Raw genomic sequence first — 72089 nt, 5'->3', positions numbered from 1 at the left:
ATCTTTGCATGAAAACCCTTCGTGTCTCCGGGCAAAGAGGGGCAGCTGTAAGCACGTGATTTTTGCCCTATATGAGAATTACTCCCAAAAAATTCAAAAATAAAATGATTTTTCTTTCTTGTGCAATTTTGTGATATTTTGAAGAATTATTTGTATTTGTCTGTGCGTGTTTATTCGCTAAATTAATAAAAAATACAAAAATATGTCGCATTTTTGCATGTAGGATTTAATTCTACAATTATTAGTAATTAAAATTGTTTTACAAAAATTAAAAATTACAAAATAGGCATCGTTTGCATTTTTAGCATTTAATGTCCAAATATACAATTTTATGCTTAATTAATACTTAATTGTGCGTTAATTATTATTGGGAGTTAATTTGCGCCTTTATAACTTAATTTAGTTCTTAATAATAGTTTAAGTATTTTTATAATTTAGTTTTAGAAAAATAAAAGAAGAAAAGAGAGCAAAAATATAAAGAAAGTCGGAATTGGGCCTCTTCTTCAATTTCAAGTTATAGGCCCAAAAAATGGCCCAATCTTCCCTACGACCCAGTCCATTTCGAACTGGGTCGACCCAGTCCATAACCCAAAAGACCCAAACCCCTTTGTCTTGCATTTTACAAAACAAAACAAAAAAAAAAGAAGAAGGAAAACCCTAAAAAACACTAAAAATTTCTAAACAATCCCCCTCCCCCTTCCCTATCTTCTTCTTCTCCAAGTTTCTCCAAAGCTCATCCATGGCTTCCCCCTCAAGCTCCCATGGCTGCCCTTTACCCTCCATTATCACGTCCAAACAACCCCTCACAGCTTCATTTTCACCCTCACCATGGGCGACCCAGTTGTGTCTTCATCTTCTCCATGTCGAGCTCAAAAAGCTCATCCATGGCTGCTCCTCCTCCTTCGTTCTTCGTCGAGCTTTAACCAACGTTGCTGCTTCTTCTTCCTCACTTTAAGACTACTGCTGCTGCTCGTCGAAGCTCCTACTGCGCCGCAGCTGCTTCCTCATCGTTCAAACGCGTCACTGCTGCCCGTTTATTCCCCGTTGCTTCTGCCGATGTTTTCTTCTTCTCCCCGTCGACGGACAGCTGCTGCCATGGTCGTCACTACTGCTGCCGTTCCAGCTCGTTCAGCTGTTCCTCATCAACGCAGGCAGCCATGGCTGCCATTGCGTCTTTTCTCTTCGAGCTGCGTCTGCTTCTACTTCTTCTTCGTCTTCGTCGTTCTTCGTTCGAGCTTTGGTCGAGGCTCGGACAGATTTGTTTACAATCAAAGTTCGTCGTTGATTCATCTCCGGTTAGTTGTTTTTGAGTTTTATTTTTGTCCATATTTTTGTTTGATATTTTCCGGATCCAAAATCGTTAAAGAATTCAATTCTTGTTTGTTCGTTGTTCATCGTTGAAATAATTTTCTAGTGTGTTTATGTTGTTTGTTAAATTAATTTTCAGATTTCAAAATAGAAGTTTAATTAGTTGTTTTCATGTTTATTTCATGTTTGTATTATTGTTTAAGTAAGTATTTGTTAGTTTGATGTTTGTTAGATTCAAATTGAAATTTAATTAACTATTTCTTCAATTTGTTTCATGTGTTTATGTATTGTTAGAAATTGTTAATATTGTTAAGTTCAAGTTTAAGTTCATAATTGTTTCTTCGTCGGTCTTGTTATTTGTTTAAAGAATTTAGTTGTGTTAGAGAAATATGTTGGTTTAATCGTTTAAATCCATCATGTTTGTTGTTTAAAATAGATTTAATTCATGTTCATACTTTGTTTGATTGTTCTTGAATCCGAAATTTGTATAGCTTGATTTCTTGTTTACCATTTGTGATTATTTCTTGAATTTGTCTCATAAAGTTTAATATAGGAATTGTTGGTTGTAATGTTGTTAGAGTTGATTTTAAGTTCAATATTATTGAATTTAGGAATCTAAATATACTTGTTTGATTGTTGTTGTTGTTAAATCCGAAAAATAGGTTTGTTGTTGCCAAAAATATTGTTCAATCAAATTTTAGTTGTTCTTGGTTGTTCAATTTGTGTTCATGTGATTTGTTGTTGAAATGTTGTTAAAATCATGTTCATGTGATATTGTTGTTATGATGTTCATCCGTGTTCATATTGTTGTTTGAACATTGTTAGAAATTGATCATATTGTCTATATTTTGGTTAAGTTTGATTAATTGATGTGTTATAGCTGATGGGTAGTTTGGTAAATTTGTAATACGTTCAGGGGTAGTTTGGTAATTTCAGTAAGGTCGGAAGGGGTAGTTTAGGAATTGTACATTTTGTAATTGTTTATTTGAAGCATGGGGGACAAAATGAAATGGGGTGGGTTGTGCTATGATTATTTAATATAAAGGGGGGACAAGATTTAATTTAAAGGGGAATCTTGCATTATTTTAAATGAAGCATGGGGACAAAATGAAATGGGGTGGTGTGATATGTTTATTTAATGTAATGGGGATGAGTGGAAAGATAATGGGTTGGGTAGAGAAAAAGTATGGATTTTAATTAATTGAAAGGTTTATGGGATGGGTTATAAAAGAGAAGTCTTGAAATCAGATAGAAAGGACACAGACAGGACAAGACACAGACAGAAAAAAAAACGGGGGAGAGAAACAAATCTGAAAATAAGAGAGAAAAGGGCTGAACATTTAAGAGATAGAAAATTCCGAAAAATATTTAAGCTTTCAAATAAAAAAAAACTAAAAAAAAATATTCTGCTTTCTTTTGTTGTTTGAAATCAGAATTGTTTGTTGTTTCATAAAAGCTGAAGCTTTTGTTTTTTTTGGATTACTACTCCACCGGTCTGTTACTGGGTTGTTACTGTTGTTGGGCTATTGTTGCTGTGTTGTACTGATTTTACTGCTGCTGCTGATTCTCATCTTCATTTTCTTTTGCTTCCAATATCAGGTACACAACTGACACGCTGGTTATTGTAATCCGAAATATGAAGCATGAATACGAAAAAATGAAGAGTTGAAATTTTGAATTATATTTAATTATATTCTGAATTTTATTTGTATGTATAAATTATGTAGTTTGCAAAAAAATCAGAATCATGTAGATATTTAACACATATAGTGGAACATTCGACGATAGCTTAACAAATGAACTATCTACATCTATTGCCTAAAAATAAATAAATGGTGTAGTAATTCCGTTGAATAAAAAATCAAACGAATAGGCCATCTAGTAGGAAGTTAGTAGAAATTTATTTAGTTAAATAATATTGGGTAATTTCAGCATATAAATGGTCTAGGATTAAAATTAGAATTGCTATGTTTTTTTTTTAATTTGACAAACTGAGAACATGCCTAGTATAATGTAACTAGGTAATAACATGTAAATAAATTAAGATATTTCTCCTTTATTTTGTAGATACAAATTTCAATAAAAAATGTAGGCATTTTAGGACTGTCCTTTTAAAAATAAAATGAGATGAGCCTCGCCCAATAAAATGCACTAATTGCGGGGCCCTTAATAAATATTTAATTGAGTATTTAGAATTCGGGATAGACTGTTTAGTGAATTTCACTTCCTTCCCCAAAGATAATGACGCGCTAGACTCTTTAGGCGCGATTTAATTAATTTTACCTTCTTAAACTCGGATGTGCATTTCATGCGACCCAAATCTAAATCATAAAACATTGAATAAAAATGTGTTCCGGATTGCGGGTGCATTTCATGTGACGTAATCCAAAGACATGTTTTAAACGATGTTCACAATTTTATTTTTTTATTTTTAAAAAAATATTAATAATAATAAAGTGGTAAAAAGTTAAGATTGGCACATCGGTTCATAATTGTATTAAAATCAGATAAATAAGCTAAATATGACAATTGAGCGACCGTGCTAGAACCACGGAACTCGGGAATGCCTAACACCTTCTCCCGGGTTAACAGAATTCCTTATCCGGATTTCTGATACGCAGACTGTAATATGGAGTCATTCTTTTCCTCGATTCGGGATTAAAATTGGTGACTTGGGACACCCTAAATCTCCCAAGTGGCGACTCCGAAATAAATAAACAAATCCCGTTTTGATTGTCCTTTAATTGGAAAAACTCCTACGCCCTTCGCGGGGTCGGAAAAAGGAGGTGTGACAAGACTAACAAGTACGTGTTTCGCATATGTTTTATCATGCATCTTATGTTTATTATTTTTTGCCCTTGTGTTAACGATTCTTCAATTTCTTTTTCATGTGTTTTTTGTAGTGTTGATTGTGGTATATTTGCTCTTAAGTTTATTGATATGTGGTTGAAGAAAGAAGATGTCTTCAATTTTGATCAAAGTCGGTCATTGACATTCAGGAGAGAATTGGCTGCCAATCTTTGGGCTCATGGAAAGTGGAAAAAAGATAGCGGCTATGAAACTCCAGAAGAACAAGAAGGACATGATTATAGAGATTTTGAAGAGACTCTGTGTGAATTTTTTGATTAGAGGATTGGTTGAACATAATTTGGATTTTGTGAATATACATTAATTGTTTTTTTAGTTTACTTTTGTGTCATACAAATATGTTTGTGTTTTTTATCATGAATTTTAAGTACATTTTTGTTTCAAAAACTTAAGCATGAAGTAAATGACTTCTGCTTTTTAAGATGAAGTTTTGGTTAAAAGTCATAACAAAACTATTGAATCCAACACAAAAACTTCAGTTTATCAGGTGCTGAAGTCTTTAGAAATATACCAAAAAACTTCAGGACATTGCGCCGAAGTATTTTGAAAAATCTTTACGACAAAAACTATTGAAACCAACACAAAAACTTCAGCTTATCGGGTGCTGAAGTCTTTAGAAATATACTAACAAACTTCAGCACATTGGGCCGAAGTTTTTTGAAAAAGCTTTACGACAAAAACTGTTGAATCCAACACAAAAGCTTCAGCTTATCGGGTGTTGAAGTCTTTAGAAATATACTAAAAAATATCAGCACATTGGGCTGAAGTTTTTTGAAAAAGCTTTACGACAAAAACTATTGAATCCAACACAAAAGCTTCGGCTTATCGGGTGCTGAAGTCTTTAGAAATATATTAAAAAACATCAGCACATTGGGCCAAAGTTTTTTGAAAAAGCTTTACGACAAAAACTATTGAATCCAATACAAAAACTTCAGCTTATCAGGTGCTGAAGTCTTTAGAAATATACTAAAAAACTTCAGGACATTGGGCCGAAGTTTTACTATTTTTGTAACCTTATTTTTTACTATTTTTTTATTGCATTTACCAACTACTAGCATTTAGCACTTATTTGTTTTGCCAACTACTTATCTTGTTACATTCAATTTCTGTGAACAAAAAACAGTTAATAATCTCTTCAGCATTTATAGATATTAAATTGGCTATATTAACAATCTCTTCACTTGAAAATTTCATAGTCATCCATAGACTTCCATCAAATTTCTTTAAATTTGTATTCAAAGAAAACAAGAAAATGTTGGCTAAGACATGTTTATTGGGTGTAGCAGGGAGTTCGTGGGGAGCAAAGATAGTGAAGGAGAAGTCGAAATACTTGATATGTGAAGGAGAGTGGCCAGATCAAAAACTCGAGCTCCAGGACAATTTGCTCTTTTTACTAGTTGATAAATTTAACTTTTAGGAAAAAAAGCAAATTTTCTGGGGCTTGAGTTTTTGATGTGGCCACTCTCCATCACATATGAAGTATTTTGGACTTCTCCTTCACTATCTTTGCTTCCCACGAATTCCCAGATGCACACCAGTAAGCATGTCTTTAGCCAATATTTTCTTGTTTTTTTCTTATGAAAGAAGACGGTAGTTGCTAAAAAAATCATAGTACTAAACTTCGTCAACCTGTGCCAGGTGCTCGTATTGCTGCTTCTGTGAATCAGTTGAAGACATAGTGAAGGTTCATGGAATGTGGTTAACAAAACCAAGAAGAGCAACTAGGACATGACTATGGAGAATATGAAGACACTCTGTGAATTTTTTGAATAGAGAATAACTTGTAAACAAAAAATAAATTTTTTCTTTTTTTCCAAGGATGTAAGTGAAAACAAAATTGGATTTTGTGAATATACATTATTTTGTATGAATTATGTGACTTGGATTGATTCAAATATGTTTGTGTGTTTTTCTATAAATTTCAAGTATATTTTTGTTGAAATTCAGCATGCTAAACTTGAGCATGAAGTAAATAACTTTTGCTTTTTAAGCTGAAGTTTTGGTTAAAAGTCATAATAAAAGTGTCAAATGTACGACAAAAACTTCAGCTCATCACTAAATACACTAAAGCAGTTTCTGTGTAAGTTATTTGAAAAAGCTTTACGACAAAAATTATCGAGTCCAGGACAATAACTTAAGCTTACAAGGTGTTGAAGTTTTTATAAATGCGCTAAATAACTTCAGCATATTGGGCTGAAGTTATTGAAAAAGCTTTACGACAAAACTATTGAATCCACGATGAAAAGCTTCAGCTTATGATGTGCTGAAGTTTTTAGAAATGAACTAAACAACTTCAGCACATTGGGCTAAAGATTTTGGAAAAGCTTATGACAAAAACTTCGGCATATTTTGGTATTTTTTTTAAGTAGATACTTATCTTTTTTGCATTTACTATCTACTTTTTGTCTTTTGTCACCTATTTCATCTTTCATTTACATTTGTTTGACTATATAGTAAATGATCCGAAAAGATATTTTTCAGGTTGAAGTTATTCTTTTACTATAGAAAATCTGTGGGCTTATTACGGCTGAAGTTACATTTCTTTTTGCATTTACACATACTTGTTTTTACCACCTACTTATCTTGATTCATTCAATTTCTCTGAACGTAAAGTAGTAAAATAGCTGAAAAGTTACTTTTACATTTATAGATATTAAATTGATTAGCTGAACTCTTCGTCTATATTAACAATCTCTTCACTTGAAAATTTAATAGTCATTCATAGACTTCCATCATATTTCTTTAAATTTATATTCATCCTTAGACTTTTAGCTTTTGTTAAAGAAAAAATATTTGGTGCAAGCGAAAGTAGGAAGCCTAATATGGATGAAATTATGCAGAAGTGGGAGAGTTTGAAGTGTGAGTGGTATAATAACAAAGCGATGGCTAATCTTATGCTTTTGTGGGATCAAATAAAGGCTGTTTGGGAGAGAATCAGACCAAAGCTCTTTGCGAATAAATCATTCCAGAACAGGCTTAACTTGGAACGTAGTTGTGGAGGTTATTCAACCTCGTTCGACAAGGTTGTGCAGCAGTTTGATAGTTTTAAATTTCCCAGCTGGAACGACTATTCCAAGCTGCAAAACAACTTGAAGGATCTTCTTACTCTCATCCTTAAGTAATCATCAAACAAAGTCAGCTGCGTGATGAATTCAACAAGTTGAAGATTGATCTTCTTGGATTTAGTGGTCTTTTGCCCGAATACCCTATAGTTATCTCTGATACTGATGATGATGAGATATATAGAGAAATTGAGGAGTACTGTGATGATGATAATGATGATGATGGTGATGGTGATGATTGTTAGTGTTTGTAATCCTTTTTTTTATGTTTTAATACTATGCTTTTTTGTTTACTTCAGCCCATAGAGCTGAAGTTTTTAGGTTCATTTTGTATAACTTCAGCCTAGAGAGCTGAAGTTTTGTTTGTACTTTATTTATTATTCTCATCTCTTTTTATATCAATGTAATTGTTATCCTCTTTGTTCTTAGATTTCTATTACATTATCCTTGTTATTTTTTGGTATTTTCTTTATATTTCTTAGTTGCAGTATGGTTCTTAGTTTTTATTAAGTTCTTTTTCTATAACTTCAGCTTAGAGATGCTGCAGCTTTTGTTTGTACATGCATTTCTTTTTGTGTGTTGTACGCATATGTGTGTGTGTGAGTGTGTGTATATGTGTGTGTGAGTGTGTGTGTGTGTGTGTGTATGTGTGTGTGTTTATTTAAGGATATGTATTTCACATATTGTAAGCTGATGTTTGTTGTCACAGAAGTCATTGCATACCTTTTTAAAATGCAACCAAACTTGTAAGCCTGCGCAACAAAAATGAGTGATTTGTACTTTAGCAGTATATAAAATAGTCTAAGAGCTTATTTTTTTTATTCCTATGAAAAAAATCACATTTCAATTATGTCATATAATAAAGAAAGTCTAAATTCAGACCAAGGATAATTGAAGGTTGGAGTATTTTTCAGTGTGTTTCTTGGAATATAGATGAGGTGCTGGAGAAGACAAGCAAGTTGTTCTGTTATGCCCAACTTGTTTACATCGACTGCATTTGGTAGACTTGAATGGTACTGATTCAGTCGCAGGTATATGCCTCTTCTTTTGTCTTCTTCCTTGTAAAATCTCTACATCGGGAGGTTTTGTGATCTCAGATTGTACATTTTGTGGTATATCCCATGATTTTTGATCTCCCACGGTATTCACATGTCCTTCATATGTTTTCAACCATGTTTCCCTTGAATACCAATTTGCGCAGTAATCAGATTTCTGCAAATATCTCTTATTTATAGCAGCAATTGCATTTGGACAGGGCAATTCATCAAGTTGGAATTTCAGGCAGTCACAAGTTCTCTTCTTTAAGTCCACAATGAATTCGATTCCTTCACTATTTATTCTAAACAATATTGAGTCAAGGTTGAACACCTAACAAGGAATAAAAAATTAAGACAAACTATATTAGTGTATTTTTGCTTCAAAAAGAAAAAGTATGAAATTTTTTAAATGTAAGCAGTAAATTACTGCAACAGATATAAAAAGCTGAAGTTAATAAATATACTCACAAATATTTTGCAAGCCAAGTCATCTTCCTAGTCATCTCTTCTTCTGCCCATATTGATACTCTATGAAAAGTTTCATTTGCCTTTTTTCTCCGTTCGTAAAACCACTCTCCCAACTTTTCTTGGATGAAATCTAACATTCTTAAAATAGGCATTTCTCTCCCTTTTAGTAAAACGGAATTCATTGATTCTACCATGTTTGTTGTTAGCATATCATAACATCGTCGTGGGAACCACGATCGAGCCCATCTCTCGGGAGGCTCTTCCATTATGTAATTGTATGTTTTCTTGTCAATACTTTTGAGTTGGGACATTAACTGATTAAAATCTTCACGTTTGTATGACCTTGCAGCACTTTGAAAAAGATTTATTACCGTGGCTTTTACATGTATTTGCTTTAAATTTTTCTCAAAGTGATAGAGACAGATACCATGGTGAGCCTCAGGAAAAACTTTTCTAATCCCATTTGCGATCGATTGGTTTCTATCTGACAAGAAAACCAATTCACGACGGACTTGAATTGCTTTTCTCATTTCCCCGAAGAACCAAATGTATGCCTCATTGTTTTCTGAATCTGCTACACCAAAACATAGAGGAAAGATTTGATTGTTTGCATCCTTTGATACAACAACAAATAGAACACCACGATATTTTGACTTTAAAAACGTTGCATCTACTGCAATAATGGGTCTACAGTAGGACCAACCAGCTATTGATGCTGCAGGAGCAAAGAACATGTAAGCAAATATGTACAGTGAAACACAAAAAAAACAAATCATAAGATGTGAAGTTTTTCAAATAGGAACATTTGAAACTTCAGGCTGATGGTTAGTATTAATTTGCTTACCTATTCTGCGTATCTCTTTTTATGCTTGTGTACGTTCCTGGGTTTTTGTCCACCATCATGTGTAGGTATGATGGAAGAATCTGGTAGTTCTCTTCAGGTGTTCCCCTTATGTAAGCAACAACTTTTTGAATAGCACGTCATACCTTGTGATAACCAATGTCAATTCCAAATTTCTTTTTCATTTCATTTTCTACAAAAGCTGGTGTAACCTCTATCTTTTTGTCTCGAACATGGTTTATAATTTGTTCACTTATAAAAAATTTGATGTAGCATGCTTCTGATCTGATTTTCTTGCATCAACCGAGCATTCATGGATGTTATGATATTTTATCACCCTGAATAGTGTGGAATTTTTTATTCTGGTAGCACGTACATTCCAACCACATTTGTCCACGATGCATTTTAGCTCGTATCTCTTTGAACATGATCTAACAGCAGTGAATTCAACTTTCTGGTTTATCTCTAAGCTGTAGAAAAATTTAGTCATGTTTTGTTTGTTCTCAAAAATTGATCCAACTCTTACTTCCTCAGGCAACGCATCGTGCCTAAGTATTTTACATGGTGGAGATTCTTTTAGCTTTCTCCTCACTCTTTTTCTTGATTTCTGAGAAGCACAAGAACTTTCAGCAATTTCTTCAATTCTATCTGATGTTATCGGTATAAGCTCCATGTTTACTTCATCTTCGTTGTTGCTTATCATTGCAGAAGGTAACAAAAAGCTTTGTTGGATTGTGTGTTGGTTGTCAATTTGCATTATCAGTTATCCTTCTTCTTCTTGGTCATCGACAAACTGGTATGAATTTATTGGAGGAGGGGGTAATTGTTGCATCATTATATATTCTGAAGCAGCTGTAATGTTAGAAGGTTGTTGCTCGTTGTCTACTTCCATTATTGGTTGTCCTACTTCATGTTGATAATCAGCAAAAGGTTCTGAATCTATCATATATGCAAGCGATTGTTTGAATGCTACAGATTCTGAAGGATGTATTTTTTCGATGATGAAATAGCAATTCTTGTAGGGTGAATCAGTTGTAAGCAAATGTATACAGGTACTGAGTTCTTCATCTGAAGTTATAAGCATTTCTTTGCTTGTATTTAGTTTGATATCAAACCATACTTTTAGTGCATATCTGGTTGAATCAATATTTGCAACTTCACTAATTTTCTTCAGGAAAGTATTGAATGATATGTGCTTATTAAGTAGAATAAGTTTTGTATCATGATCCAAGTATTTGAAATCAGGAGTCCAACTCCCATTGAAAGTTATAACAACGCAAATTGAACTCATCCTGCAGATTCATGTTAGTGGCAAGTATTAGGAAAGTGAATAGAAGAATTTTTAGGTTGTTTGTGCTGAAATTTTTACAAATGAACTAAATCACTTAGGCATCTTCTGCTGAAATTTTTTGGAAAAAGATGTATGACATAACTAATAAATGCTGCACAGAAAACTTTGGCTTATTAAGTGAAGAAGTTTTTAGAAATAATCTTAATAATTTTAGCATATCAGCTGAAGTTGTTTTGAAAAAGTTGTATGACAGGGATTCATGAATGCAGGAAAAACAACTTCAGCTTATTAGGTACTGAAGATTTTAGAAATGAACTAAAGAACTTCAGCACATTGGGCTGAAGTTTTAGCAAATGAATTCGACAAACTTGAGCATGTTTCAGCATTAATTGCATAGTATACAGGAGTAACCTACACAATTAAAGTAGTAATTATATTGCGTTGGGGGTATGTGTTAGTGTAATAATTACATTTCTATCACATTCATGCACGCTTTTCATTAGACAACATTTAAAATTCCTCTTTGCCTTTTCATATACCATGCAGAAGTTTTTTCCCCCTATACAAGCACGCTATTCCTTGTGAGTTTATTCACTCAAACACATATATTTTAGCAGATATAATAAAATACAATAAGGAAAAAATAGATGTTGTCATCAGGCAAATAGTGGAACAAATCAAGCAAGACATTATAGAGATTTTTGAGCTGAAACTGGATGAGCTCATACACAAGTACGACAGGGAGCTGGAAGAAATTAACAACAAGCTTGATACGCTTGTGATGTATGCAAGATTTGATAATCTTGCTGATGAAGGTGCTCGTCCATCTGGTAGTGACGACGACGACGATGATGATGATGATGATATGGACAATTAGTTTTTCTTTTTGTTATTTTATATTTTATTTTGTTATTTATATAGTTTAATTTATCTTTTTTGATGTTTAATGAAATATTCAGTTTTTGTTTTAAGTTTTTTCTGCGTTTTGTTTTTAATATTAATTCTATTCAAAGTCGAAAAATAGCAGAGGAAATGAACTATATAAGTTCAGCAGGAATTAACAAAAACTAATCCGAATATTAAGCATTTTTTGGTATGAAATTTTTTCAAAAAATCATAATAAAATATGCAGTGCTTGATGAAAACTTCAAGCATGAACTAAAAATTCTTTTTAAATTTAGAAAATAACAGAACAATTAACAAAAACTTATCCGAAAATTACATATTGCACGACAAAATATTAAGCATTTTTAGCAGACGAACTAAAAAAACTTCAGCATACAAAAAATTATATGAAAAATATTTTACATATTCCTGAAAACATAAGCATTTTTTGGTATGAAGGTTTTCCAAAAAATGATAATAAAATACATAATGCGGGAGGAAAACTTCAGCTCCATCAGCCGAAGTTTTTACAGATTAATTAAAGAATTTCAGCACCTGTGCTGAAGTTTTTTGTGCAATATAAAATTTTAATTTATGTTTTATTTTTTACCTAGTGTAGGAGGAAAACTTCAGCTCCTCCTGCTGAAGTTTGTAAATATTAACTAAAAAACTTCAGCACATATGCTGAAGTTTTTTGTGCAATATGAAATTTTAATTGATGTTTTTTTTTTACAGAGTGTAATAGGAAAACTTCAGCTTCACCTGCTGAAGTTTGTAAATATTAACTAAAAAACTTCAGCACATATGCCGAAGTTTTTGTGCAATATGAAATTTTAATTGATGTATTATTTTTTTTTACGCCGTGTAATAGAAAAACTTCAGCTCCTCCTGTTGAAGTTTTTAAATATTAACTAAAAAAACTTCGGCACCTATGCCGAAGTTTTTTGCGCATAGGTGTTTTAAATATTCAAACACTCATATAATGTTTTAATATAATTTTTTCTTCGTTGTGTTATTTGTCTGCTCGTTTTGCTGAATTTTTTAGATATGAACTAAATAACTTCAGCTTGTTTCAACATATTTGTCGGATTGGAATGTTAGAATTCATCGTCAAATAGATTTAGAATGCAAATTCAGCATATCACTAATGTTCATCAAACAACTTCAATCAATCAATCAGAAAACATGTAATTCAAAAACTATTTTGAATTCTGAAGATGAATTTGAATACTTACAATGTATTTTGTAATTTTGAATTTGGAATTTGAATTTAGTTCAAATCTGGTTTGCGAGAGGCGATCTCAGGAGAGACGGACTGATAGAGGAGATACGAAGAAGATCTGGAATTTGATTCTGGGTATGCTTGATGCATCTTTTATATGTTTTGGAAGGGGTATAATGGTCATATTATTACGGATATTTTGTTAGTTGGTTACAAAATTAATAGTTTTTAAAAATAGGGTATAGATTAAAAGGTGACATAAAAATAGGATACGGCTGCAAATCGCTCAGTAATGTATGCTTCTTAAATTGGCCCAAGGAGATTATTACTACGAAGAGTTCACAGTTCACACATTTCTCCGAACACTGAATATTGATCAATCTTTTGCTCAACTCTCAACGAAGAAGTAAACATCACACACAAATCACAATCACATAGCTGGGATAATGACAAAACTTGCCACAAATTACAATTAGTTGCGCATAATCGTTTTAAAAGTCAAAACAGTTAGTCATGAAAGAAAACTAAAAAAAGGATCTACATGACAGAAGAGCATACACAACAACTGCCATTAATTGGCTCTTAGCTTCTCCAGAAATATGATCTCATCAGTTGCTTATTATGCTCTTAACCACTAGCCACTCATTGCCATTGCCAATCAATACTAACACTCCTTCCTCGCTGTCAGAGGCGGAACCATGATTTTAACGCGACGGGGCACAACAATATTGGGACACAATATTTTGTTCAATCAATGCTCCCTAAAGGCTTTTAACATTCAGGGTGCCGAATGATTTAATATAACTTTCTTTTATGGTATATACATATACATATACAAGACTTCTGCTGGAGTTTAGGGGTCCGATGACCCCTCAATATATCATATAGGTCCGTCACTTCTCGCTATAATTGGTATCAACAACTATATTCACCAACAAATATATACGCACATATAATTATGTTATCGAGAATAGTAATAGCAAGACATTCTATTATTATAAGGTATTAATAAAATACTTGAAAAATTAAAGTAGTTTACGAATCCATAATTAATATAGTGGAATTAGTTGAAGGAAAATCTTCAAATTTAAAAGGTAGGCAGACGCGTTGGTTTTGGTTTCGTAATCATTAACTGTCTGTAGCTCCGTCGAATCAGGATTTGCATGTGAGCCGTTGGTGTAAATTTGAAATAACAGCCCATCAAGTTATGCCAACAATAATACTTGTTGGTAGTCATAACTTGTGGTTATGTCTCTCTTTGTTTTTGGTTCAGGAAGATGAAGACTTGTTCCTTTCTTGAATATCAACCCAGAAAATATTAACTTTTTTTAAAAGTATAATCAATGAGGAAGTAAAAAATGGGTTCACAGATTTACTTCAAGCATTTGTCAACCCTGAAGTGCCATAGAGCATGTGACACGTCTATAGAACCGGAGGCGGACCTATGTTTGGAGCAGAGGGTTATCGGACCCGTTAACTTTGGCAACTTATATATATATATATATATATATATATATATAAAAGTTGCCAAAGTTAGGTATATAGATCAACCAAGTAAGGTAATTAGGTATATGTCTATCCTAACTGCAAATCCGTTCCCCAATGTCCAGGTTCAAGAACTTGTTTCATTCAATCCTATATGCAATCTAGAATTTCCACTTACGAGTTCAACTCTAGATTCGTAAGTAGTATTCAATTGGTGATAATAATTAAGCGCAAGATTGAATAAATAAAACACGATAAATCAAGAAATCAAAATCAATATTCGAATAAAAATTGTCATGAAAGAATCTGAACCGTAGAACGTGAAGTTTAGCTCCACATAGACATGGTAGCCAAACAACAAATCATACAAAGAAATATAAAAATTATTAAGTTTGGTGGAAGAAAAGATGAAACCGGCCTCCACAGTGGCTCTATGCTTGTTACTCAAAAACGTCCTCCCCAAAATGTCCTCGTGGGTCTGTAAGATGCACTGGTTAAGCAGTCCGCTCATGTGGCCTACCGGCTTCGAATCATGGGTCTGCCTCTTTATAAACATGCTAAAATTAGTCAATCGTGAAAGTACTATAAATCATGGTAAGGAAAAAAAAAAATCATGCTAAGAATCGTATTAATCTGATGTGATACACGTTAAATTTGGACTAATTTGCTAAAAAGAAAATCATTAAGTTGTTCAAATTAAGCTGCTTTTAGCGTCCCCGGTGGAACAAAAAGTATAACTATATGCTTATATTAAATTTCAAATGAAAGGAAACGCAGCTAGCATTTTGTCATTCACATTTGCATACTCATGTTTGAGAATATTGACATAACACGTAGTGGACATGGTACGTTATTTTCCAGGCGAATGCCAACTTAGCATCTAACTTCTAATGATAATCTTCTCCAAAGTCAAACATTTGTTTATTATATTAGGTATTTCTGTTATTCTAACCAATCATTATTCTATATATATGAGGAACTCATAAAGAAATTCAAGCAAAGCATTCAATCAAAAGAAGTAATTACACGAAGTAAGGTACAGAAATGGAATTGAAATTTGCAGAAGACAGATGTGCATGGCCAAAGAGATCAACAGAATCAAAGATTTTAAGAACAAGAAGCCAAAAAACTAATGTGATGAGCAATATTTTGGATGCAATTGCAAAAGTTAATAAGAAAGATTTTTCAAGTCAAGAAAAAGGAGAGGTGGTGAGGATGAAAATTGTGGTGAAAAAAGAAGATTTAAAGCAAGTTCTTGAAGCATTAAGAGATGGTAATATTAATGAAAATAGAAGCCAAATTTCACCTTCTCAGGTTGCTGTTTTGTCTTTGGAACAACGCTTGAATTTCATGAGAAAAAGACAGCAAATTAGAAAAGCCAATCAAATCAAGCTTAGAAATAATTCTTCTTGGATGCCTGTGCTTCAAAGCATTCCTGAGGATTTTTAATCTTTAATTCCTCTGCTTTTTCTTTTTGGTTCTTCAGTTTTCGTCTCCAATTTTTTTGTGCTCTCTATATATACTAACACATACAGAGTTGCACATTTTACGTAGAATTTTTTTCTTCTGCTGTTTACTTTTTCTCTTAAAATTTGCTTGTACTATTGCATTGATCTTCTTATTAAAGCCTTATATAATCTTTAGCAGAATATTCATTTTATACAGTATTCAGCAATTTGAAGACAAAATTCTGCTTTGTTCTCTCAATTTTGTATTTTTTTGTTTAACCATTCGGTTTACCTGAAGGATTGCGTATAGGAGTTCGTAATACGCAGCGGAAGATAATAACAATCCTATGCAGATCTTTTCGTGTTTAAAATTTATTTACATGTCAAAGATTGGATCTGAGACGTACCTGGTAAAGAGAGTCTCGTTTCAAAATTTCTTCGATAGTCCGAAGACTCTATGTGTATCTGTATAAAATTGTATGCTGGAATTTTCTCAAAATCCAGCCGACAACACGACAAGAAAACTAATTTTCTTTGCTAAGACTATCTCTTAATTTGTACTGCTCCGAAAAACTCTTTTTCGTTTAACAGATGCTAGGTCTCCTTTTTCCCGTAGCTTTTCTTGGTACTTAGTGATGTATTTATATATCACTTAAGCCAACAATACTTTCCACTAGGTTAAGAAAAAATTATAAGCATTTGGGCTTTCTTTCTTTCTTTTTTTCCAATTCAAAATTGAACTTTAGAAAAAGGTAATTCCATTGAAGATGAAATCCCATTCCAAAACGGGAAACACGTTGCCGACTAAGTCCCTTTTGTGGACTTCATACGTGAATCCAATTCTTAATTGGATTTCACTAATTAATCTCATTAATTTTTATATATTTCATATATACATAAATATTAATTTTGTATATATCATACATATATATCAATCAAGAAATATAATTTAATTTCTATTCCAAATAGAAAACTTCAATTTGTTCACAATATTAATTATATTTTCAGTGCTAGCAAAGAATATAATAATATTTCAATTGGACTATTAATTCTATTTAACTAATTAAATTCGTTAATTTAATTGTCAACTAATAAAGTAACTAATCCTTTAGCAAAGATCAGAACACTCGTTAGTGTGCCACCCCATAGGTTCAATACTAAGCCGGTAGTAAATTGACCACATCAATATACTAATCAAGGGTGGCGTCTAGCAACACTCCTTAACGACCGGATAGCATGAAGTATATAATTTACTCTCAAGAACCAGCAGAAGAATAATGTAGTAATTCTTTCCGTCCTTATAACTCCGAGTCACCCTAGGATATGGTTCAACTGTCAAATCCTAATAGGCGACCAACTATGTGTTCATGTCAAATATAATCGACCATTGAATGACCTAAGAAACTCATTTCTTCTTTCATTCAATTGTCTTGGCCAAGGTCTTAATTTGGTCATTTATAATTCATGATAACATGGAGCTTAAACTCAGTACCAAGAGTTGACAAATTCCATCTTGATCAATCATTAATTCTACAACCATTTAATCATGCCTAATATCCTTTTAACTATCGTCCTAGGGCCATAGGTGTCCGGTATCAAAGCACAATAAATAATTTGTCAATTACTATGACGATCTCAGGTCAAAGAAAACTTTTACATCACAGTTTTTATGAGAATATCCTATTGACAGTTTATGGTAATTCTAACCATTAGAAATTATCCAATGAGTCGGTTCAATGATCATATCTCTATATGCATCATCTATCTATGTGATTTAGTTAATTAGATCAACTAATCTTTATCTCATAAAGACAATCACATAAATATTGATCTAACCGGATTGCTAATCTCCAAATTAATAATCCTACGAGCAAGAATAAATTTAGATTAAACTGTAAGAGACTTTCCTCTCATTATCAAGATCTCTATCATGATGACAAATCTCAAAATTTTATCAAGGACCTTATCAAATTAATCAAACAATTAATAATAACTATGATAAAAGAATGCCATATATTTTTTTATATCAAATAACGTTCACAAAAATATGTTCAAATCATCAAATATGAGATTGGATCTAGGGCATATCTACTATATCCCTAACAATCTCCCATTTGCACTAGAGCCAATCGCTCTTGTACTTCTTTCCCAAATTTCACTTGTGCTTGTCAAACTCCTTTGCGCCAAGAGCTTTAGTGAATGCGTATGGAACATTTTCCTTTCCATTAACCTTTTGAATCTAGACGTCCCCACGTCCAATGATTTCTCTTATCAAGTGATCCCTTGGCAGAACGTGTTTAGATTTTTGGTGTGATTTTGGTTCTTTTGCTTGAGCAATGGCTCCAGTGTTGTCACACAACAATGGAATTGTACCTTCTATTAAAGGAACCACACCAAGTTCAGTTAAGAACTTTTTCATCTATACAGCTTTCTTAGCAGCTTCACTAGCTGTTATATATTCTGCTTCAGTCACTGAATCAGCTACTGTAGCTTGTTTGGAACTTTTCCAACTCATTGCACCACCATTTAAAGTGAATACATAACCAGAAATAGATTTGCTATCATCTCTATCTGAAGAGAAACTTGCATCAGTATAACCTTCAAGTTTCAACTCAGAATCTCCATAGATGAGGAATTGGTCTTTAGTCCTTCTTAAGTACTTAAGAATGATCTTCGCCACCTTCCAATGTTCCTCACCAGGATTTTCCTGATATCGGCTAGTCACTCCAAGTGCATAAGCCACATCAGGACGTGTACATGTCATGGCATACATTATAGCTCCCATTGCACTAGTGTAAGGGATCCTACTCATGCGTTCTCAGTCTTCAGGTGTTTTAGGACAATTCTCCCTACTGAGAGTAATTCTAGTGCCTATCGGTAGATAGTCTCTTTTGGAATTATCAATATTATACCTCTTTTAGATGGTATCAATGTACAAAGACTGGGAAAGTCCAAGCAGCTTCCTAGATTTATCTCTATAGATCTTTATTCCTAATATATAAGCTGTTTCTCCCAAATCTTTCATTAAGAAATGTTCAGATAGCCAAATCTTGGTACTTTGCAATGTCGCTATATCATTACCTATGAGCAATATATCATCAGCATACAATACTAAAAATATAATTGTGCTCCCACTAACCTTTTTGTACACACAAGGTTCTTCTTTGCATCTAACAAAATTGAACTTTCAATTGTCTTGTTAAATCGAATATTCCAACGTTGAGAAGCTTGCTTTAGTCCATAAATGGATCTTTGTAGCTTGAAAATTTTTATTATGATCAGACAAAGATGTGAAACCTTCAGGTTGTGTCATGTACGCATCCTCTTCTAGCTCACCATTAAGGAAAGTTGTTTTTACATCCATTTGCCATATTTCATAATCATAGTATGCTGCTATAGCAAGCAAAATTCGAATAAATTTGAGCATCTCCACGGGAGAGAACGTCTCGTCGTAGTCGACTCCTTCTTTCTGACGATATCCCTTGGCAACAAGACGGGCTTTGTAGGTCTCCACCTTTCCGTCTGCTCCAATATTTTTCTTAAAAGCCCATTTACAACCAATAGGTTTTATATCGTTTGAAGGTTCAACTAAAGTCCGTACTTTATTTTCCTTCATGGATTTCATGGCCTTTAGCCATTTCTCATAATCAGAACTTTGTATAGCCTCTTCATAGGTCTTAGGGTCATCATCATTATGATCAACCTCGTTTGATACATCATCTTGTACCATTAGATTTAATCTAGTTGGTACATGACGTTCTCGTGTTGACCTTCTAAGAGGTGCTTGTACAACCTGTTCACCTTGTGCTGGATTTGGTTGTTGTTCAATTTGGTTTGGAACTGGTTCATTAACCTGTTCTTGAACTACATTTAGTTCTTAAACTTCAACTGTTGAAGATGGTAACTTGGCAACTTCAAACATCCAATAAAGGTTCTTCAACTTGTGTCTCATGATCTTGATTTTGTGTAGATTCATTAGTTTCTTGAACTTCATCAAGTTCTATTTCTCCACTATAATTTCCTTCCAAAAGAAATTCCCTTTCCAAAAAAGTTGCTCCTCTAGCCACAAACACTTTATGGTCAGAAGGGTGATAGAAATAATATCATATTGTTTCCTTGGGATACCCAATAAACCTACACTTATCAGATCTTGAGTCAAGTTTATCAGACTGTAGCCTCTTAACATAAGTTGGAGATTCCCAAACTGTAATATGTTTAAGGTTAGGCTTACGTCCTTTCCATATCTCATATGGTGTTGTAGAGACTGACTCAGTGGGAACTTTATTAAGTGAGTATGTTGCTTCTTCCAAACATATCCCCATAAATCTATTGGAAGATCAGTGAACCCCATCATAGATCTCACCATATCTAATAAGGTTCGATTTGTCCTTTCAGATACACCATTGTGTTGTGGTGTTCCTGGAGGTGTCCACTGTGAGAGAATCTCATTCTCTACCTAGTAAAATCTTCATTAAGATATTCTCCACCTCTATCAGACCTTAGTACTTTGATACTTTTACCAGTCTGCTTCTCAACTTCACTACGAAACCTTTTGAACATTTCAAAAGATTCAGACTTGTATTTCATAATATACACAAATCCATATCTTGACATATTATCAGTGAAGGTGATAAAGTAAGAATATTCGCCTCAAGCTTGAATTTTCATGGGCCCACAAACATCTGTATGAATTAGTCCCAATAATTTAGAAGCTCTTTCTCCACTTCCAGTAAATGGAGATTTGGTCATTTTTCCTTTGAGACAAGATTCACAAGTTGGATATGATTTAAAATCATACTTGTCAAGGTATCCTTCCTTGTACAACTTGTTAATTCTTTTCTCTCCAATATGACCAAGCCTACAATGCCAAAGGTATGTATGATTTACATGATCATCTCTTTTCCTCTTAAGACTTGAAACATGCATAATCGAATTAGCATTCACATTAGGTAAGACATAAACATCATGTTGGAGATAGCCATTCACATATAAATTATCATCATAATTAATAGAGCAAATATTATTACCTATAATAATGCGAAAACCACATTTGTCTAACATAGAAGCTGAAATTATGTTCGAACAAATTTAGGAACGTAACAACAATCATCCAACATAAGTACTTTGCCCGTATGCATTATTAAAGAAATTGATCCTACAGCTACGGACGCAACTTTTGCACTATTTCTAACTTGTAGTTTAACTTCTCCTTTCTTTAGTTTCCTACTGATCTTGAACCCTTGCAACATATTGCAAATGTTATAACTACTGCCAGTATCTAATACACACAGTGAAGAATTAGTAGTACCTAAAGAAACCTTGAAAATATTTTTCATTAATGTTTCACCTTGTTTCTTGTCCTTTAGAGTTGCAAGACACTCCTTGCAGTTTCTCTTCCAATGCCCTTTGTTCTTACGGTGAAAATATTCAGCATCATATACTGACTACAAGATCAAATCTTCAGAAAGTTTTTTACCAAGCTTGTACCCCAACTTCTCATGTTCTTCGGTAAGAACAATCACATGATTTACAAGGGGTCCAACTAGAAAGTTTTCAATATCCAACTGTGTATCAGCCATCTTCTTAAGATATTCAATGATTGTAGTTGGATCCATATTCTAATGTTTCCTCTGGAGTTCAGAACTCACAAAAGCGAGAATGATGCGTTTAATAGCAAGGATTCTTCCAAGTATTTCTGATAAACCTTGGTGCCTTGAACATCATTCTCTGGTGGGATTATCTTTGCAGGCTTATCGATCACATCAATGAGCTTTTCATGCATGAGAACAATTCTCAAATTTCTATACCAGTCATTAAAGTTTGCTCTTACCAACTTGTTGGTCTCAAATATTTCACGCAATGATATAACAGACATATTGAGAAATCTAAAATAGAGAAAAGAAAAGGCAATAATATAAGAACATATTTACATATATCATAAAGACATGGACTTTTATCTAAATAATATTTTCACTAATTATTTAAATTATTTACCCTCATTATAGTTTACGAAATCTTTATTTCTGTTAGTGGAGTAAAGGAATCCTTTAATAATATGTATGAGCCCCTTAGAGGTCAAGTCATTTCTCACATATATTTTAAAGGTAGGTACTCTTACCAATTGTATCCCCATACAATTTTCTTAAATAGCTCTATGTCAAATAGTCCCCTGGTAGTCAGGTCGATCATATTGGCATAGTTGAGTTCAACCATCATGATATCAAAGAACTTATTAAATTTTATACTCCCCCGGGTGGTCCAGGCGTCTAGTGTAAAATTGAATAATTCGTTCAATCCATACATCTAATGCAATAACTAATTTTAATATATTCTCAAACTATAAGTCTCCTATGTAAGGCCCCGTGAAAAAAAAAATTCCACCCTAAACCCAAAAGCTCGTAGTGGCCATTAGGATCATGTGTTGGAGATGCGTTCGGACCTTTTTGGACTGAACTATGCTATAAAAAGTCAAGAAATAATGTTTTCCAGAAAATGCGATTCTGCGGTCGAGAATGCGGTCGCATATCAGGTATGCGGACCGCATAATCGCCGCAAAGTGAGTCAGTGTGTTGGTCAAATTTGAGGTCAAGTATGCGATCGTATAACCGATATGCGGAGTGCATAGTCGTCGTATATTTCTCTTGGGATTTTGGGAGGGGTAGTTCTGCGGTGCATTATGCGACCACAGAACGGGTATGCGAACCGCATTTCTGCCAGATAACCAGGCAGTGTGTTCAGGTCTTGGGGAGCATTTTTGCGGTCCATTATGCGGACCGCATGTCAGCTTTGCGATCGTATTCCGACTCGGGGCTCCAATTTTTTAAATTTTAAATTCGACCCCCTATCGTTATATATGGTGTAATAGCTCATTTGAGCTTGTTTTTCTGATGCTTTTAGAGAGAGAGAGAGAGAGAGAGAGGGGGGGGGGTCTTAGAGAAAGGGAGTGACTTTCATCAATATTGATCCAAAAATCCTTGTTGAATCATTGAAGATAATCAAGTGAGGGACCTAAACTTTCATCCCAAGAGGTAAGGCTTCATCACCTCAGCTCTCATTTTTACACATAGCTACAAAGGGTCATTAGTGATGTAATTCATGGGGATAAGGGGGTTTGCATTGCATGCATGTGTTCTTGAAGAGGATGAGGAATTATATGAGAGGAGGCATGGGTAATGGGCTAGTGTAATCTTGAATAAAAAGAACCCTAAGGCCTTAACGAACACTAATTGCTCGGTAAAATACTCAAGAGAGCTTAGATTATGATCTTTTCTTGATTATGAGTTAAATTATGCTATATTGCTTAAATAGATTGAGGTGCGAACATTCCGAAACGTTATAGGATTAAGAAAAGCTCGGTTGAGGTATGTATGGCTAAAACTGCCATCTTTTAGAAATTGAGCTTAATCGGTGATTGTGTGGGCATGGCAAAATTAAAGTTGAATTGTTGCATTGCTTGTTGTTTTACATGAGTTGGTGTTGTAACCTTATGTGTGTGAAAAATATGTCCCAACATGATCAATGTGCTATCTTGACAGCTTGAAAGGGGCAAAGGTATGAATTATGTATTGGAAATGTTTAGACCTTAAATTGAGATTGCAGCTGAATATATTGTGCTATCTACATGAAATCTTATCTCTATGTTTACAATTTAAATTGCTCTTGTGTGCACCTACTGTCCTAACTGGCAAAGCTAATATTGAAAATTGGGAACGATGTAAAAATGTGTCCTAGTGCCAAGAATGATATGATAAGTCGTGGCCCCAAGTGCCTATGAAATGATATATGTGAAATGAATTGATTTATGAGAAGGGAACAATGCCTTGATGAGGCGACCTAGCCGATCGGGTCGAGATCGGACTCCGCTCAAGATAGCGGTGGTATTGGAAAGGTATTGTGAATGAATTCCGGAAAAGAAGGAAAATGAGATTGTGATTGAAGCATATGTCTCAAATGAGGCAACCTAGCCGATCGGGCCGAGATCGGACTCCGCTCAAAAAGCGGTGGTATTGTGAACAAATGATGAATAGTGTGAAATGCCCTAAACTAAAAGCTATGGAAAAATGATGTGAAAGTTGTATGATTCTTTTATTTGATAATGTGGTGATCGTTTAAAGTTTTGAGTTATACTTGTGATTTCGTATTCTTGTATGAAAGTTCTTTCTAAATAGATGGTGTTTAGTTATATATACTAGTACTATTCTATGGTACTAACGTCCCTTTTACCGAGGGCGCTTCATTTTTAAATGAATGTAGGTGGCTCCATAGCGGATAGTGCCGATCGTGTGTAGCGGGGCATCCTCTTCTCAAACTCTTGGTGAGCCCCTTCCTCCTTCAAGGGGTTTTGTGATATGCCTTTTGTTATAGATGTCTATTTTGAGGTATAGCCAGAGCCTTGTCGCCGACGTTGTTATCACTGTCTTGGGTATCCTTAGAGGCTCCGTAGACATATGTGTGGATTATGTACGGGTGTTGGATGGGTCTACGAACTATGATGTAATTCAAATTCTCGTTTTGAAAAAGTGTAATTGTATGTAATCTTGGGAACTTAATTACGGATTAATGTTGTGATTTAAAATGAACTAACCTTGTAGAATGCATTATCTTTCCCCGTCTAAACAAATGAATGAAAGCATGGTTTCCTTATTCGTATCGAGTTGGGTAGGAAGTGTTTGATAAGGCTTGCTCAGTTGGGTTTACTCGATTGAGCGTCGGTCGCGCCTCCCGAGGTTGGGGCGTGACATCCTGGTAGTCAGGCCGCTCCTTATAAACAAGAAATAAGTAAAATTATTTACTTTGATGGATAATTCTATAATAAAATATTTTATATTTTATTATTTAAGAACTCAAATTTTAGTAAGAGGGAATTGTTACTAAAACAGTTTTTAATAACATGAAGATCAAATCTTTTATAGCATGTGAATTTAGTTCAAATTGTCTACATGCTTAGTCCTAAATTGATTTACATCACATGTAATAAATAATTCAAAATTATGTAACGAACAAGCATGTGACATAAAAACAAAATTCAACATTCTTCTAACATGTTTAATCTATATATCACATATATCACAAAAAAGTAAATTCATGCCATAATATCATTATTAATTAACATCTCATGAACTAATAACAATTAAAAATAATAATAGAATCATGTAACCTATCATAGATTCCCGTCGTATCTAATATAAAATTTCAATTTCAAGTTTTGAACTATCTTAATAGTTATATGAATACATATTTATCCACAATAAAATAATATCAGCATTCAAACGATTTGACTATTGCACAAGACATATGTATTATGGTTTGAACTCTTCAAATATAATATTAAAATATTTCGTAAATAACTTTAGACACAATAAACCATAGCTCTGATACCACTGAAGGATTGCGTATAGGTGTTCGTAACACGCAGCGGAAGACAATAACAATCATAGGCAGATATTTTCGTGTTTAAAATTTATTTACATGTCAAAGATTGGATCTGAGATGTACCTGGTAAAGAGAGTCTCGTTTCAAAATTTCTTCGATAGTACGAAGACTCTATGCATATCCACACCGAGACTGATCCTTGCTATCAACCCTTTGATCAATGAAACTCGCGAACAAATTGAATGAAATTTGTATGCTGGAATTTTCTCAAAATCCAGCCAACAACACGACAAGAAAATTAATTTTTTTTGCCAAGACTATCTCTTAATTTTTACTGCTCCGAAAAACTCTTTTTCGTTTAACAGATGCTAGGTCTCCTTTTTCCCGTAGCTTTTCTTGGTACTTAGTGATGTATTTATATATTACTTAAGCCAACAATACTTTCCACTAGGTTAAGGAAAAATTATAAGCATTTGGGCTTTCTTTCTTTTTTTTCTTTCCAATTCAAAATTGAACTTTAGAAAAAGGTAATTCCATTGAAGATGAAATCCCATTCCAAAACGGGAAATACGTTGCCGACTAAGTCCCTTTTGTGGACTTCATACGTGAATCCAATTCTTAATTGGATTTCACTAATTAGTCTTCATTAATTTTTATATATTTCATATATACATAAATATTAATTTTGTATATATCATACATATATATCAATCAAGAGATATAATTTAATTTCTATTCCAAATAGAAAACTTCAATTTGTTCACAATATTAATTATATCCTCACTGCTAGTAAAGAATATAATAATATTTCAATTGGACTAATAACTCTATTTGGCTAATTAAATTCGTTAATTTAATTATCAAATAATAAAGTAACTAATCCTTTAGCAAAGATCAGAACACTCGTTAGTGTGCGACCCCATAGGTTCAATACTAAGCCGGTAGTAAATTGACCACATCAATATACTAATCAAGGGTGGCGTCTAGCAATACTCCTTAACGACCGGATAGCATGAAGTATACAATTTACTCTCAAGAACCAGTAGAAGAATAATGTAGTAATTCCTTCCGTCCTTATAGCTCCGAGTCACCCTAGGATATGGTTCAACTGTCAAATCCTAATAGGTGACCAACTATGTGTTCATGTCAAATATAATCGACCATCGAATGACCTAAGAAACTCATTTCTTCTTTCATTCAATTGCCCTGGCCAAGGTCTTAATTTGGTCGTTTATAATTCATGACAACATGGAGCTTAAACTCATTACCAAGAGTTGACAGATTTCATCTTGATCAATCACTAATTCTACAACCATTTAATCATGCCCAATATCCTTTCAACTATCGCCCTAGGGCCATAGGTGTCTAGTATCAAAGCACAATAAATAACTTGTCAATTACTATGACGATCTCAGGTCAAAGGAAACTTTTACATCACATTCTTCAAGAGAATATCCTATTGATAGTTATGGTAATTCTAACCATTAGGAATTATCCAATGAGTCGGTTCAATGATCATATCTCTATATGCATCATCTATCTATGTGATTTAGTTAATGAGATCAACTAATCTTTATCCCCTAAAGACAATCACATAAATATTGATCTAACCAGATTACTAATGTCCAAATTAATAATCCTACGATCAAGAACAAATTTAGATTAAATTGTATGAGACTTTGCTCTCATTATCATGATCTCTATCACGATGACAAATCTCAAAATTTAATCAAGGACCTTATCAAATTAATCAAATAATTAATAATAACTATGATAAAAGAATGTCATATATTTTTTTATATCAAATAACGTTCACAAAAATATATTCAAATCAAAAAATATGAGATTGGATTTAGGGCATATCTACTATATCTCTGACATTACCAACTCACCTGACAAATTTGAATTCAATGGGTTTAATAGCTTGCTTTTGACTCAAATTATGTATGCATAGGAAAAGATATTTAAATGGTATACATACAATAAGATCAAACGTATTACTTTAAACCCATTGATTCTAAATCATATATTCGACTATGCATAATGCCTATCACATGAAATGTTATTGATCCCAACTTCCAGAATATCCAGATATGTAGCTGCTGAAGCAAAAACATATAGCTGGCTGAGCTATTGCAGACAATATTATCCTCTTTGATTATGACAAACATTATTGCTTCTTTTTTGCTTTCTAAAACATTTAATGCACCAAATTTCTAAGGGATCGTTTGGTACAATGGTGGGATATTTTAAGATATCTCATGGGGTGGGATATAGAATGGAATTTAGCTATATCCCAAATCAAACATAAGATAAAATTAATCCTAAACTTTATTCGGAGATTATTATTCTTATCTCATGTACCAAACGACCCCTTGGTGTAATTGTGGCCCATAGTTACAACTCCGTTCCTTATAACCTCGTCTATATCCATTACATCTTTTCCTATGTTCCATGGTGTGTATGATTAGCTCATGAACTTTGGTTTAACATCCACATCAATTGAACACTGTACTAATTAGATAGTGTGAAATAACAAAGAAAGCTAAAACTTTTAGACTAGAGACATATATTAGTAGTTAGTGGGCATCCAAAGATGTATGACTAATTTAGGAATAGGCTGATTGTGGTGATTAGTGGTGAGAAGAAGATCCATATGTAAACGACTCTACAAAAATGTGACATACTTATCAAAGTTTACTACTTGTATCTTGGCATTTTGCATTATTTTGGCCATAAGGGACCATCCATTTGTCCAGATGCGGATGCAGGTTCATATGAATTCAGTAATTTTGATAACGGAATACAAATTTATATACTATAAAATTTCACTAAGATTGTAATAAATAGTAGATCTGTACCTACAATTTTAAAAATATAATACATTCAATGTTAAAAATTCTCATTTCGAAATTTAAGTCCATATAATTTAAGTTTTAAATTCGCCTCTGCGTTTTTCTTTCTAAGGAGTCCAAGTGAATCACCATCGTAAAGCCAGAGTTATTGATGCGCTTATTAACTGAATGATGTTTGTTAGATCATTGGCAAAATTGTTGTCTTGTTATCTATTTTGTTAATAGAAGTATATTAATTATGGATATTTTTGATTACTTATAGATATTGATGCAAAACCAATCTGTAACCAACATTTTAGTTAGAGAATGAAGACAAATTAATGCAAGTATATTAGTAATTGATACTGCTATTGGTGCCCAATTGCCACGCGATTTATAGGATTTGAAGGGAACACCAATTCATTTCTTTATTACTATTACTAATTTCTTTTACTTTTTTTCTTTTTTGAAGGTTTGGTGGGGAGTGGTATCATGGAAATTTATGTTAAAGAAAATACAAAAAATAGTGATAACGATTGTGCATTATTTTGTTGCTAATTACAGCAAGAATTGTGCATTTTCCATTAATCATTAAATCTGAATTATGTCTCACTTAATTGATAGACAAATTTGATATAGGCCATTCAATTGTGTAAGAGAGAAATTAAATGTGAGTGTTTATAACTGGCTAGAGCTGGGTTCCAGGCTGGTTGCGTTCTATTGCAGGAAATCCAACAGTTTGCAGATTAGAGAAACTTTAGCTAACATAGATTTGCATTTACTGTGGTCTGTGGTTTAAAATTTATTTTGCTACCAAGAGAAGACTCGAAATTGAAGGATAATAAACGTATTTTACCAAAAATAATGATGAATATTTGGAGGATCAACAGGTTGTAAATTGGAGGTGCGTGCTAGTAGGCGGATTTAGTATTTCTAATACATGGGTACCACTAAAAGAAGACGAAATAATGTATTAAGCAGGAATTAATCTCTCTACCTCTTCGTAAATAACTCCATTAGGACGAGTAAAAATGAAATTTTTTATTAGACACACAATATAACAGATAAAAGTTGCTCAATTTCGAATAATATAAGAGCAACCTATTTAATTTCCCTATTTTATTAGGTCTGCGTTGTGCCATTACAGCATTAATGTGACAATAGGGAATGATATTGATAGATCGTATAGCACTACCAATTAACTTATGGATAACAACATTGCTTTTATTGAATTAAAAAACAAGTAGTACTAATAAACATGGAGTACCAAAAGCTCCTTGTCAATTTTAATAAAGAACAACAACAACAAGAGGTTGTTTCCAAATAGACCCTCGGCATCCTTCCCTCCAAGAACTTCCCACCTTGCTCTTGGAGAGACTCGAACTCACAACCTTTTGGTTGGAAGTGGAGGTTGCTTACCATCAGAGCAACCCCTTCATCAATTTTAATAAAGAGAAAACATAAATGTCCAATCTCGAACTTAATGGATCATAATCAAAGATAACTTTGTTTCATGACTATGCAACGTAACAATTTATCATTTAGACATACATATATACATACATACATGTAGCATAATAACTTAATGACGTTAGTTAAATCATTGACAATATTTTGTCTTGCTATCCATTTTTATAGAATAGAAGTATTAATTATGGATAATATATCATTGATTAGTTATTGATACTGATGCAAAACTAATCTGTAACTAGCTAACATTTTAGCTAGAAAATTATGCAGCCAAATGAAAATATATATGTATTGATACTGTTGTTGTATTATAGGATTTGAGGGGAATTAATACCAACTCATGATTTCTTCATTACTACTATAATTTTATGTTATTGCTATGTTTTTGCAGGTGGGGGTGGGGGAGTGGTAACATGGAATTATAGTTAAAGAAGAAGATACAAATAATAGTGACAAGAATTGTGCATGTCGCTTCATCCTAATTGAATTTTGAATTGTGTCTCCCATAATTGATAGACAAATTTGACAAAATCTCATTTAATTGTGTAAAGAGAGAAAGAAACATGAGATGTTTATAACTTGCTAACCTGCTTGCGCTTAGTGGTGGCAAAATGATTAAAATAAAATAGTTATTCACATATATTATCCATTAAAAATGAGTTGGATAATGAGCTTTTTAAAAACAGATCAAATATAAATATATAATAATCATATTATCCACTTAAAAAATGGATAACATATCCATCAAACATAAGCAACATTGCCTTTATTGAATTGAAAAACAAATAATACACATGGAGCAACCAAAGCCCCTATTGCAATTTTAATAAAGAGAAAACATTAATGTCCAAAATGGAACTTAATTACTAAGATAGAATTGATTTTTTAAATGATGACACGAAAGCAAAGAAATAATATTTAGTACTATGTCACGAAATCTCTCTGTATGAACATATCATACTGTAATTGTCGAAACATCTTTTATCGTATTAAAGTAACGAACAACCTATTTGTTCAGCTGAAGAAGAAAACTGAAACCTACTTCAGCTTCGAACCAAATAAGAACACTTGGCTATCCCAAAATTTCACAAAAGAAAATCAATGTCTATAAATTATAAATCAATTTTCTTTCTCCATTAATGTCATTATGGTGTAGCTAACAAGAAATAAATACATTATCCGTTTCTAAGAAAATGACAAGTACAAGAATATAGAAACAACACATCCAAATTCCAACATGAAATATATTAACTCTTAGAAATCACATAAGTAAGCACTACAAATTAATTTTATTCTACAACACTTGGCTATCCAAAAATTTCACGAGAAAATAATACCTAATAATTGTCTTTATATAATATTAAGCTCAGTGTAAATCAATTTTCTCTTCCATTTAATGTCATTATAATGTAGCTAATAAGAAATAAATACATTATCTATTTCAAAAAAATGACGGAATTTGAAGTACAAGATCGTAAAAAGCGATACATTTTAACATGAATATTTGTTTTTAAAATACTTCATAAATATTTGACAAAATCATAGTCGAAGATATTTTTATTTGACTTCTGACATAATAATATTACTATCATCGAGAGATGTAATATTAAATGAATCTACTTAGATATCATCATTCATCAATCAATTAATTACGCTTCAATTCCAAGCTATTTAAATCGACTATATAAATCATCTATATCTATTATCATTCAAGTTGCCCAAGAAATGTTAACACTTGTAAATTAAAAACAATGCTATGAAGTTCCAAAAAAAAATGTTTAAAGAAGAAGAACGTATGTACAGGAGAAATGAGCACCTATCAACCAGTCACACAAAAAATGCATCTTTTGCTAAATCAATATCTGTTGGCGAAAATTCTACTGCCGCCACTCATTATCAGTCGATTGTATCTTCTCCATTTTGATTCTCCACTTCCGGCGCCGTCGAAAACAAACACCTAAACATGACGTAAACAACATCATTGAAGCAATTAAACAGCCCAAAGCATTTCTCCTTCACCTTCTCAGAGAAACTGATCCGATCAGCCTCCGGTATCGCCATTGGCTGAAGGTACGCCCACGCCGCGTGCTGTAACAGCGGATCCTTCATCGGAATCTCTCGCCAGCTGTCTTTCCGTCCATTCGTCGGCGACATAATCGCCGGCGGCGACGCCGGCAACAGGTCCTTAAGGCTCGTGTATGTTAAGGACTCGATAGTAACCATCTCTATGTCGGAAAAAAGGAACTGGAGAATGCCTCTGTGCATAAGAGGAGGATCATACATGTACTTAATTAAAGTACTTTCCATATTAGCAAGAGATTATGATTTCCATACAAATTACAATTTTAATATGGAAAGAATTTAGTGATATCTAAGGAGATTTGTGTCCATTGCTTGTATTAATTTGGGTAGAAGAGAGAATTTTTTTCCAATGTGAAGAGCAGCTTTATAAAATAAAAAAAGAGGGAGAAGGTTCTAAATACCATCGCATTAGTAAATTGTCTCGTATTTGTCATTTTCATTAACGGATACTAACGTGGAAAAATAGACTTCGTGTACTAAATTTTTTAAACAATCTCAATTTTGTATTCTGATTCAAAATTAATCATAGATTTAAGCTCGATACGGGCCAAGATCAAAATAAAAAAATTCTAATGACATAATAATATTAGACCAAAAATTAAATAGAAATCAAATTCATCATAATACAAAATGCAAATTTTATCCTATTTAATAAAAATAATGAGAAGAGGATTAAGGGAAGTGACGTAGCATAGTGTTTTAGGTGTGACTGTGAGGAAGGACGTAGGGTCCACGCGCTAATGTGAAAAGGGTTTAAAGAGGACAAGTGGCGAGTGAGAGCACGCCGTAACCAATGGAGTAAACTCTTGTCTTTTCTGGGCAATTATGCCACGTCAACTCTCTGTCAGGAGGATCTTGCTAAATTAGTTGACAAATTTAGATCTCTTTTCTTGTAATAAGTAATTTGATTAAGTTAATAATTTATCTACTTATTTTAAAAAGTTACGGATTAGGAAAACAGATAAATGAGCTGAGTTGTAGCTGTGTCAAGGACTCAATTCAATTGGGTATTTTAAGAATATACTAAATAAATTTTTGAGAACTGATTTGCATAACAACAATTAAACTTCTTTAATCGATTTAGTCGGTGCAATTTCTCTTCACTACTAGTTTGGTCAGGATAATATTTATACCTTTTATTAAATTGTCACATAAGAATCGTAATATTACTAGAATATCTCATTTGTTATATTAAATATTTTACCCGTAAAACAGTACATTTGAATTTATATGCCATTTATAAACAAGCGAACCGATTTGATCCCAAAATGATAAATAAATTAAGTAAAAATACAAGACTTAGCGTTGAAATCGAGATAAGACAACATATAGCTTGATTTTAGGATCTGAGCTTCCGAAGGCAGCAATAACAATATTAATAAGCAAGAAATAAAATGCTACTGATCTATTAAATAGTATATAGCATAAGTTTGTCAGAAAATTCGTCCTACTGCAATGGCTGCTAAACTCGCTATTTATAATTGCACCTAAGGAACAAGATCCTAGGATCAAGCCCCTCTTTAATGACAATTACGAGGGCCATTGTGTAACGAAAGGCTATGAATGTCATATTCTCTATTACGGGCTATATATTTAATATTGCAGAATATTGTTCATTGAATGTTATCGGGTTGCAAGTATTCATTTGTCTTAATGAGGAGCATTCCTTTTGAGGGTTTCCCGGTGCCAACGGAGGTTGCTGCCTCCGGTCTTGATTCTCACCTGTCTCGCTTTTCATTTGTCTCCGGTTCCATGTGTCGCTCTATGATGCGAGTATTTTTAATATGAATAGATTTTTCCTATACAATGATATACTTTTACTTGGCACAAAGTTTATTAAAAAAGAAGAAAACTTTTGAAACATGTGGTCCTAAAAGCTTAAGGGACAAAAGTTTTGTGGAGTCATAATACTATGTGGCTATAAATGCTTCTCATTAAAGGTAAAGTGGGTAAAATAAAAATTTTAAAGTTAAATTATTTTTAAATATAAAAATATATCATTCTTTTCGAAACGGACGAATTTAGAAAGTGTGTCATTTAAATTGAAGCGGAAGGAATACTATTCTCTTCTATTGGAATTTTTACCTCCTATAGCAAAGGTTGATACCTTATTTATTTTAAATAAATACCCTTTTAAAAAATTATATTCCAAAGCTACCTTTTGATTTTTATAGCCAAATATCTATTTATGGTCACCTCCTACTCTTAAGCCATAAAATACACCTTGTATTATTTTTTTCTCTCTTTCTTTCAAATTTTTCTCCCCTCTCTCTCTCTCAACTTCAGTCTTTCTCTATGAATACAACTACGATTCTCCCAAATACGGATCGAAACGGGCAGCTTTGACTCTCAATTTGGAATTTATATTACCAAGTCTCCCCTATACAGAACAAAAGAGCCAACACTTCTTTTCCCGGTGGTCCAAATTTAGAGCAGCTCTAGTACTATTCATGAGAGAAGAAAATCTTCATATCTAAAGCTTAAACCCTAAATTAATCGCAATGGAAGCTATGGTGTCCTCCGTACAAATACAATCAAACCTATGGGACGGAGTGATGGAACTGACCAATTACTTCTGCCTAAGCCTTCTTATTTTAATTTGATTTTATACTATATTACCATGAAAATTGGAAGAAATGAATGGCTTGGTGGCTACTGATGGAATATGATGGAACATGGGGTTCCTTTTTTAGTTTGGGGCCGAGCAACTTGAAGATTTTGTTAATATATTTTCAATGTAGTTCAATGTATCTTGCCGTATTTCCATATATTTCATTGTATTCATTGTTTTTTTTTTATTGTATTTTAATGTATCTCGTTGTATTCTATGTATTTCATTATATTCGTTGTCTCGTTGTATTTCATAAATGTATTCATATATTTTTTTAATTAATATAATTTATGTATTCAGATGTGTGTGTGTGTATATATATATATATATATTCAAATTGCTCTTTTTTGTTGGATTTATCGGTTGGGAAAAATATTCAGCATATTTTCTCTGAAGATTGCTATATTTTTGTGGTGTTTTTCGGTTGAGAATCTTTTTTATAACTGAAAATACAAATTTTGTGTGTTATAATTGAGTTTTTTGAGTTTTATTAGGAGTCTATTATGTTAATTGATTCACTTTCCGTTTAAAAACAACTGAATAGATCATGAATTGCGCTATTTACGTTACTGTATTCACAAGTACATATCGTGAATACAGTCGAATACAATAATATGTCTAGACGTTGTAAATACAGTCGAATACAATTATCTGTCTAGCTGTAATCCCATGTTTCACGTCTAGAAATGCTACTGTATTCATGAATACAGTAGCTTAAATACATCGAATACAGTCTAAAATACCTAAAAATATAGCTATAGAAAGTAATATAGTAAATGATAGCTACAACTAGCTAATAACCACTAAAACATAGTAATGGTTTCTGAAAGTTTCTCAATACTATTTTCAAAGACACTGTCCAACAATTGGCTATTTCCACAATAGGTTTCGACATTGAAAGCTCATTTGACGATCCACTGGTCAGGTATACAGTGTGATCCAAATGATTTGTGTAGGATTTATATCAGGCCCAACAACTCTTGCCAAGCGTACAACTCTTTTGCTGTTTAAGTACTTTGTTAATGAGAACTCTCGTAAAGGTTACGTAAAGTTACTACTCAAAAGTATCTTTACGCATTCACCTAACCGCTTAAACTATAAATAATCGGTGTGAGTATAATATATGTATAATTTATGTATTATATATGTATAATCTATGTATAATCAATGTGTAATCTATGTTTATGGCAAGATAAAGTAAACAATGAATATGACTGGTTATTTGCGTAAAAATTCCTTAAATTATTTAGCATAATTGGTAATTTCTTTAGCACATTTTACTCTATTTCTGCAATTCCATGCATCTACATTTGTGTGGTCCGAATGCAAAGGCGGATCCAGACTTTAAAGTTTATGGGTTCCTATAGAGATCTCAAGTTATTAATTGGGTTCGCAATCAAATATTTATAAATATTTAATAAATTTTTTAATACATATACAAGGACAGTGCAAAGATCTGCCGATTTTGAAATTTATTACTTATACTAATTTAGTGATAACATATAGTGAATTCGAAGCCACTGACTGAACCATCGGAGCCCCACCCTCAATAATTTATCAAGCACGTTCTTCATCAAATTTCAACACGTGTTCATTGATTCTCCATATTACATATTGGGATTCTGGGACGGCGACAGATTCACGCCCCTGCCGATAACTGACACGTGGCATGACTCGTAATCACAGCCCTCTATTCTTCTCGACCCCTTCGTGCTTCACATGATATATTCTTCCTATTGTCATTCTTCTTTTTCACATTATTTATGAACTGTTGATTTTGTTCTCCTTGTGTGTGGATTTGGAGGTAAATTAAGTTTTCATCTTTTACTTCAATTCTTCTCATCTACTCTTTCAATTCCTCTTTGCTCTAGTGAAATTTATTATTTTTATGGTAAGTTGGTAATATATTTATTATATATATATATATATAAATTACGAGCATGCATTTTAGCTTTCTGGTTTATAGCTTCATACATTATTCCGCGCTGTAATAAGTAGTGATTGATAACTTTGCAATATAATAAGCTATAACTTGCTAAATTATAGTACTAATTAGCATCATAGATTTTTAATTCTATGTGTAATTTAATTTTTTGTGTGATTTAATTCATACTGGCTTGATTAGACATAGAATGGAAAGTACAATAAGCTTAGGTAGTATCCTCATAGCGTGTATACGAAGAAGGGAAAACACCAATGAGAGGTGTAAAAGTTATGGATTTATCCGCATCCTAGCTTTAGCTTAGTTTCTATATATATGTTAAAAAAATCCACTTAATAAGTTTAAATAATAAAATTCGAACTCAATAAATCAAATGAGCTATGATAAAATTTAAAACTTGAATCTGAATTTCTATAAGAAAGGATTGTGGGAGAAAATGAGGGATAAGTGTGATAGTCTTTTAGCTTGAAGGCCCATCCGGTTTCTCTTTCTATCAAAAAAATGGTAAAAATAGCACGGTCTAGCCAGTTTTCGGACTGGTCATTCAAAAATAGCCAGCGTTTACCAAGTCAATGAAAAATAGCCACTATTTTGGTGCAACAGAGACCGGTCCAGCATAATATATTGGAATTCGGTGCACCTGTGTATGAACTTCCAGCATATTATGCTGGACCGGTATACTTTGCTAGCTCAAGTATAATATACTGGTGATTGGAGCACCAGTGCTCCAAACTCCAGTATATTATGCTGGACCGGTATATTATACTGGAACTTCAGTATATTAGACTGGAGTTCCAGTATAATATACTAGAACTCCAGTATATTATGCTGGAGTATTTTTCCGAATTTTGAACAGTGTTTTCGTTCAGATTTATCTTTACATGAAAAGTGGCTAAATTTCGATTACTTTTGAAACTAGGCTATTTTTGAACGACCACTTTTAAATTTGGCTATTTTTGAATTTCTCCCAAAAAAAATGAGGGATAAGGAGAAACATGCCACTAGTTTGATGGAAATTTGAACAACTTAGTTTGACATGGAACCCAGTAAGGCCAATATCTCATCTTTATCTCAGTAGTTTGTATTTACAGCATTTTTCCCCCCATAGATTACCGAGGCACTCATAATTTGATACTGCATATATACAGAAACAATAAGTTCCAATAGCTAAGCTAAAATCTGGACAAATGGGAGTTGAAGATAACAACACTGAATATTCGAGTTTACACGAGGGAGGTTCTCCAAATGTGAAGAACTACACTAAGGTTTCATTTATCCCTCTAACATTCCTTATATTCTATGGAGTCTCCGGGGGACCTTTTGGCGTTGAAGACACTGTCCGTGCAGCCGGTCCTCTTTTAGCACTACTCGGTTTTCTAATCTTTCCTTTTATATGGAGTATCCCAGAATCCTTAATAACTGCAGAATTGAGCACAATGTTTCCTGAAAATGGAGGTTATGTTGTTTGGGTTTCGACGACTTTAGGTCCTTATTGGGGATTTCAATTAGGATGGGTGAAATGGATGAGTGGTGTAGTTGATAATGCATTGTACCCAATTTTGTTTCTAGACTACATTAAATCTGCTGTTCCAGCATTGGCAAATGGTGTTCCAAGAACGATCGCGATCTTAGCTATAATTATAGCACTCACTTATTTGAATTACAGAGGTTTAACTTTAGTTGGTTGGGTTGCTACAATATTAGGAATATTTACTCTCCTTCCTTTTGGAATTATGGGACTTATCGCGCTTCCAAAATTAGAGCCTTCAAGATGGTTCGTCGTAGACTTGGAAAATGTACAATGGGGATTGTATCTAAATACACTTTTCTGGAATTTGAACTATTGGGATGCAGTTAGTTGTATGTCAGGAGAAGTAGAGAATCCTGGGAAAACACTTCCCAAGGCTATATTCTATGCACTTCCCTTAGTTGTCTCTGGCTATTTTTTTCCTCTTTTATTTGGCACCGGAGCTGTTCCATTACATCGCGATCTTTGGAGTGATGGTTATTTCTCGGATATTGCTAAGATCATTGGAGGAGTTTGGTTAAGATTATGGGTTCAAGGGGCGTCGGCTGTGTCAAATATGGGAATGTTTTTGGCTGAAATGAGTGGTGATTCTTTTCAGCTTTTGGGAATGGCAGAACGAGGGATGCTACCTGATTTTTTCGCTAAGAGATCGCGTTATGGAACTCCTCTTATTGGAATCTTGTTTTCTGCATCAGGTGTTGTACTTCTGTCCTGGCTTAGTTTTCAAGAGATTGTGGCTGCAGCCAACTTTCTGTATTGTTGTGGAATGATTGTGGAATTTATAGCTTTTGTGAAGTTAAGGATAAAATATCCAGCAGCATCAAGACCTTATAGGATTCCCTTAAGCACAGTTGGTTCAATTTTAATGTGTGTGCCACCAACCTTATTTATTCTTGTGGTTATGGCACTATGTACATTTAAGGTCATGATTGTCAGTTTCTTGGTTATTCTTGTTGGGATTATTTTGCAGCCTTGCCTAGTTTATTGTGACAAAAAGAAATGGTTAAGTTTCTCTGTTAGCTCTGATCTTGTAGATCTGCAGTCAAGTGGTCATCTGGTTGGTGAGGCCTAAAGTGGTGAATGATATTTCCCGGCGCATACTCGGGTAAGTCGGGCCCCTAGGCGGGTACCGGACAACCAGTGGGAAATCACAAAAAAGAGAAAAAAAAGAGCCTTCTGTTTTCTTGATGTTAGAAGCATTGAATTTGCTGTATATTTTCTTTTTTGTTGGTTGTGGGATATCTTAGTATGTTGAGCCCGTGACAATTGTAAACATTGAGTGTGCAACTCACTCTGCTTAATTGGTTTGTATTCAAGTGTTTGAATCACTATCATTGTGCTATGATTTGTCTGCTTTCAACAATGCAAACCTGATCTCCTCACAACAACCTCCACTACGATAGAAACTAACAATGAGTTTACGAAGGCTTCGAGTAGTGCGGGATAGGCTAATCACCAGACTGCTCTGTAATAGGTTAATCGTTGGAGACAAGAACGAGTGAATCTAGTTTCGAAAGCATGCTTTACTCCAATAGGGGCGTAGAGTTTCTAAGTGAAGGCAAGCGCAACTATATATGTAATATCCTAGCTGTCAGCAAGGCAGGTCCGCTATAAAGCCTACCGGCCAGAAAGTCCTTAAGAACGAGAAAGATGCTAACGACTCACTCTTTAAATAAAAACAAGAATATGAATTGTGGTGGAGTCAGTTTAATTAGGTGTCAATATTTAAAGAAAAATACAAACAAAAAGTTAAGGACTTTAATAATATAGTATATATGTACATATGTATATAAAAATTACCTAACTATACAATATAATTTATCGATGAAGAAACATAAGTGGCTTCGACTGAATATAATCATGCATAGTATATATCTCCCGAAATAAATTTAGTGATACCCCGTATTTACATCAAATTATATTAGTTTACCATAGTGATAAACAATATTCTTCTTACTGCATGAGTGCGTATTAGGGGTGTACATAAGTCTGGTTGGTTCGGATTTTACAATTACCAAACCAAACTAATAAAATTCGGGTTTTTCACTCTCGGTTTTTCTCAGGTTTTCGGGTTATTCAGGTTTTTTTTCCCGGTAAAATCTTCGTAAAACAAAACATATAAATTATGCTCAAAATATTTCTTTAATCCTAGTAAGATACAACTATATAAAATATTTTTCAAGAAAATAATACGAAATATGAGATGTGTCATGATATTATCCTCAAATATTCTACAATAAAAACAATAAAATTATGTAATATGAATATTGCTAATTAAAAAGCCATAATAAAAATAAGCATAATATAAAAGTACTAAGTCATGCTAAAAATAAGTAGACTCATAAGGGAATATTAATTACATGACTAAACGCTAAAGAAAAAATAAAAATAGGTTATGCATTTTTATCTAAATTAATGCAAACAAAAAATAGATATTCAATATATTCTCGTTCGTAGTATTAGAATTGAATGTCTTTTGTTAGCATTAGTATTGATTTGATTTTGGTTTGTGCTTTTGTTAGCATTATTTATAAAGTGAGATTTTCTCTAAATAGTTTGGAATTAATAGGTATAAAGTGAGATTTTCTCTTATTATTTAATTTATTAATATTAATGACTATAAAACTTATTGGAACATTCAAAAGTTTTAAGTCCAACCTTGAAATAATTCCTTAAAAGATAAAATTATGAAAAATTTTAAGAAATGTTTATAAATTATATCACAATAAGCATATTTATATATTAAATATATCTAGATTTTCTATATGTGTAATGTCGGGTTGGTTTGGTTTCGGTTTGACTTTCTTTAGTTAAAACCAAACCAAATCAATTATGGTCGGGGGTTTTCTCCAACACCAAACCATAGTCGATTTTTTTTTTCGGTTTAACTCGGATTATCGGGTTGGTACGGTTTGTCGGTTTACTTTGTACACCCCTAGTGGGCATATAAGAACTTTATTGAATGCCTTGACAGTCTCTTACTACTTACTATGATTCTATATAAGAGTGTATCTTAATGTAAGGAATATAACAGAAGAATGTAATTTTGAACAAATTCATGTAAATTACCTGCATATATTTTTTTCAATTTTACAAGTCTAACGTTACACAATCGTCAAATGTTACATGCATTATTTCATTTCACATATGAAAAGTAATGGAGGCAGGAATATCCAACTATGTGCATATATTCGGATGATATTTGTTGTTTGTTTTGTTGAACCGAATAAAAATCTTTTTTGGTACCACCTACTATATTTTATAAAAAATAAAAATAAAAATAAAAAAATTGAAGTAATAGAAAATTAGCCAAGAGCTTTGCTTTGATGACTAAGTAATGAAGCATCAATATCTCTAAAAAAAAAATTAACCAGGAGCATAGAAGAGCTGGCCATTAATATTCCAGAAACAAAGTTTACCTTATCTTTCACCTATCTGTCTTTACTTTAAAAACCTCTAAATCATCGGACATTTCCAAGAATCCTTCCTCTTAAATATCGTATTTCTTGTTCCTTATTACACTACTCTACGAGAAAGACTTATACTAATCTTTTCTTTAAATAAACCATTAACCATTCACTCTCACCTTTTGAAGTGAGGATCAATATCGACTCATCTCAATCTTTAAGAAAGTGGTCGACGAGTTCAAGTTCTTTTATCGATTCAGAAAATCTTTTTTGTCAGACGACTCGTAAGAAGCAAAAGGAAAATGGATGGATTTAATGGAATCAGCCCAAAAAACTCTCTAAAAGCTTCTCCAAGAAAAACATACAGCCCAAAAAACTCTCCAAGAAAAACACCCACAACTCTAAAACAACTCCTTTTAGATTCTAGGAACATGTCAAATTTTCTTGATTCTGAAACAGAGGAATTGCTCTCTCTTATTTCTTACTGTTCTTTCACCTACACTTTCACTGATCCACAAGAATCCCCTTCACAACAAGATTTAAAGAGGCTAAAACTCATTCAAATCCTATCAATAATCAAGACTCTCATAAAATCACTTGATGATCAAGTACTTTCACCCCTTTTCAAAATGTTGTCCACTAATCTTTTTAGGCCACTCCCTCCACCAATTTACTCTGTTGCCTCAATATTACCCGAAGACGATGATCTTGTCAGTAATCCTACACCATCTTGGCCACATTTGCAAATTGTCTATGACATTTTCCTCAGGATTGTCACTAGAACAAGTGTTGAATCGCTCCGAATTTATATAGACCATTCTTTCCTTCTTAATCTCCTCACATTGTTCCAATCTGAAGACCAAAGGGAACGTGATAGCTTGAAGAATGTCTTCCACAGAATTTATTCAAAATTAACATTCTATAGAACATTCATGAGAAAGGAAATGAATGATGTATTTTTGCACTATGTTTTTGAGACTGATCAAAGGCACCCTGGAATAGGAGAACTTCTTGAGATATGGGGCACAATTATCAATGGCTTTAGTGTTCCTTTGAAAGAAGACCACAAACTTTTCTTAGTGAGAGTTCTTGTCCCTTTGCATAAGCCAAAAGGGATGCAAGTTTACCACAGGCAATTGACCTATTGTGTAACTCAGTTTGTGCAGAAAGAGCCAGGGCTTGGTGAGGTTGTTATTAGAGGTATTTTGAGATACTGGCCAATAACAAATTACCAGAAGGAAGTTCTGCTTATTGGTGAATTGGAAGAACTTGTGGAAACTCTAGATCCTCAACTGTACAAAGAACTAGCATTGCCTTTGTGCACCAAAATTACCAAGTGTTTAAAAAGTTGGAACTCACAGGTAAAAGACTATTTGGATAACGACTATTAGTGTGTTTGGTACGCCAAAAGTCATATTTCCATGGAAAATGTTTTACTGCAAAATGTTGCCCATGAAAAATTGTTACCGGTGTTCTATTGGTGAATGAAAATACCATGAGAAAAATACATATATATTAAGGATCAACAATTTTATTAGTAAACCAGAGTGTGTTTTGATAAAACATTTGAGTATTAAAGATTAATAATAATAATGTCTAAGTGGTAGTTAAAAGGTAAGACTTTTGTAAGAAATATAACTTCCTCCCATAAGTGAGGGAATTCATATTCTCCATTTTATGATAGATGTTTTTCAAAGGAAAACATTTTCTCTAAACCAAACACCACAAACTGACTCTCTAGAAAGTGTTTCACTCGTACTAAACACACCTTATGTAAGAGATGATTTTGGAGATTACTAATGGTTTTGATTTTAGGTTGCAGAACGTGCATTGTACGTGTGGAACAATGAGCAATTCTGGAAGATGGCATCACAAGCAATGGAAGAGGTTTTTCCAGTTCTAGTTGAAGGGATGGAGAAAAATCTGGAGGGGCATTGGAGCAAAAATGTTCGACAATTGACAGAAAATGTGAAGGGAATGCTAGAAGCTCTAGCACCATTTCTGTATTCCAAGTGCCTTTTACAACTTGAAATCCAAGAAGCCGTGGAACGCATAGAAGACATAAGAAGAAAAGAAATTTGGGAAAAGTTAGAAAATGCAGCAAAGTAGTCAACAGAATATACTGTATATCTGCATTTCATATTCAACAGACACAAAAGTGGCCTTGCTAGTAAGTGTTTCAACAGCACCACCATATTCTATCACTCACCACAATTGAATATCCTAGGAAATAACTTCAATCTTATATGAGTATTAGTCGTTTCAGTCAAATGTTCATGCAGCTGCCATTGGCTAGAACATTTAGCCAAGTAGATTTTTCAATCGCGTTGCAGATTATAGAATGAGAGTGATGCTTCGAATGCCCCATTTTTCAGAGGCTATGATGCGGTCATTCTTTTGAATAGTGAGATGGGAATTCTGTCTAATTTCAGAAAATAGATGTTTTTTTTTTTTTTTTGGGGGGGGGGGGGGGGGAGAAGGAGAAGGAATATAAGGCCATTCAGACATTAAAACCAATGCAGCAGTTCTTATCAAAATCCAATTGCACATTTACACTCAGAATCTTCAATAAAGCATCTTCGAATACAATGTCACTTTGGCATTTTCGTTCGAATCATAACTATCAAATACTTTTCATATTTTCTATAGACGGGGAATTGGAGATACTATCGCGGGATAAAAAAATGTTACAATAATTCCTTTCAAAGGTACGTATATGTAAACCCCCACCAATAAACTGTAATTATTATTGCTTACCTCATTCGACCTCCCAACAGACCATCTAGTCCTATCCTCCAGAAGAAAAGGTGAACAAACAAATTCTCAGACATGCTATGTGGACTTAAACCAACAAATGGAACCTTATGTAAAGTTAAAAATAAGAAAAATTGCTCCTTAACCCGAGAAGAAATTATCAAACCCAATTACCCAAGAACTTAGGATCACCTCCTTCAATAGATTCAGGACAGGCACAAAATAAAATACAATTGTAACAAAGCACACCTGTACACTTAATATGTTGAACCTCAGCTTCCGAGATAACTGCTGTGTCCAAAACCAGAGCAACTGAAGCTTCGAAAGAATATGAATAGCTTCAATCTTCAATGAGAATGTTCCATGGAGGAAATTGAACCCAAAACTTTGTGCTTGCCCAACATGCACGGCTCAACAACAATCAGATAATGCTAAGACTCAAACGAACACGAAGCCAATAGATCCAGAGATCTGAAGTATAAAATAGCCATGACAACAAGCATTGGAACTTGGAAGACATTCTCTGTCAATAAGAAATTAAACTTGATACTTTAACAACTTGTCCTTCACTGAGGGCTCCAAAGCTGACATAAACTGTTCCCAAGCACCATCCTTGAGCATCTGGCAAAATATTTCCAACCTCAGAATAATGCACTAGACATCTTATACCTCCAGATAATATACCAGTGAGAGCTCATGAGAAAAATGAAATACTTTTCTTCTTTTTCCCTATTTATTCACCAGGTTCATCTCCAGATGAAACAACAAAAGAATTCATTAAGGAAACAGAAAGATAATTTCATCAGAGCCGATGTTAAACTAGTGGTATCCCAGAAGCAAATTGGTCAGGAAAACCCTCAAAGATCTACTCACAAATTAGCGAGTAAACGATAAAGACATCATGAAAAGACACCCTTCTGGCAGATAAAAAAAGAAAAGAGCTTAATGCATCAATATAACCCGAACTTGGCACCGTTTATTGGGTGCACACCTGAACTATTTTTGTCCTATGCACTGCGCACCAATAAATAATTTCAAGCTCAGGAGGGTAGTTAGGTATTATGCCTCAAAAAAATACTCCCTCTGTCCCAATTTATGTGACTTCTTTCATTTTTAGTCAGTTCCAAAAAGAATGACAGCTTCCTATATTTAGTAACAATTCAACTTTAAATTTTCCTTTTTACCCTTAATGAGATGATTTCTAGCCACACAAATATCTACGATTTGTTTTAGAACATAAGTTTCAAAAGTCTTCCTTTATTTCTTAAACTTCATGCCTAGTCAAACACCTTCACATAAATTGGGATGGAGGGAGTATTATATCAAGCAGTGCTTACTTGCTTATATCCTTGCAGAACCAGACAGATTTCTTTGTGTAAATCTTCGCTTCTTATCTCCTGAAAAGGATCACAACCATAAAGGTTCTCCGAATTTCTTATTTCCCTCCACTATTGAAATACAGCAGAAAATAGAAAGCTTACATGCCAACTTGCAATGGCTTTACACATAAAGAGAAGTGAATTCATTGCACCTGATGGATTTGCCTTAACCTGGAAAAAATGAAACCAAGTAAAGACACTCCTCCATTCAGATAATAAATTTAACAGGTTCTAAAGAATAATTCTTCACTGGTTTTGACTTTATGAGAACGTCTTGCATTTCTATAGTATTTGTATCCATCATGGATGAATAATTTTCCACGATACATTGATATTCTGCCATAATTTTTTTGATAAATCTGTATCTGTCATAATCTGAAGTCTTTCATTAAATTTTTCCTTCTCTTTAATAAAGTAATAGTTGATTATACTGAATGATATTGCACCTATAGTACCAAATCTCTAGTTTGATATAAAATCATGACTACCTGGGTCAATTGGGCATTTTCTTCATCGCATTCACAAAGAGATAGTGTCCCAATTTACAAAGTGATGTAAGTGGTAAAGAGAAAGGACAAAGTAAAGTTAAATTTTTTTTTTTTTTACAAAGAGGTACTTTCCCAATTTTATGGCATTCAGAATTTAGTCTTGTCAAACCAGTTCAGTGCTTGAGGTTGGGCTATAAAGATTTTCAGGCTTAAAAAGGAAGAAATCAAAAGCTGTCAATAATAGGATATTCATAAGAATTTAGCAGTATTCAGTCATTGTGATCTGAACTAAAGAGGCAATATTAAAAGACAAAACTACCATTGCACATAAACCACGAAAGGCATCCTCCTTCTCAATATCATCACGTATCCTGCCAGAAAAAAAAAGAGCGCAAGTTGTCGGTCATCAACAAGGCATTTTGTGCACTATAATAGTGCTGAACACAGCTCAAACACCAATACTTGACGTGAACACCCCAGAACTAACACAACAACAATGATAGGTGCGGAGGAGATCAGGAATGTGCGGGTTACCAATCAGAGATCTTCATCACATTCATTTCCATGAATTGGAAAAGGAAAAGACAAGTTCGCTAGCTTCACATTGTGAAATGGGGGTTTTCTTCTCAGGCAAGCTTGACTAACTAGTGCTGTACTGCGGCAAAGGAAAAATGGGTAGCCAAAGTTTTTATCACCTTTTTCGTTTTTTCCACCTCCCAAAACATGATGAACTTAAAGAAAAACAACACTACAGAAACTACTTACATTCAACCATCTGCTCTACGACCTCACGCATATGCATCCACTCCCATTACGTAAGAACAAAAAACACAAACACATACCATGGCTTCAAACAAAACGTTCTTACATTTTACCATGCACTATCAGTCAATAAAATAATTTCACTTTGGTGTTCAGCAAGTTAAAGCAAAAAAATTCTAAAGCAGGTCTTTTAGGATTTAGCTACCCAACTTCAGTTAAACAGTATTACCATGCTCGGATGGAGGTATGTTAAGTGACATTTGTTTAAGTAAATGGAGTAAGCCAGTCTAACATTCGTTAAGACATATTTGGCCAGCTTGACTGCAATTCTCTATGTTTAATGCAAAAAACTAACAGTTCATTCTTGTACGATGCAAACCGCCAGTCACAAACGAATGGAACAATTGCAATTGGAGTAAACTTACATAGACAGGGCAAAGCACCATGCTTGCATAAAATGCTCCATATGCGGTGACACAAGCTCCGGACAAACCCATGCAAGTCTTCCAAGGGTGATTGCACTGTTTTCTATCAGTGACTTGTTGAGACCCTTTTCAGAATCAAATATAAAATGAGCAAGACAAAACAAAACACAAACTTGGCCACAACATACATGCAGGTATGCATATACAAACAACAGAATTAACCAAACAAACAACAACAATATCTACACCTCAACCCCAAACAAGCTGGGACTGGCCATATGAATACTCACAAACCATGCTCCACATTTAAATTCATCCCAGGCCAAAATCATACAAAACAAACATGAAAAATAAAAACGAAAAATACTAGAAGTTCTCTATATGTCCTACTGGCATAACAATCATAAAATATTTCAATCTTAGATATAAAACAGATAATTACCTCAGCATGTTGAAGGATTGGTACTAAGCACGAGACGACAGACAGGACTACTGGAGATATCTCTTTCTGAACCTGAAATTATGACGTCGCACATCAAACTTGTGGTCCATAAAACAAGATCAAAGAAAATGCATGGTATCTATTGGAAATTTAAGTCCAGACGCAAAAGACGGAGCACAAAAGCAGTCAAAGAAGAACTGCACACATGAAAGGTATATATATTTGTCTTGAGAAAAATGTAAGTGCACCTCTGTATGTTTTGTCCTCTCATGAAAAACTGAGTTTGAGGCTATGTGACAGACAACTTGAGCGTCGCATATTAGCTTCATCAGTTTGTCAGCTAGGCAGTCCCTTGGAGAAGTTTCAACCAAAGAAGCTCACTACTTCCAAGAGTCATAGCTCGGGATGATGCTTCTACACTACATCTAGGGATATCTTGCTTTTACTTTGGCAGAAAACCTAAACTGCACTGGATTCAAAGCCAGCCCACAACTCTCCTATTTCCCATTTTAACACTCCACTTGATGGAATGAGTATTAATAAAGGCCCCAATAGGGGTGTCAATGGTTCGGTTCAGCCGGTTATTTTATAGAATTTTTACCATGCCAATTTTTCGGTTATTCTATTATGTATAACCAAAATTAGACTTTTCGAAACCGTCCCAATCATGTCGGTTTCTCTTCGGTATCGGTACGATTCGGTTAATTTTCGGTATTTTTTTAATATCATGTAAAATTCACCAGTAGAAGTAGAATGCAATAACATACGTTCTTTTAGAGGACTTAGCAAAACTCTCTAAATATTTTTACTGTTTAAAGGGTGATGAATTAAAAAAAAAAAGATGGCTAGAATATAGATCCATCAACTATTCTACAACAATGTAAAAGAAATCAAACAAAGCAAAGGAAATATAAATCACACGGGTTGAAAGATATACCAAGTTGGGACTCAAGAATAAAGTCTATAGAAGATTAAATATTCAAAAAGATAAATCTAAATTATATGAAAGAAAACATATTCAATACATTGTAGTTTGCTACTCATAATCGCTAGAATACTTTGTGTCTTGCTAATAGAGATACTTGAAATAACTTAGTTTAAGTAGAAGTAGCATAATAGGTTTTAGGAATTAGTATTTTGAGTTTAATTACTTGTTGGCTTGTAATAGTTTTTATAATTCCAAGGCCCAAAGAAAATTTAATGCATTATTATTTTTAAACTTACTAAATAAATATATTTTCCACATGTAAAATTTATTCGGTACGGTTCGGTATTTTTTCGATTTATATTTATAAAATAAAAAACCTACCCTAATTATCGGTGCGGTTATAAATCTATATAAAAACCTACGGTTTCTTAAAAAGAAACCTAAAAATCGGTTCGGTGCGGTACGGTTCGGTCGGTTTAGTCGGTTTTCGAATATCCATTGACACCACTATGTGGAGACATGCCAATCTGAGTAGGAGAGACTCTAATATCATGTTAAGAAAATGGACCTTAGACCCAACTCAACCACAAACGCTAGCTCATGAGGTAAAGATTGTCCATAATCATGTAAGGGGACAGCGACTCATTCCCTCAACCAACGTGGAATAATTTAACAACATTGACGGAGAGGAATGATATATTGACGGTGTAGAGTCGGATTCTGTACATATCAGAAATTACCTCTTCTAATTTCCTTTTGGTGCACCTGAGGTTGCCAGTCTATATGAAAAATTAGGTGCACTTTGAACCATACTTTCATATACTGTCTACTTTTTGGCATATCCATACAGGTTTATTCCCTTCTTCAATAAGATTCTTGTTACCTGATAAGGTGATGGACCTCATTTTACAAATTCTTACTCCAGGAGGCCAACAACAACAACAACAACGACCCAGTATAATCCCACAAGTGGGGTCTGGGGAGGGTAATATGTACGCAGACCTTACCAGGAGGCCAAAAATAACAAATTGAAAAGTTAGTAACTGATTCTGTACATATCAGAAATTACCTCTTCTAATTTCCTTTTGGTGCACCTGAGGTTGCCAGTCTATATGAAAAATTAGGTGCATTTTGAACCATACTTTCATATACTGTCTACTTTTTGGCATATCCATACAGGTTTATTCCCTTCTTCAATAAGATTCTTGTTACCTGATAAGGTGATGGACCTCATTTTATAAATTCTTACTCCAGGAGGCCAAAAATAACAAATTGAAAAGTTAGTAACTGCCATGAGACAGTTACTCATGTATTGGGTAGTTTTTTTCCTGGAGAAAGGTGGCAGGGAGTTTTTGCAGATAAGTATTCAAACAAAAAACGAATCCTTGGGAGAGTTCTAGCCTCTCAAATGTCTAGAAGTGTCATGTCTGTATAATTTCAATGTTATGTACTGTGTCTCTGTCACTTGTATCCATTTCAGTAATTATTCTATTCTGTCTGAATGTCATTTCGTGTTTTATGCTGTAATTACGGAGTTCTCAGTGTTGGCGTGGTTATTTCAGACTTGCTGAAGTAAATTCTGTATTTTCAGTGTTAACAGTTTTTGTTCCTGTTATATCCTATTTTCAGAAAAGTCTATCATAAGGAAAAACTATCTTATTGATTGATTGTCTATACACATGATTTAAGTCACAAGAGCATAAAAGAACAAGTGCTCTCACAAACAACGAACTTGCAGAAGATGAAGGTAGCAGAGATGAGAATGTTGAGATGGATGTGTGGGCACACCAGGTCAGATAGGATTAGAAATGAGGTTATTCGCGATAAGGTGGGTGTCGACCCTTATTGAGGACAAGATGCGGGAAGCTCGGCTTAGGTGGTTTAGTCATGTGAGGAGGAGGAACACAGACGCCCCGGTGAGGTGTGAGAGGTTGACAGTGGAGGGCCTACAAAAAGGTAATGGTAGGCCAAAGAAGAGGTGGGGAAAGGTAATTAGGCAAGACATGACGCAACTTCAGCTGACCGAGGATATGACCCTTGATAGGAAGGTATGGAGGTTGAGGATTAGGGTAATAGAGTAGGTAGTCTAGAGTATTCATAACAGTAGTATTGGCACGCAGTCTCTGTTGGTAGTAGGTTTTTATGACTAACCGTTGTTTTCTTTCATTGTTTATCACCTTACTGTCTTGTTGTTTTTATTCTGCTTTTATATGGCTTTTTGGTACTGTCCCTTTTTGTCTATATTTTCATTAATGTGGTGCTTATGCTTTCCTGAGCCGAAGGTCTATTGGAAACAACCTTTCTATGCTCACAAGGTAGGGGTAAGGTCTGCGAACACACTACCCTCCCCAGATCTCACTGTGTGGGATAATACTAGGTATTTTGTTGTATTAGGTGACATAAAAGGGGTTCTTTGTGTTTTTCTTAACTTTTTCTTTCTTCCTCCCTTTTTCTTTTTAGATAAACATAGTGGGGAGTTTTCGAGTAATACCACATTCTACTAACATTACATCACTTCTTCATCTAAGCCAGATCTAATGATCTTGGGAGCCACAATTTGTCAAAATTACCTTGATTGCTAATTCACCAATTGCCCAACATGCGTTGTTGGCCACAGAAATGGTTTCCTTCAGCTTGGAAGTGTCCTGTAAAAGCATCTATAGAGTAAACATGACAAGGAATCAAACAGCTGGAAACACATTAAGAAAGAGAAGAGTAATTCAAACCAGTTGCTTAGTGGCAGCATCAAGAAATTCCGCCAACCGAGGCCGCAAATGAATGGAACAAACCTAGTAGCAACAAGCAAAAGAACTTTAGCTGCGAAAAGAAAGGCTGCCTTTTCAAGGCATTTGGATTTCCAAACAGAAATCGCAATGCTAACTACATTAAGACCGTACTAAAGAAATTCAGATACAAGCTGAAGCCTATGAAGTGGCTCAAGCTCAAAGGTTAGGTATCAACTTACCCTTGCAAGGTCACCAAGCAAAGCAAAGGCACTCTGCCGAACATCAGGTGCATCATCCAAGCAACATTGCAGCAGCAAATCCCTTAAATTACCTTGTGAAACCTAGAGAAATTGCAATACCATATTGAAACATAAAATAAGATTGTCCATGCAGCTTGGTATCAGAATACTGAAAGTACTATTTCAAGCACAGAAACCAAAATGTGAAACAAGTGACATATAATGGTCGGAAAGAACAATCAGAGAAAACCAACTTGAAATTCTATGCATGCATCAGTTTTGGAGGAAAAAGAATTACCAAACTCTCAATACTAGTGCCAAGACCTTCAGCAAGTCCAGACAGCAGGTCCAAAGAACAAACAATAAATTCTCGGTCATATTGTAATCCAGCTGAAGCAGGATCAACCTGCAATCAAAACTCAGTAATAGTGAGCAGAGAAGAGAGTATCTTAGAAGTCGGGGCTCAGGGGGGTAAATGAATAAGTTGCTTATCAAGAACAAAAAGCATGCAACTGAAAGAAGCATAACCCTCTGACCTTGCATTGAAAAGGGTTCAACCTTCTCATTATAGCAACCGTAAAATAAAAATATAAACTATGCGACAAGCTAAAAGAGGACACCCCAAATTCAGAAAATTGCCGCAATATACTATAAAGTAAATAGTAAGACTTAATAAGAGAATTCCCCAAATTCAAATATACAAACAAAATAGAAATAATATAATATATATGTGAGGCTGTGATTAGACGAAGATGGCAGACATACTTTTATAAACTCTTGAAAGAGGAGGGGGGACAGGAACATCGTAACGGGTGAGCTGGAGCACTCCGAGAGTCGTCGTGATTTTGGGTACTGTAGGCGTACAAAAGTTGAGGAGGTCGAGGGGCTATGCGTAAGATGAGCAGGGGTAGAGCGACAAGGCCAGACGAAATCGCGGTAGAATTTTGGAAGAACACTGGCAAGCAATCTTGGAGTAGCTTATTGGTTGTCTAATGTCATTCTTAGGATGAAAAAGATCCCCGAAGAATGGAGGTGGAGTACGATGGTTCCGTTGTACAAGAACAAAGGTGATATCTAGAATTGCAACAATTCCAGGGATATCAAGTTGTTAAGCCACACTATGAAAGTTCGGGAAAGGGTGGTTGAAGCGGGGGTGGGGAGGAGTGTATTTTCGGGAACCAGTTCGGTTCAAGTCGGACCGATCGACTACGGAAGCTATTCACCTGGTAAGGAGATCGGTGGAACAGTAAAAGGAGAGGAAGAGGGACTTGCATATGGTGTTTATTGACATAAAGAAACATACAACAAAGACCGAGAGAGGTTCTATGGAGGTGTTTGGAGGTTAGAGGTGTCCTTGTAGCTTACACTAGGCTGATTAAGGACATGTACGATGGTGCTAAAACCCAGGTTAGGATTGTGGGAGGAGACTCAAAACACTTCCCAGTTGTGATGGTGTTGCACCAAGGCTCAACCCTTAGTCCGTTTTCATTTGCCTTGGCGATGGACGTTCTGACCCGGGACATCCAAAAGGAGGTTCCATGGTGCATGTTATTTGCAGACGACATAGTACTGATTGACGAGACGCGAGGCGGCATTAATGCGAGGCTGAAGGTTTGGAGACAACCTTGGAGTCAAAAGGTTTCAAGTTGAGCAGAGCCGAAATGGAATACTTGGAGTGCAAGTTCAATAATGTGACTAAAAGCGGACGTGGACATTATGCTGGACTCATAAGCTAAGTTGCTCGGACTCGGGTGCGAGTATCCAATACGGGGACGGTTCCGAGTATCGGATTCGGCAAAATCTAAATTTTAAGATTCGGGGGTGCGAATCCGGATATGGATACGGGTACGGGGATACGGCTAAGAAAATTCAAAATAATAAAAAATAGAGCTATAAAAATATTGATTGTACATTTGGACATAGGGTCTTTTAGTTTTTCGAAATAAAAGTTACATATTTGAAAATTATACAATACTACTAAGTTACGATAAATTTGTACAACTAGTAAATAATTTCGTATAAATTAATTTTACACGATTAAAATATATAAATTATTTAGCAAAAAATCAATATGCTAATAATTAATTTAGAATTATTCCTATACATTGTATGAGAAAGAAATATTTGGAAATAGCAATCAAAAATCTGTCAATAACGTGTCACAACTCACAAGTGTGGAGAATAAAGGGGACAAGTGGCATATAATGGAGAATAAAGGGGTTACTTTATATTATTACAATTAAGAGTCTTCCTACTCTAAGTTGCACGAACTCTTCAATTTTGGTGTCGTCCCCGTCCCGATGCGAGACTTGGACGGGTGCTGGAACGGGAAACGTCCCGGATACGGTCAACCGACTTCGGACACTTTGACCGGAGTCCATCAACAAATTTGAGATTTTGATTTCTCAAAATCAAAAATTAAATAGATTTAAGTTATGGAAAATGGCATACCATCAATGTTGTAGTATTTTTGTCTTATATTTGTTGCTTTGTGCGTCGGAGAAACCAAAAATTCAAAGTGTCATGTTCTGATTTTGTACTTCATGTAGACCTAGCAGATGTAGATGGAACTTTGCCTTGAATTGCTTTCTTTTATTATACCCAATAAATAGTAGAAAAATGAATTCAGATGTTCTGATTTTGACTTGGATGGTGAACTATCCAAGTCATGTTCTGATTTTGTACTTCATGTAGACCTAGCAGATGTAGATGGAACAGAACTTTGCCTTGAATTGCTTTCTTTTTCTCTTATGAGGTAAGAACGAAGGGACGTGAACAAGCGTGAATGGCGATCTGTACGAGCTTGAAAGAAGTTGGGGAATTTTGAGCATCAGTAAGAGGAAGATGAGAAGTTGGGGAAGATGAGGATTTGGGGAATTTTGGGGAAGATGACCTAGAAGATCTGCAGTAGGAAGACTCTTAATTGTAATAATATAAAGTAACCCCTTTATTCTCCATTATATGCCACTTGTCCCCTTTATTCTCCACACTTGTGAGTTGTGACACGTTATTGACAGATTTTTGATTGCTATTTCCAAATATTTCTTTCTCATACAATGTATAGGAATAATTCTAAATTAATTATTAGCATATTGATTTTTTGCTAAATAATTTATATATTTTAATTGTGTAAAATTAATTTATACGAAATTATTTACTAGTTGTACAAATTTATCGTAACTTAGTAGTATTATATAATTTTCAAATATGTAACTTTTATTTCGAAAAACTAAAAGAACTTATGTCCAAATGTACAATCAATATTTTTATAGCTCTATTTTTTATTATTTTGAATTTTCTTAGTTGTATCCTATCCACATCCGGATTCGCACCCCCGAATCTTAAAATTTAGATTTTGTCGAATCCGATAATCGGAACCATCCCCGTATCGGATACCCGCACCCGAGTCCGAGCAACTTAGTTCCTACTGCAGATCTTCTAGGTCATCTTCCTCAACTTCCCCAACTTCTCATCTTCCTCTTACTAATGCTCAAAATTCCAACTTCTTTCAAGCTCGTACAGATCGCCATTCACGCTTGTTCACGTTCCTTCATTCTTACCTCATAAGAGAAAAAGAAAGCAATTCAAGGCAAAGTTCCGTTCCATCTACATCTGCTAGGTCTACATGAAGTACAAAATCAGAACATAACTTGGATCGTTCACCATCCAAGTCAAAATCAGAAGTACAAAATTCATTTTTCTACTATTTATTGGGTATAATAAAAGAAAGCAATTCAAGGTAAAGTTCCATCTACAGCTGCTAGGTCTACATGAAGTACAAAATCAGAACATGACACTTTGAATTTTTGATTTCTCCGACACACAAAGCAGCAAATATGAGACAAAAATACTACAACATTGAAGGTATGCCATTTTCCATAACTTAAATCTGTTTAATTTTTGATTTTGAGAAATCAAAATCTCAAATTTGTTGATGGACTCCGGTCAAAGTGTCCGAAGTCGGTTGACCGTATCCGGGACGTTTCCCGCTCTAGCACCCGTCCAAGTCTCGTATCGGGACGGGGACGACACCAAAATTGAAGAGTCCGTGCAACTTAGCTCATAAGTCATTCCTAAGAAAGAGAGTTTCAAGTATCTTAGATCAGTAATCCAAGGTGATGGGGAGATTGACGATGATGTCACACATCGTATCGGAGCAGGGTGGATGAAATGGAGGCTCGTATCCGGTGTTTTGTGTGATAAAAATGTGCCACTAACGAGTATGTTAGTTCTACAAAGTGGTGGTTGGACTGAATTTGTTGTATGGGGCAGAGTGTTGGCCAGTCAAGAAATCACATATCCAAAAAAATGAAAGCAACAAAAATGAGGATGTTGAGATGGATGTGTTGACATACCAAGAGGGATAACATTAGGGAATGAAGATATTTGGTACAAGGTGGGAGTGGCCCCCATGGAGAAAAAGATGCGTAAATGAGGATAAGATGGGTTGGGCATGTGAAGAGGAGAGGCAAAGATGCCGAAGTGAGGAGGTGTGAGAGGTTGGCCTAGGTGAGTTAAGGAGAGGTAGAGATAGGCCAAAGAAGTATTGGGGAGAGGTGATTAGGCAGGAGATGGCACAGCTTCATCTTACCGAGGACATAATCCTTGATAGGAGGGTGTGGGATCGAGAATTGGCGTAGATGGTTAGTAGGGACGTATTTCTTTTCCATACCAGTAGTATTAGTATTATTCTTGTATTCTCTAATTTCGCTCTGGCTATCCTATACTCTCATATTTTCTGATTCATAGATTTCTACTACTCCATGTTGTCTCTTTCGCTCCGGTGTCTTAGTATCTTCTTGTTACTGTTTATTGCTACTGCTTCTTTTTCGTCTTTCTTTGAACCGAGGATCTATTAGAAACAGCCTTTCTACCTTCACAAGGTAAGAGTAAGGTCTGTACACACTATCCTCCCCCGACCCCACCTATGAAATTACACACTGGGTTTGTTGTTGTTATATGTATGATTGTGAATGTAGAGAGAGTGCAACACACTCAAAAAGATTGCAGACATCACTATAGACTTCCAAGGCCAACATGTGCTGCTCTGTGTCTCTTTCTCTCTGCTTTTTCCTTGGTTTTTTTTCTTCTTTTTTTTTTTTTTTTGGGGGGGGGGGGGTTCAAAATGTGCGTGTAGGTGACTAGAAGGATTACTTGGACCATCTAATATAAACAGTGAAAAACTTGTCTTAAATAGAAAGTATTAGCCAATTTATATCTACCAACAAATATAAAAGAAAGAAAAGAAACGAAGCACTCAAATCAGAGATAGAAAACAACAGGATATAGTATCGTATAAAACCTTCGCCAATTGTTGCGACTGGATGATGGTAATGCACCTCTGAAATACAGGCTGAGCAAACGGTGCAAATCCAGTACCCAATGCCTGAAAGAAAGGAATGGATATCTATAATATGTGGTTCTACGCTGTTTCACATCTGAGAGTACTTGCATATGTAGTTTTCTACAACAATAAACATCTAGACAGCACAAACAAAGTCTAGCATGGTCACAGAATGTGCTAGCAATATAAAATAATGAAACAGAAGTTATTCTCTGAAACTTTGAAGGTATGCGCCAGATTCAGGACTAAACAGGGAAGTTCCCTGCTGTATAATGAAAAGCCATAATGTACAAGCGTGATTGGAGAGAAAGCAACCATAATTTGGAGAGAAAGTAACCAAGATTGACAAAGATCCTACCACCTAGACATATAAATAATAAGTAAGCCTCCACAATTTGTCAACCAGACTCTTTTTATATCCCTGCACTTTACGATAGTCAAACAGCATCATTTACCAAACTATTGCAGACACTTTGAAGCATGCAAAATTAAACAATAAAAGAAAGCTCCTGCTAAAAATTTAAGCTAGAATGTCCAATGTAACTTAGAGACACAAGAGATACCCTACTCAATTAGTTTTTAGTTCCTCAACATAGGATGATGCAAAAGAGTCTTGTAAATGACCATTATGCTTAAAATTGAAAACTCAACCTCCCCACTCCCCACTCCCCCCCCCAAAAAAAAAAACCAACAAGTATAATAAAGACAAATAACAAAGTAATGCACCTATAATTTCAGTCACTATAAGATGCAAGAATATCAGATCAAAGGCTTACGAATAACAATAAGTCAATATGTTCATCCAAATATTTTACAAAACCACACCAAAAAGAAAAAGTAATTTAACCAATCACTGCTAAGAACCTGCAGCAACACTAAATGACAATGATATATCAGCTCACAAAGAGAAGGGAACCATAAAAACATGCAAAACATTTACTTGAAAATGTTGACGCATTTAAGGCAGTACTAACAGCAATAAATGCCATGTGTACCACTTTTTTTCATCAAAAAAAAAAATCAACCTGAGCTATTGACGTAAAGCACTCCAGCAGCGGGAAAAGATCCTTGTCTGAATTTGGTAGTTGCTGCCACTTTCCAATTAAAGGGGGCATCAAAATCTCGAGATACCTTGGCTTTGTTAACCAACAAAAGAATTAAAAAAGCAAAAATCAGATATCACAAGCCGACTAAATTTCTTTAAACATAACCAAAAATCATAAAACAAAAAGGAGCACTAACGAGTTAACATGTTAGCTAACGCAAAAAGAGTGAGGCACATAATCTACCTGATTAAGTTCCCCTCCAACTGCATCTGCCAATGTTCCAATGGCATCATACACGATTCTAAGGTTCCGTCTCTATGGACAAATAATAGGTCAGACGCTTTTAACAAACAGAAACACAGCAAGGTGTCAGCCAATGTAGGGAAGACAAAAAGACCTGGTATTTTCCGAAGGCACACATCAAATGTTGCAGAATGATTTCCAAGCATGGTGCTAACTCTTCTGCAGCCTCCTGCAAAAAGTAAACCATCAGTTAGGTATACATATAGCAGAACCTGAATATTACAACCGCTTAGCACAAGACCTCTTCAAGAGTAGCAAAAGCTGAACAAGCAGCTTCTTGCACTCGTTTATTATCATCCAATACTCTCCGCAGAAGACCCATCAAAATTTTGTTGAATTGTTCACGGCCTTCTGGATGATCAGTGCCCTAAAAGAAAGTCAAACAAACAGCACGAAAACATAGAAATTATCCAGTGATGCCAACATATTGCAAAAGGAGACTTAATTTCAGTCAAACGGAGAACTGAAATTAACAAAAAGGAAAAAGGGTCTCAAGCAGCAAATAAAAACTTCAACAGTCGGAAACAAGTAGTGCATGATAACTTTTTCTGAATAGGAATTGGTGCAGGATAACCTCAACAAGCTAACATATATAAGTGATATAACATTAAGTATATATAATAATTACGTACTTGATAATTAGTAAAAGCACCAAAACTTAATTTTAACAGTCGACATTGGGGCGTTCTGATTAGTCAGGTACGCGATGACCACATTGGACCAGTTCATCTAAATCTCACAATATTTCTTAACCCTAAGATCAATAAATGTAGATATATCAGCAACTCAAAAAACACCTCATACCCCCACGTCAGGCAAGGCTTGGGGCTGAAAACTATTTTCCAGTTTGTAACCACTGCTTTACCCATTCCCTATTACAAATTTACAACTAAAAGTATAAACAACATTCCTACAAATATATCTATTTGAGGGCGACAACTATGAAACACTAAACCCTGAAACGAGAAAATACCACATCATTGTAATGAATTTGACTCAAGAAGGGTCGGTGGTTTAGGATCGCACAAACTCTATGTAAATATGGTGGCCATTTAAGTCACATGTATGATAATGTAGCTTAGAACTAGAAAAGGAGCATTTATTACCAACCTGAACGATATATTTGCTGAAGCGGGACAGTGTCCAACAAGAGATGCTTCGTATTAGAGGATACTTGTCATCTAAAAGTGGGATGAGAAAGGTAATGATCTGAATGGGGAAAAAAAGAAATGAAAAGAAAGAACTTTTAAAAGACAAGTTTCTTCAATATGTGCATATCTCAGAACATATATACCACTCACTTCCCGAAAAAAAAACCAGCAATAAATTGCAAAGAAAGACATGACGTGGTCCTTCATCAACACAAATTCTTTTTCTAGGAAGCTTGTCAATGATAGGATTACCTCCGATAAATGAGGGAAAAGCCCATTTAGGCAGCCTTCAGCTATAGCACCCAGAGCTAGTACAGCTGCTTCCCTTTCCTTCCAGGCTTCATCACTCGTATTTGACAATTTAGTCTGTCCAGATACAAGAAAGCTGCAATGTATCAGATCCATTTATCGCGAACTACTAACCAAAAGGTAAAAGGACAAAATTAACTTCAGTTCTAGTTTCTCTCGTTTCCTTCTTTCATTAGTATGATCAGTGTTTCAACACACGACGATAAAACTTTAATTCTTCAAATTGATGTTATATTGATCCTCTAAGGGAGTTGCTGCCTAGAGGGAAGAGTTCTGCCATTGTTATGGGCAACAACCACTTATTTGATGAGAACAGGCCCGTCAAAATATAGACCATTAATGATAATTTATTTGTTCCCCTTTATTTTAAATTGCACAAGACTATTTTCACAATCATTTATCTATAGCATCTTAACATATAATTTAACCTAGCATATTTTATAAGGTTAAAGTTTTATTAATAAAGGTACCAAGAAGGTACACAACAGAAACAAACAACCCCTACAATAATTTCAAGTTACATAATCCCAAGTGATTCTAAGAAATCCATATACTGATCTTCCACTCACGCCAAAAGAAAACAGATTTTGTAGACAAAGGTCATTAACTCTAGAAATATGATTCTTTTTGTTCTCAAAGCAAGCACTATTTCTCTCAGTCCAAATTGTCCTGAAAATACACCAAGGTATAGTCCTCCAAACTTCTTCTGGTTGTTTGCTATCTTCTGCCTATTCCAGCTTTCCAGTAGACTTCTAACATCTGAAGGCATTACCCAAACTACACACAAATTTAGGAAGAGCTCCCAACACTGCTTGACCACTTTGCAATGGATAAAAAGGTGATTGACTGATTCCAGATCCTCTTCACAAAGATAACATCTACTCCCTCCGTTCCAGTTTATGTGAACCTATTTCCTTTTTGGTCCATTCCAAAAAGAATGAACGCTTTCTAAATTTGGAAACAATTTAACTTAAACTTCCAATTCTACTTCCAATTCTACCCTTAATGAGAAGCTTTTATAACCACACAAATACTCTGGACCCCTTTCTAACTTGTTTAGGACCACAAGTTCCAAAAGTCTTCATATTTTCTTAAACTCCGTGCCTAGTCAAACAGGTTCACATAAATTTGAACGGAGGGAGTATTACTTAACATGAAACCTACAACAACAACGACCCAGTAAAATCCCACAAAGTGGGTCTGAGAGGGTAGTGTGTACACAGACCTTACCCCTATCCCGGTAGGACAGAGAGGCTATTTCTGATAGACCCTTGGCTCAGGAAGATGGACTTAACATGAAACCTCTCCTCTGCAAATTGTCTTGGGTTACACATGCTTCTCTGATCGCAACCCACCCAAAACAAGCTACCTTGATAGGTGCTTTGGACTTCCATATCATTTTCCATGGCCAATTTGGCTCAAAGTACTCTGACTGCTTTTGCAAAATGCTACAACTGCTTTAACAGAGTATTTCATATCACTGTCTGCTGCCCATAGCATAACACCCTCCTTATCTCCTTCTACCACTGCTGTAGTCAATAATTTATTAATTGTCCAACTCCCTCCATCTCCTAATCATTAAAATCTTTTTTCAAATTCAGTTGCCATCCACCAGAAGCATAAAATTCTGAGACACAACCTTCTGGGGAATCAATACCAATCTACGTCAGTATGCAAACATCTGAGTAAAGAATTTCCTTTCTTTACCTCTTTGAGAGAGAGAGAGATATGAAAGCTAGGAATGAATAGATGGATTTAATTTCACAAATAATCAATCACCTGAACAACAGGCATCAACATTGGTAGAATATCATCACCGAACACATTTGAGAGAATGTCCAAAGCAGCTGCACTGCACTTGCGTAAGTTCCACATATTTACTATGTCTTCATCCTATAATTAGGAAGCATAATGCTGATATCAAAGGCCATAGAAAAAGTGAGCACTAATTAAGAAAATGATTGGTCAATTAAACCACATACATCATCATCTTCACCATCCTCTGAACCATGAAAACGTGAAGAATGAAATCTAGGTTTGATATCCTGTCCATAATGACTTCCAATGTAATTAATGCCAAGTTGCCAAATGGAAAGGATTAGTTTTTTAGCTAAAAAGGAGAAATGACAACCAAACCTGATCACGATCTGGCAGAGAGCCATCCTCCTGTAATAAAACATTAATGTTTGGTTAAGCAAAACAGAACATAACAAATCATTTCAGACTTATTTGACATCTGAAGATGAACTAAACACCAAACCTCAGCCTCCAGAAGTGACTCGTCATCATCAGCATAAACCATGTTAGACAGCAAAACCTAAAAGTGGTGCAGGAAGCATTATGCATAAGAATATGCTAAGACAAAAGACACATAATACCAATATGAAAAAGATAAATAGTTTGTGGATAAAGCATACCGGAATCAACCGTGGCAAGAATTCTCTCAAGTTTTCGGGGGGCAACTGAGCATCAAAGTATGCGGACCTGTCAATGACACCCACATCCAATCAAATTTGACAAGAGACATCAATTCGACGCTTTCCCCACAGTGTGGGACAATACTGGGCATGTTGTTGTTGTACATCAATTCGCAATAGAAGATTCCCAATTATCCAAAACAAAGCAACAATTCTCAATCATAACGTGAGATTTTTGAGAGCAGACAAAACAGGTAAAAGCAAAAACTTCGAGCACACAAGAGCATAATTTATTTATGAAACATAATGCAGCCCTGACCACAAAAAAGAGGAAGATATCCAGCAAGTAGAACTCTAGAAGAACTTAAGCAAATCCATCCTTCTGGATTAATAATAGGTGCAATTCTTGGGTGCCATAACATTTTCTACATAGTTCACATAAAGAAGATTCCCAATTTTCTACATAAAGAAGAACATAGTTCACATAAATAACATTTTCTACATAGTTCACATAAAGAAGATTCCCAATACTGGGCATGTTGTTGTTGTACATCAATTCGCAATAGAAGATTCCCAATTATCCAAAACAAAGCAACAATTCTCAATCATAACGTGAGATTTTTGAGAGCAGACAAAACAGGTAAAAGCAAAAACTTCGAGCACAAGAGCATAATTTATTTATGAAACATAATGCAGCCCTGACCACAAAAAAGAGGAAGATATCCAGCAAGTAGAACTCTAGAAGAACTTAAGCAAATCCATCCTTCTGTATTAATAATAGGTGCAATTCTTGGGTGCCATAACATTTTCTACATAGTTCACATAAAGAAAAAGAAAATACTCAGAGGGGGCTCTATTTGAGGTTCACCACATATCATTACTCACATTATTTCTATGGTACACTTCCATGACTAGCAAGGTAACTGGAAAGGTTTACAGTGTCATTACACCAAATTTCAAGCAGTCAGTATCTATTTAACTCATTCTCTCTCACACAGTATCTAAAACAATTCTCACATTGCTCTGGCTCTTCCTCCCAATTAAGTATAATCTTAATATTTAAAAAATTAAGTATAATCTTAATGATCTCCTTATTCCTTAACCCCCTCTTCATTATTGTAGAGACTCTTTTCCTAATCTATGTTCTACATCCATCGATGCAAAGCATCTGTATAAACGATACCAACTGATCAGGATTAAGGTTAGTCGTTATTGACACACTTACACTAAGTGTAGTGCTTCACAAAGATCTACTAATGTTGCATAGAGATTGAGAGCAGAATAGGTATGAAATTTAGAGAATCTCCTATTTCTCCAAAAAGACAAAGTGTTGATAGGTAAGGATTAACCGGCCCAACTAGATTGAGATTGAAGTGCAGTTGTTGTATGTTCTCCCTCCATCCGTCCCAATTTATTTGGCATCTAGTCCTTTCATCCTAAAATGATTTAACTATCATTTACAAACATCTCTTACTAACTCTCTAATACAATAATCTCGCCTAACTTCTTTGAGTCCTCACCATGCTAGCTAAAATTCTTCTAACAATGCACGCGTATCCAAAATATATTAAGTGGAAGGTGCATGGAGCTCATGTGATCTCTAATATCAAGTATAGCTCTAAAATGAATGATAAATGTATATTTTTGCCAACCAGCTTATTGAAATTTGAATTCAGTCCATTCAGGCAAAGGAAACCTAGACACACTTAACAATAGAGACAAACATCCAATTACACCTAAAGGCAACAAAAGCTTAGCACCAACGTAACATGTCACTAAAGGTTCCCAAACCATGTTAAATAGTATATCATCTTTACAATTCCATCAACCATTTTATCAAAAACAGAATAAATCTATAGCATAATAATGAAGAATATTGTGCTCTCAATGCAAAGATTAGTAAAGAATTTCCAGCAAAATGGTGTATGCTTCCTCCACCGTTGACACAATTATCATGCCAGTGATATCTACAATTGAAGCACTGAAAAGGGGAAGGTTACCAAAATTCACAAGCTTCAAGTGCCACTTCTTCATCTGGATCCTTGTTGACTTGCAATATATATTCTATAACATTCCTTACGTGCGGCTGTGTCAAAGGACCAGAAGTTGATTAAGAACATGTTAAAAGAATAGGAGTATGCTGTTCCATGTTCCGCTCACTCTCTCAGGCAAGACCATTAATTAAAGTGTACAGACTGTTCAGTTTTTCTTTTTCCTAAAACTCCTTGCATATAACATATATGTAATACCTAAAAGGGAAATCAGGAAGTGGAACCAGTAGTTTAAACCTTCTATAATGAATTCAACTTCCAAACAGTATCCTAATATAGAGGATTCATATTGCTAAGCCTAAATAGTTTGGGATTAAGGTGTAGTTGATTGCTTAATTGATTCATTGACAGTGCACAAGTGATGCGGCATTTTGCCCCCATTCCCCCTAATCCTAATAAGACAATAATAAGACTTGCTTGGTGCAGTTCAACGATATCTTCACTTATAAAAAAAAGGCAATAATAAACCTCAAACAATCAAAAAGTACGAATCAAAATAAACTTACAGTTAAAAATATTGTTCCTTCAAAATGTTGATACTTCATTGTACTTAAAATTTTAAAACGTTTAGAAACCTGGAACTCTTTCCGCACATAAAAGCAAGTGCAAGCGGAAAGGAGATGTGACAAATAAGAGAATAGGCAATTAATTTAGAGTGGAAATAGATGTCACCTCCAAAAAGGCAGGACGAACTTCAATTAGTTGAACAAATGCTGCACAAACCTGTTGAGAAAAAGGCAAACTGAGTAATTGGTGCCAGAACTTTCTTTTTTTTTAAAATAAGGTAGCAAAAGAAAACTCTCTACAACAGTCAAAAGCATAATTGATATCACAGGAACAGACTTCAAAACCTCTTTTGTAGGTGGGCATGCTAAAATAAAAATTAAAAAAAAAAAATAGATTTTGTAGAGAAGAGTGATATAAGAAAGAACCAGTGACAAATAAGTAGAACAATCATGTCAGCTAGAAAAACATCTTCCGTGTCATTTAACACTACAATATTGTGAAAGGTTCATTTAAGGTGCGCTTAAGCCCTGAAGCTCAGAAATGCTCAGGGAGGGAGCTTCGCCTCACTTAAGTTGCACCTCAGCCTAAGGCAAGGCACTAAGACACGCACCTCATTGTCCATGAGTTTTGTCGTAAATTAAAGTGGTTCTAAACATCAAACATAATCGGAAAATAAGTGTATATATATGTATATATGTATATATATACATATATATATGTATATATGTATATTTCTCCTTCATTACGCTTTTTTTACTTAAGCTCACACGTTAAGTGCGCTTAAAGCCCCAGCAGACCTAGAGGGCTTTTTGCCTTTGACAACCCTGGCAGTGTCATCAAACGCGAAAAGCGCAAAAAACTCTAAGGATTGTTGGGGCTAAAAGCGCAAATAAAGCGCGGACTTTAATGAAGAAAGGCGCAAATGGAGAAAAGGTACAAATATGTATGTGTAATCCAGGACTAATATCTATAAACATGAATACCAAATATATAGACCAAGAAATTGAAGAAAATTTTACGATAAAGTAAAATATCAATTGTTTAGTGTCGCCTCTTCAACATTACACTCATTGGCAAGGAAAAGTATGCCTTATAGCCTTGATAATGACACTAAAGCGCCCGCTACGCGAGGCGAAGCGCTCATCATGCTTTGAGCCTTGCTTCAGGGCTCAAGCGCGCTTTAAGTGCGCCTTCAATAACACTATTTAACAGAAAACTGAACATCCGACTCCCATCATTCTTGACATAGAAAAATCATAGCCCTAACACAAAAGACAGCTAACTTCTAATAGACATACAAATTTACCATTACCTCTTATGACCAAGCTAAACAACTAGTAAAAAAAACACTCAGAAAGAAACATCCCATCTACCAGGTGCCTACTACAAAGACCATTTTAACCTATTAATACACCAGATGTGTGATCTGTGAACTAAAGTCATAAATCTCTTAACAGATTTAATTCAGTCTTACGAGCTCAATTTATCCGGCTAAAGCTATCACAAATAGGCGTACATCAAATGATACTGATAGCAATTTTGATGATGTGCACCACAGAAGAGAGAGAATGTATATGAAAGATATCACGGCAGTTACTTACCAACTTCCGCACCTCTGGAGCAGGGTCATTGGCAAGAAGAAACAAACCTTGAAGATATTTATCCATGGATAGATACAAAACCTATAACAGTAGCACTGACCAGATGAGCAATGGAGTCAAAATGGCACAAAGGCAGCAGAAAGGGTAATAACTAGATAGCCCACAGAAGAGGTACTCACTTTAGGCATCAGCATTATAAATTGATTCACAGAACTCAGTGAAAGCTTTCTGAGAGAAGCATGAGGTGACTGGAAAAGCTGTTCGTTTAAAGGTCAAGTTAGAATGATACTATGAATTTAGCATTGAATATCAAATATACAGCAAACTATATGATAAATGAAGCAACATCAGATAAAATTGGGCAAAGAAGTGAATATAAAGAAAGGGAAGAGTTAGCTTACCAGGAGAAACCTTGGAAGGAAAACAGTAATGGGTCGTTCAGATAATCCAGAAATATCAGAATCAAGAAGTTGAGGAACGTCCTCACAGATCTGCATTACAGAAAATGTTCAGCAGGCCAGTTATGTGTTAGTTTAACAAAGATCTGACACATGTCCCACTGTGGCTATTTTTACCACTGTTGTCACTTTACACTCACGTTCACTAACAATGTAACACGAGGCTAAGTTCATCGCCCTTACAACATATGTTGCAAAGAGAATTTAGCAATCTTTGAGGATCTCACATAATGAGCACACTACAGAAGAAAAAGTTCTTGTTTATTATAGTTATGCAACACTTTCAAATCAGATATTGACACCGAGTTTCACACTGTATCCCGTGAAATATTATCGAGTGAAATGTTAGTTAAATAACAGTAAAATGATACCTTTGATAAGGCATCCATTGCTCCTTCCATGTGATTTATGTCATTACTATCCAAGCTATTGACAAGTGCCTGTAGCAACTCTGGCCATCCAGCAACTCCGTCAATCTGTACAAGAACACTAATGATGGTCCCAGCTGTAGACCTGATGTGTCTATCTGCCGCCCCAAGAGAAGGTAGCAACTCAGATTTTATGTACTGCTGATTAGCAGGAGGCATGTTTTTGAAGGCAGTTCTCAGGTTATTTTTCAGTAGCAACCCAGCTGCTTGCCGAACGTCCACTGACTTCCCCTGTTATAAGGACCAACCAGATTGTTGAGTGGAAAATATAGTAGTTTTCCAAAATATCACCATTTTTAGACCAAACCCGTTCCAATTGCAATATGAACAAGATGATCTACCATGCATCAAAAAATAGATGTCAATACAAGCCATCTTTTCACTGTTGTGAAATCTACTACATGCTAGCAACATAAGAAAGTTATAATCCTATAGAATATCAGGGAATGAAAAAGAGAGAGAGAGATCACAATGCCGCCAATAAAGAAGACCTAGGACTCAATGCAATATTTAAATCAGAGAATGAAAGAAATGGAGAGAGAACTCATTGTCAGTGACGCTGCCACTGCCAAGGAAGGAGATTCAACTGAACCCCCTTCGTTGGAAAATCGTACTATGCAAACAGGACAAAAACAACCTTTTCGTAAATATATTAACTTTTGAATCCCCTAGTAGTGGCAAAGGCAGTTCAAAAATTGCTTGAAGTCACGAGTTCAATTTTTTTTAAATCTCCTTGTTACAATCCTGGCTCCGCCACTCCTCATAGTATCACCATAAAGAAAACTTAAGACTAAATGCAACAGTTAAGTTTCATTGGCATGGTCCAAAGAGCAATTCAACTATCAAGGAAGCATATAGGTATGACTTTGCTAACTCCATAAAGAAGACGAATAACTTATGCAACAACTAAGTTTAAAACGCATTTTCCAAAAGTCAATTTAACTTTCAACTAAACACTTAGGGATAACTATGCTAAAAGAATCCACACCAGAACCTTTTTCAACAAGGAAGATTTTCGAACTAAGTACAAAAAAAAATCAATCCGTTAAATAATTGAATTATTAGCTAAGAGTCAAAGAGTTTTATCACGAAAGAAAAGTCTAGGATAAAGGAGTGATACCTCAGCACGAGCGAAGATAAAAGCGAGGTAGTTATTGAAATCAGGGAAGTGAGAGTAGTGTTGAAGTTGTTGCCAAATCTGAGACTTATCTGAAGTCGGAGACATCTGTTGCTCCAATAATCCACAGATCTCTTTGAACCCTTCCACTTGTGGCTGCCATGTTGTTCCACTCGCCGCCGCCATCTCCAATAACGATAATGATCGGAGCAAGTGATTAATCAGCGAAAAGGATTTTTATATTTTTTATTTTTTACAGAGAGAAAGGAGAGTCGACGACGAGGCTTTTGTGTTTTTCAAAAGAAGAGAGGGGTTTCGGACTTTCAGGCATTTGTGGAAAGCCAGGATCGTCTGTGTGAGGGTTTACGGTGTGGGATTGTGTCGCTCCCAACCCAAATTAAAGGAACCGTGTGGGTCAATCATTAGCCACTCGGAGACGTGCGGAGGTGTGTCCTGGAGACTGGAGGCGCCAGTTTAGCTTTGTCCGCAGTTGTCTTGTAGCTTGGTTTGGTCAGCTTTTAAAATCAGTTTATTTTTAAAAGTTTTCACAAATTTTAAGAAAAATAATTTGATAAGAAGTAGTTTGTGTTTGATTAATTAATTTGAAAAGTATATTTGTACAATAATTATAGCATATTTGGTCAAATTAAAAAAATCAGTTTATTTCGAAAAGTATTTTTTGAATGAAAAGCAATTTATATTGGGAAATTTTCGTATATATACCATATATGAAACTATATTACCAAATATGTTCATAGTTTGCATATTACCCTTCATACTAATAGTATTTCTACAAAATATAGACCATACATTAAATAAGGAATCATTGTAGTTGTAGGCTTCCTTATTTAGGTGTATGGTTGTCCAACGGGACGGGACGGGACAAAATTAACGGGACTGGACGAGACGATGGCGGGACGGGACGAAATGGGACGGGACAAACGGGATGAAACGGTCGTCCCATCCCGTCCCGCTAACAAACGGGATGGGACGAGGTGGGACGGGACGAAACAGGACGGGTTCGTGGGCCTTAAGTGTAGTTTTTTTTTAAATGTCTAGTCTTTTGAAAATGACTAAGTTTTTAAAGTTTGCAATTGCTAGTTTCTAGTTTTTTGATTTATTTAACAAACTTAAATGTCAAAACGAATATTAGAAAATTAAGTAAAGAATTATAAAATATTAAAATAAAAGACTTGTAATGAATTATTCTAGTAATTATAAATTTATAATAGAGTTAAAATTTATTTAATATAATTTCAAAGTATTAAGTAACTATGAATTCATAAAAAAAAAAATCAATTCTTAGAGCCTTTTATTTTATTAATAGAACTTTCAAATCTCAAATACAAATATAATTCTTTTGAAGAGCGTCTAATCTACGCAACCACCTTCTAGGAAAGGTTCTGTTTGAACTAGGCCTCTTAATAGCCAATTACAAATTATCATATTAATATTTGTAAGCTCCTATATAGCTTCTTTGTAACTTATCAATAATATCTCTCGGACATTCTCCTATAATTGGCAATATTGATTGATGTTCCATGAACTCCATGCCGTCATCGCTCCCAGTGATAAGTATCTCATTGTATTCTTCTTCTTCCCTAGTGGTTAATTTTTAAAAATCAAGATTTCCTCTTTCTAAATTAATCCAATCTCTAAATAATACGGAAATCTCTAGAGTGTCCTCCGCTAATGCATGTTTATGATCTCCAATTTGAAATCTTGTCGCGCTAAAAGCACTCTCCGATGCTAATGATGATGCTTGAATAGCCAGGATAACTGGGGCCATTATTGAAAGTTTTGGAAAAGTCTTGTCACGCTCCCTCTACCATGACAAAATGGTCGGTGCATAAGTTGGATTCGTTTTATACTTACCAAATACAACAAAAATTCCACAAATATACCATAAAAACTCGTGGGACAGGCGAGACGGGATGGGATGGGACGGGATAGGACGGGACGGAACGAAACGGGACGAAATGGGACGGGACAAACGGGACGAAATGGTCGTCTCGACCCATCCTGTGTCCCGTTTAACATTGGCCCATCCCGTTTAAAATGAAGCGGGACGGGACGGGATGCGGGACGGGACCGGGATGGGACAGGACGGCCCGTCCCGTTGGACAACCATATTTAGGTGTTAAAATTGGGGGATTAAATATTCTTCTAGATCTTCCAAACGAAAACCACGCTCATTAATCTTCTCATCAGTTTCGTTTCAAATTTAGCGTCTCTACATCAAACACAATTATTCTTCTACAATTCAAAAACGAATTGATTATTCTTCTACATTCAAAAACAAATTGATTATTCTGCTACAATTCACAAATGAAAAACGACTAAATCTTCTACAGTTTTTCTACATCAAATGCAATTATGCCAAATTTCAATAATATAAAGCAAAGGAAAATAGAGAAGCAATTCCACCATTGACAGTCATTAAAAAGCTTGAAAGCTTTGAATTCAAATTTGGGTTTTCAAAAATCATTATTCGTTTGGATTGGGTATTGTTGAAAATAATTGAAAATATGGTTTGGATTTTATATCTCAACTTTGAGGGATTTTGGTGAAGATTAGACTTGGGTTTGACTGAATTTCAGATTGAAACTCGAAGAAGAAGAAGAAGAAGAAGAAGAAGAAGAAGAAGAAGAAGAAGAAGAAGAAGAAGAAGAAGAAGAAGAAGAAGAAGAAGACGTATATTGCAGAAATTGTAGAAAAATTGTAGATAAATTAAATAAAAATTATAAACTGTTATTTATTTATTTTTCTTTAATCCATTTACTTATTGTATAAAATTTGAACAACATTGTATAAAAATTGTATTTAATTGGATGATTTAGTACTTTTTTGGATTAAAATATGTATAAAAAATGTGAAACATACATTTCAGGGGAAGCATGTCGAGTCCAAATATGTACCAAGTTTGTAGATAAATTGTAGATTATTTGTATTCTGATTGTAGATATTTTATTTTCTGTTTTCACAAATAAAAAAACGACTAAAACTTCTACAAATCTTCTAAAAAACGCAATTATGTTAAAAATCTCAATTATGCTACAATTGAATGAGAATTGGGATATTAAAATTCAATGTACTCAGTTTGTAGATATTTTGTAGATAAATTGTAGATTATTTGTATTCTGATCGTAGATGCTTTGTTTTCTGTTTTCACGAATCAAAAACGACAAAATTTTTTACAAATCTTCCGCAAAAAGCGCAATTATATCGAAAATCCCAACCATGCTACAATTGAATGGAATTGGGATAGTAAAATTCAATGTACCCAGTTTGTTGATATTTTGTCGATAAATTGTAGATTATTTGTATTATGATTGTAGATGTTTTGTTTTCTGTTTTCATAAATCAAAAACGACTAAAACTTCCACAAATCTTCTGCAAAAAATGCAATTATGTCGAAAATCCCGATTATGCTACAATTATGTGATTCTCCTATATGCCCTTGTTACTCCTTACGAAACTGCTATGCTAAATATGGAATCCAAAAAAATATGATGAAGGGATAAATCTTCTTAAGAAATTTTGTAGATAATTTGTAGAAACATTGAAATTCTGCATTTTCATATTAATTTTTCAAATGATATGTAGTTTTTTTGTAGCTCTTTAAATACAATACAACCATACTTTCTTGAATTTAAAGGTGTAGCAATATATATAACTTAAAAAATATCTTCTCCTCTACACAAGTTAGCTCCAAAAAAAGACGAAGTGGAATAACAAGCTCTCATCAAAACTTTTAACACAAAAACACAAAGCTCAAAATAAATAAACAACAGTCTACAATTTTTGTACAATTTATCTACAATCTCTGCAATATAATGTATGTAATGTCTTCTTCTTCTTCTTCTTCTTCGAATTTCAATCTGAAATTCAGCCAAAACCAAGTCTAATCTTCATCAAAACCTCTCAAAATTGAGCTATAAACTCCAAACCATATTCTCAATTATTTACAACAACACTCAATCCAAACAAATAATGATTTTTGAAAACCCAAATTTGAATTCAAAGCTTTTTAATGGCTGTCAATGGTGGAAC

At 34.5% G+C, this 72089-nt stretch overlaps 3 protein-coding genes across 5 annotated transcripts; 2 read left to right on the top strand and 1 right to left on the bottom strand.

Moving 5' to 3' along the window:
- Positions 1-36038: 36038 nt before the first annotated feature.
- LOC107794642 (putative polyamine transporter At1g31830) lies at positions 36039-39117 on the top strand. Its single transcript, XM_075218218.1, has 2 exons — positions 36039-36981; positions 37025-39117. Exon 2 carries the CDS (start codon positions 37414-37416, stop codon positions 38824-38826), a length of 1413 nt encoding a protein of 470 aa, XP_075074319.1. The 5' UTR covers positions 36039-36981; positions 37025-37413; the 3' UTR covers positions 38827-39117.
- A 2242-nt stretch (positions 39118-41359) lies between these two features.
- On the top strand, positions 41360-43576 carry LOC107794643 (serine/threonine protein phosphatase 2A 57 kDa regulatory subunit B' kappa isoform-like). The gene is made up of 2 exons (XM_016617156.2): positions 41360-42522; positions 42977-43576. The coding sequence occupies exons 1-2, from the start codon at positions 41464-41466 to the stop codon at positions 43268-43270; spliced, it is 1353 nt and encodes a 450-aa protein (XP_016472642.2). The 5' UTR covers positions 41360-41463; the 3' UTR covers positions 43271-43576.
- A 110-nt stretch (positions 43577-43686) lies between these two features.
- LOC107794641 (transportin-1-like) lies at positions 43687-68406 on the bottom strand. Of its 3 annotated transcripts, XM_016617153.2 has the most exons (29): positions 68040-68406; positions 66863-67150; positions 66435-66524; positions 66213-66290; positions 66034-66114; positions 64598-64648; positions 63875-63960; positions 61875-61941; positions 61718-61774; positions 61594-61623; positions 61440-61502; positions 61237-61350; positions 59401-59514; positions 59108-59206; positions 58239-58364; positions 58092-58166; positions 57938-58009; positions 57674-57784; positions 56607-56690; positions 51603-51710; positions 51305-51406; positions 51066-51128; positions 50910-50984; positions 47412-47483; positions 46970-47094; positions 46102-46153; positions 45397-45465; positions 45253-45312; positions 43687-44536 (listed from the first exon to the last, which is right to left on the bottom strand). In XM_016617153.2, exons 1-29 carry the CDS (start codon positions 68220-68222, stop codon positions 44453-44455), a joined length of 2679 nt encoding a protein of 892 aa, XP_016472639.1. In that variant the 5' UTR covers positions 68223-68406; the 3' UTR covers positions 43687-44452. The 3 variants fall into 3 exon arrangements, with proteins under 3 accessions (XP_016472639.1, XP_075074320.1, XP_075074321.1); XM_075218219.1 differs by lacking the exon at positions 61594-61623 and having other exon boundaries at positions 61440-61515; positions 61692-61774; XM_075218220.1 differs by lacking the exon at positions 61594-61623 and having other exon boundaries at positions 61440-61515; positions 61713-61774; positions 68040-68397.
- Between the last annotated feature and the right edge of the window lie 3683 nt (positions 68407-72089).

The sequence above is a fragment of the Nicotiana tabacum genome, chromosome 7 (genome assembly GCF_000715075.1).
Source record: "Nicotiana tabacum cultivar K326 chromosome 7, ASM71507v2, whole genome shotgun sequence".
In the NCBI taxonomy this organism is placed as follows: domain Eukaryota; kingdom Viridiplantae; phylum Streptophyta; class Magnoliopsida; order Solanales; family Solanaceae; genus Nicotiana; species Nicotiana tabacum.
The sequence above is the reverse complement of the archived record's forward strand: the minus strand, read 5'-3'. Positions and strand labels throughout refer to the sequence as shown.

What these genes read in the sequence shown, in the direction of transcription:
- LOC107794642 (XM_075218218.1), top strand. Translation starts at nt 37,414, where the DNA reads ATGGGAGTTGAAGATAACAACACTGAATATTCGAGTTTACACGAGGGA.
- LOC107794643 (XM_016617156.2), top strand. Translation starts at nt 41,464, where the DNA reads ATGGATGGATTTAATGGAATCAGCCCAAAAAACTCTCTAAAAGCTTCT. An exon ending in TAAAAAGTTGGAACTCACAG is followed by an intron (nt 42,523 to 42,976) that starts GTAAAAGACTAT and finishes TTTTGATTTTAG; the next exon opens with GTTGCAGAACGTGCATTGTA.
- LOC107794641 (XM_075218219.1), bottom strand. Translation starts at nt 68,222, where the DNA reads ATGGCGGCGGCGAGTGGAACAACATGGCAGCCACAAGTGGAAGGGTTC. An exon ending in GTGCCTTCGGAAAATACCAG is followed by an intron (nt 58,010 to 58,091) that starts GTCTTTTTGTCT and finishes ATTTGTCCATAG; the next exon opens with AGACGGAACCTTAGAATCGT. An exon ending in TGCTTGGTGACCTTGCAAGG is followed by an intron (nt 51,129 to 51,304) that starts GTAAGTTGATAC and finishes TGTTGCTACTAG; the next exon opens with GTTTGTTCCATTCATTTGCG.